The following is a 63,419-nucleotide window of genomic DNA, read 5'->3' on the forward strand; positions in this document are numbered from 1 at the left end:
CATTTTTTTTAAAGCTAGCGTATAAGGGCCAACTTTCTATTTTAAAATTTTTTTTTAATTCAAAATTTGTTATAATTGTATGTTAAACTTTGTCGGCTTTTAAATTGTTACAAAACCAACATAGAATTCAAATTTTTTACACGGATATTCATATTTTAAATGCTAATAGACATTTATTGTGACATCCCGTCCCGGAAATATCGAAACGTATGCATGAAATTACAATTTTACCCCTAGTGTGCTTTCGTCATGTTTTGGTTGTTTGGTGTGTTGTGGCATGTGTTTAGAACCTCACACACTCCCACACACACACATACACTATCCTTCTCTCTCTCCTTCTGTCTTCTCCCCCTCCCCCGAGTCCTCTATCCTTCTTCAAATTCCTAAAACGTACGGACCAACACATATACCCTCAAACCGTAGCAGATCGAGGAAACCAAGGACACATTTGAGCTCGTGAGGTCGAGGGGAACACAACCATAGCATTTTCAGGTGAGAAACACATCGTTTTCACGTCGATTCGACGATGTCCGTTTTGAGTACTGTTCATGCAAAAATTATACATTGAGTTTTTGGGATTTCTGAGCTCGTAGGTGTCTTAGTGAGGTCCTAAGGAGCGTCGGAGTACTTCGTTGGACGAGTTTGGACGTCGGGATAGCTTGGTTCGAAGTTGGCCGATTCTTGGTTGTGTGGACAGGTATGATTGCGTGATTTTTAGCCCTTAAAACTTGTCTAGATGTGTTCTACTAGTCATAAGCTTCATTTTGGTGCAAAAATCACGAAAAATGGTTGAAAAACGAGTGAGAAAACACGGTTGGAAGTTTTTCCAGTTTTCCGGCGCCGGCGACGGCGCCGGTGGTTCGCCGGAGAAGATGACGGAATATTCCGTCAAGTCTGACGGAATATTCCTGACGCCGTTAACGGAATCTGTCAAAACAGACGGAATATTCCTAACGGCGTCAGTTGACGCCGTCAGTGTGCGCCACACGTGCCTGCGCGTGGCCGGCGCGTGGGGGCGCGTGCGGCGGAGGAAAATTATTTTAAAAATATGGTTGTGATCCTGAGGTTGTGTAGAGCACGTTGGTATATTCATTTATCCATTTTGAGCTATGTATGAGAAGTTATTACGAGAAACGGGTTATGTGTTTTAAAGTTAACGTTTTTATAGTTGTTTCGCATTTAGGTGACACGTACCCCGAGGACGAGCGTGCACACGCGAGACAGGGGGGCTACGACCCTTCTACATACCAGTGAGTGGGCTTTTGTTTTCCGTATATACCTATATACATTTATATTCCCAGAAATTGAATTAAAAAGGGTTATTTACCTTATGCCATGCATGTTATTATTATCGTTTATGCATCATTGCACGCATTAGTAGTGGCATACATACATATGCATATTGGGTGCTGTGGACGCAAAGGTAAGTGCCAGGTAAGTGATATTCACGTTTATGTTTCAGTAGTGGTTGAGATGCCTAGAGAGCTCATAACCTGCACCCCCGGTGTTAGTGCTCCCGCTCAGAGTAGGGCACAGTCCTTCACGTGATGTTCACCTCCCGCACCACACGCTCAGCTTGGATCCAAGTTAGGTGCATAGGCCTGTCGTACAGACCACATTAGGTGGTTCCGACTCGTAGGTGACCCGCGATTATTCGCCCAGTCTTCACGTGATCGTAGCACTTGTTTACACCCAGGCCTGTCGTACAGACTACTTTAGGTGGTTCCGACTCGTGGGCAGGTTTAGATATTGAGATTGAGATTTGAGCTCTAGATGCAGCCGTACAGGTCACGTTAGGTGACTCCGGCTGCCAGATTACATGATATTGATATGTTTATACCTGGGCACTTGCATATCGTTATGAGATTTCGGCATGGCATATTATCGAGCATGATTGATATACATTTGAGAATATTTGGCATACGTATTATATGTTATTTTTCTGGGAAGTATACAGGTTTTACGGCGAGGGGTTAGTTTGTGTTTTACTAAATGGTTTTAGAAAAGATTTGTTTTTGCCCACTCACGCTTTTGTTTTGCGCCCCTCCAGGTTCTAGTTGCTTAGCCGTTGCGGTGGTTTCCCTTGAGGGCTTTCCGGTGTTCTGACAGACACTCACCATTGTAGGGCCGCCTTCGGGCGTACTGCTGTTGTCGTTTTCGTTTGGACTATTTTAGACCTGCTCTGAATTTGTATAACACTTACTAGCACTTGTATTGGTACCTTATATGCTAGTTTTTAATTATTCGTACTTTCATACTACTACCTTGTTAGCTTCCGCACGTGCACATGGCTACGTCACCTTCGTGTGACGGCCAGCACGCTCCGATCTCGGTCGGGGTGTGTCAGTTTGGTATCAGAGCATAGGTTTGGCAGTCCTGTGTCCTTGTGAGTATTCTAATGATTTTGGTGTCTTCTGTCAGAACTATGCCGCCTCGTCGGGAACCCCGTCGCTCTTCAGAGCCTAATTTCCCCAATATTACTCAGTTGGGGGAAGCTTTTGCTGCAGCCCTTCAGTCAGTGATGCGCCCTCCCCAGAGGACTCCTCTGGAGACTATGTACAATTTGAAGTTGGATAAGTTTAAGGGCAGTGAGGGGCACGAGGGCGCAGAGCGCTGGCTAGAACACATAGAGAAGACTTTTCGTGTGCTGCATAATCAGGGGAACTTGCCTATGAAGAGGTGGGTCGAGACGACCGCTTGGTTTCTGGATACGGAGTCGGCAGCTTGGTGGGAGCAGGAGCTTCGTAGGTTGACTCCGGATCAGATGACTGATTGGAATGTTTTTACGGAGTTGTTTAGGAGAAGGTATGTGCCCCCTGAGTACATTGACCGAAAGAAGCAGGAGTTTTCCGAACTGAAACAGCGGAAGATGTCAGCGAATGAGTATTATCGCAAGTTTACGGACTTGTCTCGTTATCACCCTGATGTTGCTGGTAATCCGGCAGAGATGCTCCGTCTTTTCCGTTTGGGCACCAGGAAGAAGTGGCGTTCTATGGCGTCTACGGTCCACAGCGAGACTTACCGGGACTTCTATGAGATACTGCTGAGGATCGAGGATTCTGAGAATATGTCGAGCGACACTGATGAAGAGAAGGACAGCAATCAGAAGAAGGATGACAAAGGCAAAGGTCAGGCATCGCTCGGGCCCCGTCAGACTCAGAACTTCAAGAGAGGTGGAGCTAGTTCTAGTTCTTCGAGTGGTGGCTTCAGTGCCACTGGACAGGGTCGTGGAGGTAGATTTTCTGGTGGCGCTAGAGGCCAGAGGCAGGGCGATGGTGGGCGAGGCAGAGCCCCAGTTTGCCGTAGGTGTAACAACCGGCATTTCGGCGAGTGTAGACGTGGTAGCAGTGGTTGCTTCATATGTGGACAGGTGGGACATAGAGCGGCGAATTGTCCCCAGGGTCAGCAGCAGCAGAAACCACAGCAGACCTTTATGCCACCACCTGCACCACTTCAGCAGATCCAGGGTCCTAGTAACTACGGCCAGACGGGTCGAGGTGGTGCTTACCACTATCAGGGTGATGTTGTTCCTTATGCTCCGGGGCAGTATCAGTACCCTCAGGATCCCTATTCCCAGGGTGGCTATCCTCAGTATTCAGGCAGCTATATGCCGTATCCTCCAGCTCCAGCGGGTGGCTCTCAGTGGTACCAGAGAGGACAGTATCAGCAGGGGGAGATTGCCACTAGCAGTGCAGGATCTTCGAGACAGTCAGGCCAGCCCAGTCAGGGACGTGGTGCTCAGGGACGCGGCGTTCAGGCGAACAGAGGCCGCGGCGGGCGTCAGCAGGGACAGGGGCGTCTTCACAATATTTCTCTGCAGGACGCTCAGAACAACCCAGACTTGATTATGGGTACGTTGAACATTCTTGGTTGTTTCGCTAGAGTCTTAATTGATTGTGGAGCTACACATTCCGTAATTTCACATACGTTTGCTCAAGTGACGCAACCTCGCCCCACACCTCTAGGGTATGATTTAGAGGTTGTCATGCCTAGAGGAGAGAGTTGTGTCGTAGATTGTGTGTACCCAGGGTGTCCAGTGATCGTAGAGGGTGTTGCTCTGTCAGCCGATCTTATTCCGTTAGATATTGTGGACTTTGATGTAATTCTGGGCACGGATTGGTTGCACTTCTATCGTGCCAACATTGACTGTTACGGGAAAGTAGTTACGTTTCACCGACCTGGACTACCTGTGGTTACTTTCGTGGGTGAGCAGAGTGGGGTGAGACATGGTGTTATTTCGGCGCTGCGAGCGAAAAAGTTGTTATCTAAAGGTTGTCAGGGGTATCTGGCTCATGTGGTGCTAGATGAGGCTGTTACTAGCAGAGTGGATGATGTGAGAGTGGTCAGACACTTCCCTGATGTTTTTCCCGAGGATTTACCTGGTTTACCCCCAGATCGAGACGTAGAGTTTACTATTGAATTACTTCCAGGTACCAATCCCATTTCTTTAACTCCTTATCGTATGGCTCCCGCGGAGTTAAGAGAATTGAAAGTTCAGCTACAGGAGTTAGTGGATAAGGGATTTATCCAGCCTAGTACTTCGCCTTGGGGCGCTCCAGTGTTGTTTGTGAGGAAGAAGGATGGAACTTTGAGGCTGTGCATCGACTATAGGCAATTGAATCGGGTGACGATTAAAAACCGTTATCCATTGCCTCGTATCGATGATTTGTTCGATCAGCTGAGAGGTGCTTGTGTGTTTTCTAAGATAGACTTGAGGTCTGGTTACTATCAGCTGAAGATCAGTAGGGATGATGTCCCTAAGACGGCGTTCAGGACTCGTTATGGTCATTACGAGTTTCTGGTTATGCCATTTGGGTTAACAAATGCACCAGCCGCCTTTATGGATTTGATGAACCGAGTATTCCAGCCTTACTTGGATAGATTTGTCATTGTCTTCATTGACGATATTCTGGTGTATTCTAAGTCGAAAGCGGAGCATGTTCGACATCTTACCTTGGTGTTGAAGAGGTTGAGGGAACACCAACTATATGCTAAGTTTAGCAAGTGCCAGTTCTGGTTAGACCAAGTGGCGTTCTTGGGGCACGTCATTTCTGCTCAGGGTATTTTGGTTGACCCTCAGAAGGTTGCAGCGGTAGAGAGTTGGGAGCAACCGCGAACCGTCACCGAGGTGAGAAGTTTCCTTGGTTTGGCGGGGTATTATCGGAGATTCGTTAAGGATTTTTCGGTGATTGCCTTGCCGATGACGAGGTTAACGAGGAAGGATGTTAAATTTGAGTGGGATGATAGGTGTGAGCAGAGCTTCCAACGGTTGAAGCACTGTCTCACTCATGCACCTGTTTTGGCACTCCCGGACGACAGTGGTGATTTCGAGGTTTATAGCGATGCTTCCTTGAATGGTCTGGGATGTGTATTGATGCAGCATGGTAGGGTGATTGCTTATGCTTCGCGGCAGTTGAAACCTCATGAGTCGAATTACCCTACACATGATTTGGAGTTGGCTGCTATCATCTTTGCGTTGAAGTTGTGGAGGCACTATCTTTACGGAGAGAAGTGCAGGATCTTTACAGATCACAAGAGTCTCCAGTATCTCTTTACTCAGAAGGAACTTAATCTTCGTCAGCGGAGGTGGTTGGAGTTGCTCAGCGATTACGATTGCACGATTGATTATCATCTTGGTCGTGCGAACGTAGTGGCTGATGCACTTAGCAGGAAGTCACAGGGCCGTATTAATGCGTTGTACGCTAGTCGTGCTCCTCTTTTGGTGGACTTGCGTGCTACGGGAGTAAGGCTAGAAGCCGAAGATCGAGATGTGGCGCTACTTGCTAATTTCCAAGTTAGGCCGATACTTGTTGATCGGGTTCTTGAAGCCCAAGTAGCTGATCAGGAGACTCAAGAACTTATTCAAGCTCGAGATCAAGGAAGGAGGCGAGACCTCAGAGTTCGGGATTCAGATGGCATGTTGATGCTAGAGGGTAGAATGTTCGTGCCTAATAGTGTGGAGTTGAAGAAAGAAATTCTCGATGAAGCACATATCTCGGCTTATGCCATGCATCCAGGAGCTACTAAAATGTATCATACCATTCGACCATTTTATTATTGGCCGGGTATGAAGAGGGAGATAGCCGAGTATGTGAGCAGATGTGCTGTGTGTCAGCAGGTTAAAGCAGAAAGGAAAAAGCCGTTTGGGTTGTTGCAGCCGCTTCCCGTTCTAGAGTGGAAATGGGAAAATATCACCATGGATTTTGTGTATAAGTTACCGCGTACACAAAATGGCTTTGACGGCATTTGGGTGATCGTTGATCGACTCACTAAGTCGGCTCATTTTATTCCCGTGAGAGAGAAGTATTCTTTGAGCCGTTTAACGGAGTTATTCATCTCGAAGGTTGTGAAGTATCATGGTGTCCCTGTGAGTATTGTCTCGGATCGTGATCCACGATTTACATCGAAGTTTTAGGTGGCTTTTCAGGAAGCTTTGGGCACGAGATTACTTTACAGTACGGCATATCATCCACAGACAGACGGACAGTCAGAGAGAACTATTCAGACTTTGGAGGATATGCTGCGAGCTTCGGTGCTGCAGTTTGGTGATGCTTGGCACCAGCGGTTAGATTTGATGGAATTTGCTTACAACAACAGTTTTCATTCGAGCATTGGCATGGCGCCATTTGAGGCCTTGTATGGTAGAGCTTGTCGCACACCGTTGTGTTGGTCGGAGGTTGGCGAGAGAGTCTTAGTAGGTCCAGAGATTGTTGAAGAGACTACTCAGAATGTTCAGGTGATCAAGTCTAACCTGAAAACAGCTCAGGACAGGCAGAAGAGTCTAGCGGATCGGCATGCTACGGACCGAACATATGAGGTCGGAGATTGGGTATTTCTGAAGCTTTCACCGTGGAGAGGTGTTGTGCGGTTCGGAAAGAAGGGGAAGTTGAGTCCCAGGTACATCGGACCATATGTAGTCACAGAACGAGTTGGTGAAGTAGCTTACAGGTTGGAGTTGCCTCCAGAGTTGGCTAGAGTGCATAACGTTTTTCACGTGTCTATGCTCCGACACTATGTTGTTGATCCATCTCACGTGATACCTCCTCAACCGTTAGAGATTCATCCAGATTTGACGTACGACGAGGAGCCGGTGACGATACTAGATTGGAAGGTGAAGGTCCTGAGGAACAAGACAGTGAATTTAGTGAAGGTTCTGTGGAGAAACCATTCCGTTGAAGAAGCTACGTGGGAGACAGAAGACCGGATGAGGGATTTGTACCCTCGATTGTTCTTTGACTACTAGGGGCTGCTGCCTTGTTGTTTTGAATTTCGGGACGAAATTCTTTTAAGGTGGGAAGGTTGTGACATCCCGTCCCGGAAATATCGAAACGTATGCATGAAATTACAATTTTACCCCTAGTGTGCTTTCGTCATCTTTTGGTTGTTTGGTGTGTTGTGGCATGTGTTTAGAACCTCACACACTCCCACACACACACAGACACTATCCTTCTCTCTCTCATTCTGTCTTCTCCCCCTCCCCCGAGTCCTCTATCCTTCTTCAAATTCCTAAAACGTACGGACCAACACATATACCCTCAAACCGTAGCAGATCGAGGAAACCAAGGACACATTTAAGCTCGTGAGGTCGAGGGGAACACAACCATAGCATTTTCAGGTGAGAAACACATCGTTTTCACGTCGATTCGACGATGTCCGTTTTGAGTACTGTTCATGCAAAAATTATACATTGAGTTTTTGGGATTTCTGAGCTCGTAGGTGTCTTAGTGAGGTCCTAAGGAGCGTCGGAGTACTTCGTTGGACGAGTTTGGACGTCGGGATAGCTTGGTTCGAAGTTGGCCGATTCTTGGTTGTGTGGACAGGTATGATTGCGTGATTTTTAGCCCTTAAAACTTGTCTAGATGTGTTATACTAGTCCTAAGCTTCATTTTGGTGCAAAAATCACGAAAAATGGTTGAAAAACGAGTGAGAAAACACGGTTGGAAGTTTTTCCAGTTTTCCGGCGCCGGCTACGGCGCCGGTGGTTCGCCGGAGAAGATGACGGAATATTCCGTCAAGTCTGACGGAATATTCCTGACGCCGTTAACGGAATCTGTCAAAACAGACGGAATATTCCTAACGGCGTCAGTTGACGCCGTCAGTGTGCGCCACACGTGCCTGCGCGTGGCCGGCGCGTGTGGCCGTGCCTTGGTCGGCGCGTGGGGGAGCGTGCGGCGGAGGAAAATTATTTTAAAAATATGGTTGTGATCCTGAGGTTGTGTAGAGCACGTTGGTATATTCATTTATCCATTTTGAGCTATTTATGAGAAGTTATTACGAGAAACGGGTTATGTGCTTTAAAGTTAACGTTTTTATAGTTGTTTCGCATTTAGGTGACACGTACCCCGAGGACGAGCGTGCACACGCGAGACAGGGGGGCTACGACCCTTCTACATACCAGTGAGTGAGCTTTTGTTTTCCGTATATACCTATATACATTTATATTCCCAGAAATTGAATTAAAAAGGGTTATTTACCTTATGCCATGCATGTTATTATTATCGTTTATGCATCATTGCACGCATTAGTAGTGGCATACATACATATGCATATTGGGTGCTGTGGACGCAAAGGTAAGTGCCAGGTAAGTGATATTCACGTTTATGTTTCAGTAGTGGTTGAGATGCCTAGAGAGCTCATAACCTGCACCCCCGGTGTTAGTGCTCCCGCTCAGAGTAGGGCACAGTCCTTCACGTGATGTTCACCTCCCGCACCACACGCTCAGCTTGGATCCAAGTTAGGTGCATAGGCCTGTCGTACAGACCACATTAGGTGGTTCCGACTCGTAGGTGACCCGCGATTATTCGCCCAGTCTTCACGTGATCGTAGCACTTGTTTACACCCAGGCCTGTCGTACAGACTACTTTAGGTGGTTCCGACTCGTGGGCAGGTTTAGATATTGAGATTGAGATTTGAGCTCTAGATGCAGCCGTACAGGTCACGTTAGGTGACTCCGGCTGCCAGATTACATGATATTGATATGTTTATACCTGGGCACTTGCATATCGTTATGAGATTTCGGCATGGCATATTATCGAGCATGATTGATATACCTTTGAGAATATTTGGCATACGTATTATATGTTATTTTTCTGGGAAGTATACAGGTTTTACGGCGAGGGGTTAGTTTGTGTTTTACTAAATGGTTTTAGAAAAGATTTGTTTTTGCCCACTCACGCTTTTGTTTTGCGCCCCTCCAGGTTCTAGTTGCTTAGCCGTTGCGGTGGTTTCCCTTGAGGGCTTTCCGGTGTTCTGACAGACACTCACCATTGTAGGGCCGCCTTCGGGCGTACTGCTGTTGTTGTTTTCGTTTGGACTGTTTTAGACCTGCTCTGAATTTGTATAACACTTACTAGCACTTGTATTGGTACCTTATATGCTAGTTTTTAATTATTCGTACTTTCATACTACTACCTTGTTAGCTTCCGCACGTGCACATGGCTACGTCACCTTCGTGTGACGGCCAGCACGCTCCGATCTCGGTCGGGGTGTGTCATTTATTATATGATAAATGATAAATATACTTAAATCTGCCTAGTCCGTTTAGGCGCTAGGCTTTAGTCTATTGTTTGACTAGCGTTTAATGTCTTTTAGAACCTTGGATACGGTTGATAATATGATTAGTATAGTAATAAGGTAAAAAATTCCACTTCTGCTTTACTTTGCCGTCTTTTGGGTAAATTTAGTTTGCTTCTTTTTTTTATTGGAGCAAAGGTAACATGCATTACCAACAACAAACATTACAACACAGAGGCCCAACAACAAAAAACACAAACAAACAACAGAGGCCCAACCAAAAGTTGAGACCAAAACAAAGAAAACAAAGAAACAACCCGAGTTGCTGCGTCTTTCGCCATAAACACCGCTGCAACCACCAAAACAACAGCCGTGCATGTCGATTAAGCCAAATTCACTCCCCAAACAAAGCCCGCCTCATCGATACCAGCAGCCAATTCCAAGCTTCACTCCAAGCCCAGCTATAGATACCTGAGAACCTGCAACCAAGTGAAAGAAGCTCATGGTAGTCCACGAGCAACACTGCCAACAAGGACAGACAACAAAGAGAGGTTGGGGGTGCAAGAAACAAGTCGGAATGAGCATGTAAGAATTAATTGAATTGAATTGAATTGTTGAATTTCTTAAGAAACTTGTAAGAATTAGCATTATTTTTTAATAATCCTTTCATACCTTAGACGACGAGCTCATTCTTCTACTTGCAAATAACGTATCTTCAGTGTAAAAATTTCGTAGTTGAACTGTTTTATTTCTTAATCTCTATTTCAAGATCATCCTTACAAATTCGAAACGGAGACCATTTAGTCATTCTAATGTATCAAATAAATTAATAGTTCATTATCGTATGGTGAATGCATTAAGTTAATGCTTGTACCGTAGCCAAATCCGACATTGAGAAAGTACATGAGCTGATAGTATATTTAAAAATTTTCAATTTTTTTTGTTTTTGTTTTGAACAAACAATATTATCTACACTCAGGAGGAGAGGAGTGAGTTAGCAATAATGTGGTTTAAATTCACCATTAGCGAGAATCGAACCTAAGATCTTTCACTTACAATTGAAGAAAAATACCGTTTGATCGTAATAATAAGTGGCTAAAAAATTTCACTTAAAAAAGGAGAATTAGCATGAATGATAATTTATTTGACATTTGTTTGTCATCATTTTATAATAACAATGACATTGATTGTAAAACTACCACACAACGGGGTAACATAACGACAGCTGATGATAATTACAACCAGGTGAATTCCTCCTTAGTCTCCTTAAAAGAACCAAAAGAAGACGAAACGGTGCGTTTTGTACCGGGTGTACCGGTGTAGTGACTGCGGTGACCTGCGTAAACACCCTAATGAAGATGTAGTAGGAGTAACGGTGAGGAGACTGTCGTTGGGAAGTACTGAAGAATGAATAAAATTGCAGCTGCAGCTTCAGAAGCTTCAAATTTTGTATGAGCTTGGCAGTTGCTTCGCTATGCTGCTTCTCTCCAGTAAGTTTCAATTCCCACCGCAGCTTTTGCTTTTCATTGCTTCCTGCGGTTATGATTGTTTGATTGAATAATTGATTGCTTGGTTTCTAATGTAAAACCCTAGAATTCGTCGTCTTAAATTGCAGAAATGTGTGAATTCTGAATTACCCTTTTGGTGTTGTTGTTTGTTTTTCTTTTCAGTCCACCACATTTTAGCAGATCATTATCATCAGAACCGTTGTTAGAATCTGGATTAGATGAAGCACAAGAATGTGAAGGCTCTATTACAGTGTCGTATCTCGTTAATTCATGTGGATTTTCCGCAGAAAAGGCTCTTACATTGTCTAAGAAAGTAAGCTTCGAAACCACAGAGAGACCAGATTCTGTCCTTGGTCTTCTCAGAGACCATGGATTCGCTGATTCCGAAATCTCCAAACTTGTTAGTAAAGTCCCAAGGCTGCTTTTAGCCGACCCTGAGAAGATCCTTTCACCGAAACTTGAGTTTTTGCGTTCTCTAGGCCTTTCAGGCACGAGCATTGCTCTCGCCATCTGTGGGAATCCTATTTTCTTGACTGCCAGCTTGAAGAATGCTCTAGTTCCTGGTTTTAATCTCTTCAAAAAAGAACTCCTCAGTGATGAAAAAGTTGTGAACCTTATGACACGCTCGTGGGGAGTTTTGAGTGATAGGGTGCAAAGTAATATTGCTCAAAATCTCTCAGTTCTGAGAGCACTTGAAGTGCCGCAACCCTCTATCTCTGTATTACTGAGCTGTCACCCCGGAGTCGTGTGTCAAAAACCTGATGACTTTAACAAAGATGTGGAGAAGGTCGTCGGTATGGGATTCACGCCTAAGACGTTAACATTTGTCAATGGACTCCACGTGATTGCGACAATCACCAAATCGACATGGGTGCACAAATTGGAGGTTTACAAGAGCTGTGGCTGGACTGAAGAGGAGATCCTGTTGGCTTTTAGAAAAAAACCCACTTGTATGTGTCTGTCAGAGAAGAATATAAGAAGTAAAATGGATTTTCTTGTACACAAGATGGGTTGGCAGCCTGCATATCTCGCCAGATATCCCGACTTTCTATCACTTAGTCTGGAGCGGAGGATCATTCCAAGGTGTTCTGTCATTAGAGTCCTGTTGGTGAAGGGCTTGCTGAAGAAAAAGTATTCCATATCATCATTGTTGATTACCATTGATAGTTGCTTTATAAGTAAGTTTGTGACTCGCTATCAAGGAAGCTTGGCTCAACTTTTGGATATCTTTCGAGGGAAATTAAGTCTTCAGGAACTTGGCTTTCAATTTGAGGGAAAATGATGGCAGAAAATTTGTTGTAAGCACAAGTTCATGTATGCACGGTTCCCTCCTTCACTGCGGTTAATTTAAGCACCTGCATCACTCGCAGGTTTGTTTCATTGTTTGCTTTCAGTTCATAAATGTGTGTGTGTGTGTCCCTGCACCCTGCACTGCTTTCAATTCCAATGCCGTTTCCTTTCGATAACCATTTCGTTCTTTTGTTGGTTTTAAATTCTTGTTTTCGTGATAGTGAGGAAATATGTAGGGGAAATGAAGGATGACAGAAGAACGGATGAAGGAAGGTGGGAGAGATGTAGAAGAAATGTTCAGGGAAAGGAACACAACATGAAAACTAAAAACTAAAATATATTTTAAGTTGGTTTCACTTTCAAGATTTTGTTTTCATTCATTCTTCCTTATTTCTTCCCCTCTCTCCATCACCCTTCTTCATCTCCGTTTTTCCACGTACTTTTCCGTATCTCAAGCACAAAAAGTGAAAACCAAAACCTAAGCACGAAATAGTTATCGAAGTGGCCCTAAGTATTACTGAAATTCTACTCTACTTGATTCCACACTGATTTGTTTTCTTTTCATTCTTATTTCTATCTATGATAGGGGTTTACATTTTCTGTAGGAATATACCATTATGTACATGAGTCGCGCACCTTACACCCATCTTTTTATGTGGTTTATTGCTTTTGTTCCCGAAAAATTGAATGGTTGCACATGACTTCTTACTTACCGAAAATTTATGATTGCATAGTACTCACTAAGTGTGACGATCTTCTAATTGTCGATTAGAGCTTAAAAAGCTGCTACACAGAATTGTTTGGTCTTACAGCTTCATATCTTCAATTCATTCATTGGATTGATTGGTTGGTTTAAGTCCATTTGGATGGGAACAAATAGAGAGGGGCCAGAGAACAGAAGAAATATCAAGAAATATTGTCTGGTATGTTATTTCTTCCTGAAAAGGAAACAAAGTCGTCCTCTTTCCATCTCGAATTGGATCCTAATTCGATTGTCTGTATGATAGTTAGGTTCTTTCGATCCTGATTCTTTATTTCTATGTTTTCGCTGAAACGCCCATAAAGAAGTGAAATTGTGTTCCTTTCTGTACTATATCCATTTGACGTTGTGTGATTTTGATCTTGGATATCAGAGCAGCAGAGCTTAATAAATAGACATCCTTAACGCCATTTCCACCATTAATGCCAATCTCCGCAGGAGCGTTCCTCTTTCTCTCTGCCTCTTCCAAAACCTTCTCCATTCTCCTTCGAGCCCCCGCTCCTCAGCTGCAACCAGACATACCGCTTCAACTCACAGAATTCCGAATTCTTACAACAAGAAAGTGATAAAAAAAAAAATTCAAAAAATCACCTCGAAATATGGGAAAACCTTGGCATCTGAGTAATGAATAGTTTAGCTTTTTTCTGAGCTTGTGAGTGTTTCGAACGAAACAGATTTTCGTTTTTCTTGTTTCTCCTTATTTTTCGAGTGTGCAAATTGAGTTTGTGAAGATGGAGACCCTTGATTCTGTAGTGTAGCAACTGAAACATATTGATACGTTCCAAGCATTCTTTATTGGTTGTGTAACTTGTGCTTACCATTAACGGACATGTGCTTTGCTTCAATCATGATTTGGATTAGGGCATGTTAAATACAGCTAATTAATCATCAATCAGAATTTTGGCATCTGAGTAAGACAATCCTTCCCACCTTCCTAGTAAGGAAAGTCATTGTGAATCAAAGCGACATTGTTCTCATCAAATTTTGCTCTTTTTTTTTTCCCTGTAAAGCCTCATTTAAGGGTATATTAGTATTTTCACATCAAGTTTTGGTTATAATTATCATAAATATAAAGTAGTGGCTATAATTCTATATGGGGTCCAAATTTCCTTTTTGACAGGGAGCAAGATTCTCTTCCCACCTCTCTCCTCCTCCCTCACTTTCCTATGTCTTTCCCTCTTTAAAACGATGTCAACACAAGATTTAATCGTGATTGTTCAATATGAAGGGCCTAGAGAGGAGGGAAATTTAGAGGGAAGAAAATTCTACCCTTTTTCATGTATTCTTTTTTGTTTAAGGTCATTAAATTGAATTAATAAAACGAAAATAGTTGACAGGATTAAATAAGATGTGTAGTGTGTCTATGAAATTTTCTCCCATGCGTACCAAACTCTTGTACGATGTGCCACTTAGTACTATAGTCTAGTAGTATTTCTCTTCACTTGTAAATGAGGTATTAGGTTCAATTCTCGTCAAAGGCGAATTTGAATCACATTATTGCTAGCCCATTGTGAGGCTTAGCCTACCCCCTCTCCCTTAGCGTAGATAATATCGTTTGTCCAAAAAATAAAAATAAAAAAACTCTTGTATGATGTAAAATTGGTTTTCGATCTCCATTTGATAAATATAAAGGGTTTATATCACCAATGATCCTTGAAATTGACTCACACTATCAAGATAGTCCTTGAAATTGAAAATCAATTAATGTAGTCCCTAAAAATAGGTGTCACAAATTAATGTAGTTCTTCTGTCACAATGCTATCAAAAATTTTTGTTATATGCTGATGTGGCACATAAATGGATCCCACAAGTCTTTTTTTTATTTTATTTTTAAATATCACAAATGGTCTTTGAAATTGATCCATACCATCGAGATGGTTCCATAGATTGAAAAGCAATCAATGTAGTCCTAAAATAAATGTCTCAAATAAAAACAATCATTCCGTTGTAATTTTGTCAAAATGTTTGTTATGTACTGTTATGGCACATAAATGAACCCACAAGTCTAAGTAAATAAAAAATAAATAAGAAATAGGCCTGATAATTTAATAATTAATTTAAAAAGTTGTCAACTCAGAAACTCGGTCCCCCAATCACCTTCGATCCAAAACCATACTCCTTTACCTCCATCTATGGTAGCTTACATCGTCTCTTCTCTGAAAAAATATTCTCAAGACACTCATCTTTACATTCTTCGACGCCCTTCATCGAATTTGATTCGGATTGAGACCACCTTTGGTGACGGCTTGTATTGGTGACGACTTTTATGACTCCATCGTCAACATTTGGGCGATTGACAGCCTCACAACTCTAATCTTGGAGAGCTTGTTGGGCGTTCTTTTGATGATCTTGGTGACACGGAGAATGGAAAACTCTAGCTTGAGATCATCTCGTTGTGCAAAAAGGTGTTTTGACGACTTTTTTAATAATTATTAAATCCACATCAGCACTTAACATAATTTTTGATAGAGTTTTGATGGAATGACCACATTGATTTGCAACACATATTTTCAGGAACAACGTTGATTAATTTTCAATTTCAGGGACCATCTTGGTCATGTGGGTTAATTTCAGGGACCATTTGTGATAAAAACTCTTACATTAGCACATAACATAATTTTTGACAAAATTGTGATGGAAGAACCACATTGATTTGTGACACCTATTTTCAAGGATTACATTGATAAATTTTCAATTTTAGAAACTATTTTAATAGTATGGATCAATTTCAAGAATGATTTGTGATATAAACTCAAACATAAAAGATGACTTCAAATGCTATAAATTGTCTATCTGACATTGGTCAGAGTAACTTTTGGTTTTGGTAAAAAAAACCACATTGCCAATTCGAAGACTGAATAATGACAGGACCCCATCAATAACTCAGCCACACTGAAAGTTGACAATGTAAACATTGCAATTTAAATTGGGAACTGTTCTTCATACTTCAAAAATCTCAATTTACATCTATAAGTGTATTTTTATTTCTAATTATAGAAAGTTTGGAGTACCAAATGAGATTTTTGGAGTGCCAATAACAGTTCCCTTTAAATTGTTAATTTGTAAAGACAATCGCGCCACTGCCACCTAAAAGTGATTATCTTTTCAAAAATGTAACTCTTATCACGTTTTTCATAACATATTTGTATTATCTTTTTCATACAAATAGGATTCACATATGTTTGTGGGTTTTATCTCTATTGGAAAGATACTATAAATATGGTATGAAAAATGTGATAAACGGTTCAGAATTGCTAACTTCCATAAGTTTTACTGAATTGCTAGCTCCCTAAATAGTTCGAATTTTTCAGTGCTATGAAAAAAAGGATTTATGTTTTGCAATATTCGCTAACATTCGATTTTAATCTTATTTTTTATTTAAAACTCAAACTTCGGCATTTAATACTTTAGAAGTGATTTTTTCGTGTTCGCATGTTCTCATTTTTGTTAATTCTGTCAAAAAGTTCATTAAATCATATGACTATGAGGTGGCATACACAAGTATTATTCATGTAATTGCCACATCGTTATCGTGTGTGCAAATTAATATTAAAAAGTAATTAAAATTTTGAAAATGTTTTTAAAACTACATCTCCAAGAGTAGGTATACAGCTATTTGAATTTTATTTGAGGCTGATAATATTTATGAGGTCACTTTCTGTGATGGTACCCTCGCTTGGTAGTTAATGAATGTATTATGGGATGGATGAACATCCTTTTCGGATTTTTTTTGTGAAGGTTTTAAGGACTTTTACATTTTATTCATGCATCGTACATTATATGATTAGAAATTATTAGTATTTAACTTTAAATAAAAAATTTAAAATAATTTTTAACCATACGATGTATAATTAATGAATAAGATATAAAAGTTATAGGAATTTTCACAAAAAGAAATCGGATGGAATCCAAATCCTTACTGGATGAGTCAGGACTCAGGACCATGCACCAATACCAAGTGGTGCACGCCGAGCAAAGTGGTAGGCTAGGAAACTGCAGTTGAAGATAGGGAAACTCGAACTTGTTTGGCTTTATACTGGAAGAGGTACAAAATTGGAAACTCCCCAAACTCATGGTTTTAACCTTTTCTACAATTCATATTCATATATCAAAATTATACGGTGCTCTAGAGTATCTTATATTCTCCGAGTTTTAATTGTTAAATTCTGATTTTGTATTTTTGAACATAGATCTAATAACTAATTTGATTAGAATATTCTATATTCCGAAGTACCATAAAAAACTTTGCTTAATTAGCTATTTAAACAAAACTTTGCTCCATGGTAAATTTTGTCTACTCACCCAAGTAGGTAGCACATTAGACCTCACAGCTTTGTTTACAAAAAAATATTTTTGGTTCTCGCTTAGTTAATACCATTGATGAGAGTCGGTTGAGTTCATAAGGGTCGTTCTTTTTGTTGAATCAAAGCATAAATTTGAGTCTTGCTGTCGACAATCTTTATTCGTGGGCAATCTGAAAAAACAAAAAAAAAAATGATTAAGACTCCCTCTGTATGTTCTCAAATAGGCTTGTTGTATGTCCTGCCCGTGGAATGTGGTAGCCTCCCCTTCCCTTAACTTTTCTTCAATAAAACATAAACATGTATTTTGCCACTTAGTAATACGGAATAGATCTTATATTTGGTTCTCGTCAAATATGAATTTGAATAAAATTATCATGGTCAGCCCATTGTGAAGTTTACCATTAATATAGGTAATAAATATCTGCCCCATCTACTATGGAGGCAACCTAATATGAGGTTGCTGAAGCTTTTGCAACGCGTCAGAAGATCGCTTTTTAAAAAGCTCTGACCGACAGCTTTAATGATGGTCTTGGAGGAGGAAGAGGAGGGAGTCCTTATGGGATTAAATTGTAAATCGCATTAAAGCACAAAAACACAAGAAATTTTGTGATCCAAGTTCAACCGAAGTTGAATTTCTCGTATCACTATAGTAATCGAGTTCATCACATTGTATATATAAGCATAAGATTCTTCCAAAAAATAAACTGCGTGTAAAATTACTTTCAACTGAGGGCGAGGTTGCCTTTTTCATACAATAAAGGCAACCTAATTAGCTAGCTCTTTTGAGCATCATTGTTGATGAAAAACCATCACAATTGGCAAACGTCTTACTTATATATTTGATATGCTGCTATAATATTTTGCAACTCAAATAACTTCATTTTATGTGTTTTGACTTTCTCGCGTAAGAAGTGTCTTTTTCCTCTACGTCTTTTCACAATAATATTTTCTTTTTGGTAGATCTCCCCCTCCTCACTCTTCTTATCCCCATGCTTTCATAGTATTAATTGCTTCCACTATACGGCAGATGATATCTTTTTTCTGTAGACCGGCGGCTTTGCTAGTTTGTGTGTAGATTCACTTGGCTTCAGAGCCAGAATTGAAAGATCAATACAAGTTACAAAGAAAAATATGGAGAATGAAATTAGCTAGGGAGAAGTTGTACCTACTTATTAACAACTACTGTGACAGTTCAATAATCCTAACTATTTATCTTTTAATTTTTGCCACTTGTATTGTAGAAATTGACAACTAATGTGACTATTGACCACTTGTATTGTTGAAATTGAAAAAATAGTCGGGATTGAGGAACATATTTTGACAAATTTTAATAGAATCTGCTCTGAAATATATTTCAATAATCCTAACTATTTATCTTTTAATATTTGCCTCAAAGATCATCTCTGCTTAATATTAGCCAAATCCGAAAATCATATGATTGGTAGATTAAATGATTTTCATTTTCATGTTTCTCTGTAAGAGTCGTATCTGTCTATTTTCTTCACTATAAATGAATATCTTAATAATTTTAGATTTGCCTAATTTTTTGCAAGAATAATCTAAGAGCAATAATTTAAAATATAGACGATTCGAATCATTGAAATAAGTTAGCGAGTGGGCTCTAAGAAAATGTGTTAAAAAAAGCATGTGTCCCTTAATACTGGCCCTAAATATGTGTTATTACATACGATGAACCCTCCTATTCAATCACCTAAGTTTTCGTTTTACTTCAAACGATAGAATTTGGGTGCAAGTTCATAAAAAGGAAATTTTATTTGAACCCAGGTAACATTTTTCTACTTTCAACTTATTATTTTGGGAACTTTCATGAGAAGAGCTTGTGCTAAGTTTATTTAGAGAACTTTAACGAAAAGCTCTCCGTACTGTTCACTTTAACGAAAAACCACATTTTTACACTAAAAAGTCAATCTTGATAATATTCAATTTACCCTTTATTTTGTCCTTATCATTAAAACTCAAAGTTTTCAAGCCATTTTTATTAGTTTTCCTTTTATTTTAACCAAAAGTCATGCTATAACTTTATTTAATGAAAAAGAATTAAATATTAATGAAAAACCCTTAAATTTTAATAAAAATGACAAAAGAACTTAAATTTTAATGAAAAATGACACAATTTAAAAAAAATTAAAAAAAAAACTGACACGCGGGATCTATGGGTCCATCACAGACGCTATTTATGAAACTGTACTACACTATTTATTAGTACAGTTTTATAAATAGTGCTTAGTTCTTGGTCGACTTTTAGAAATAGTGCATAGTTTTTTATCATGTTTCATAAATAGTGCTTAGTTATTGGGTCAGTTTCATAAATAATGTATAGTAGTTGGTATAGTTTCATAAACAATGTCTCTTCCTTGGTCCGGTTTCATAAATAGTGCCTAGTTATTGGTCATGTTTCATAAATAGTGTCTAATTCTTGGCTCAGTTTTATAAATAGTGTATAGTCCAGTTTCATAATTAGGTTCCATCTAATGGTTTAGTTTTAGAAATAGTGACATCTTTCTCTCATCCATCCCATTCTGCATCTCAGCATTTCAGCTTTCACATCGCCGTCGCCTCCTGCATCTTAGATTTTCAACACAGCCATCTTTGTTGTTGATCTCAAACAAAAAATCAATCAATCCAATAAAATTAAACACCCAAAAATCCAATCTTTACCCTCGTCCTCCATCCCAATTTCTCCAAACTTATTTTGTTCACCTAACCAAAAACACCTATAAACCAAGAATAAATTTTTTTAATATGTGATATGTTCCCAGAAATTAAAATTTCCGAACAGCCAAGCAATAAATTGCAGGGAGAAAGAAGAAATTTGTTAGATTTAACATGAAACCTCATTAAACCCAAGGAGGGAGAAAAAGGAAAAAAAAAATAGTTATGATCGAAGATCTTCGCTTAGCCTATCACGCAAAGATGGAGACGGTCGAGTCACGATTGCAATGTAGAAAGAGGAAAGAAAGAGCCGGATTTTTTTAATGTGAAATTGAAATGGTTTCTGGAAAAATGAAGGAGAAGAGAGAAGAAAAATGATGTGAAATATTGTAACACTCAAATTAAAATCCTATGATTGTAGTATGTGTAAGTAGGGATCGTTCCAGGTCGGGGATTAGAAGGGATGCTAATTTACTCAAATTAAACTCTAAAATACTAAACTAGACTAAAAAACAGAAAACTAGATTCTAACAACTCAAAACAAACTAAAAAGACTAAAAACAGCACAAAATAATCAAATAGACTTAAACTAGACACTAAAGGATGATTTGGACGACAATTACTTTTAACTTGACTCAAAACACTTAAAAACACAAGTTTGGACAAATTCTAACTAAAAGACACAACCAAGTAAAGGGGGATTGGATTTTGGACGAAATTAAAGTAAAAACAAACAGATTTAAAGACTTAAATAACTTTGGACGAAATTAGGGAAAAATATGGGTGATAAACTAGCTAGAGGGTCATTCTCCACACATGACACACTTACATACAAATTGATTTCTAGTTGTTTTTTCAATAAACCATGAACCTCAACACCCCAGATTAACCGTGAACAGCACTAATTAACCCTTAGATTTTCCTTAAGTCATTGAATTGGATGGAATACGCATCGGCAACCAAATTATTCTTCAATAGTTCCCTACATGAACAGCATAATAGAGATACAATCAAATATCATTAAGCTTTGTGAAAATCATAAGCATTGACAAGGCATTCGTAACTATGAACAACATGATACTCCTGCCAAGAATTTACTTAACACAATTGTAACTAGCAACCTCCACTACTTATGAATATAAGTTCATAACGATTAGGTGAAACTCCCTTATATTCTAGCATCAAATTCATGCATGCAAACTAAGCGGGCCCTCTTAATCAACACACAAGAATAAGTTCTTAATCAAACAGTTAAGTAAATTGTATTCACGATTTATGAAATCACAACTGAAAGTAATCAATTCATATTGCAAATATAATCATGGTTTCAAAGTCTCCTCTAGCTAAAACAAGTTTAGCTCCTCATGTTCGCAAAACAAAGATAATTAAACTTAAACATTAAAAACAAAGATAGAATACACCTAGAAACACTCTAGGTGGCTTCTCCTTCCTTCCTTGCTGCGCACAATGGGGATTTGTGTGAATTTAGGCTCTTGAGGTGTGGTGAATGGTGTGGTGTGAATTTGGGGTAGAGGGTCATGGTTTATGAGTGTTGCGACATCATGTATTTATAGGGTGAAGGGAAAGCACGAAATTGGGTTGAAAAGAAGAAGAATTAGGACTCCAAATCATCAACGAACAAGGACACTTTCAATCAGATTCCAAGGAGGACAAGGAATGTGTTGGAAATGTGCCCTAAAACCAATCATATGATGATACTTTATGGACATTTCACATGTTAAACTAATCTAGTTTAATATTAAGGGCAAACATTATTGTTTGAGCCGTCTCATATAAATGTTATATGCTTAAATGATAAGTCCAAGGAATATGTGATTGGAAGAATGCGATCTAAAGAAATTAGATTCATGAGACCATTCTTTCGTTGACACATCCTAAACGTTCCTGATCATAGGATTGTCAATTGGGCATTGATAGTCCGTTAAGATCAATACGTGCTATGTCTTCTCTCAGGGAGAGTGACTAGTCTCGAGTCATTGGTGTGTGTGACATCAAGACAAGTACGTAGGTGCTCAATAGAGAATGAGTTCACTGAACACGATCAACGAAGAGTTCTCATATTCATGTCACATGAGAACTCATGGTTGGGATAATGCAAATTAGTCTTTTGACCTGAGGCATCACAGTTGTCTTGTGGTTAGGTCCTTAATCTTTGATTATGTCAAAGTCACTCCATCAGGAGGGTGTCCACGACATCGTTGGGGTTAAGCCACTTAGCCATGGAGGCAAGTGAATGCGCAACAAGGGATCTCTAACCTTCAAACTGTTTGAGGGAGAATACTCTATGATATGATTAAGAATCTTTGGCCAAAGTATGAATGAGATTTAGGAATGTGTTCCAAATCACATTCAAGGTAATCATATAAGCACAAGACTCACATTGGATAGTAGACATGAATAAACTATCAAACCAAACAATGTGGTCAAGAGTATTGTATTAGAGAAAGATCGTATTGCATTTGTAATCCTAAAACTGAATAGGTTCTCCACCTCTTCTGATTAGCTTGGGTAACCATGACATGCTGCTAGGCGTCAACCATGGTTTGTGGAAGCCCTAAAAGTGTATTATCACTAACGGGAGAATTGAAAGTAAGTTCCAATTCACAATCGATTTGAAAGAGTTTGAATCGCCCACTGCCTCGCTAAAATGAACCTAATGGATCGTACACCGTGTAAGGTAGAGATTGAAGATTCAACGGAGATGAGTAAGAATAATTAAATGGTTTAATTATTTATGGCAATGATTAATTAATATGATTATTAATCAAACGAATAAGTTCGTTAAAAGACCTCGGGATAGTTTTGGACCTTAAGGCCCAATGGGCTTCGAACGTCAAGTCCATTGACTTAAGTTGTGTGACAACTTAATGAATAATGATTCACAAAGGCCCAAATAGCCCAATAAATCCCATGTTAAAGAAGGATTGGTTTTGGACTTATTTACAAGTTTGCCACTCAAATGAATTAAGGAATAAGTATGACTTTATAGCCAAAATTCATTAAGGGTAATTTTTGGGGAAAGGATGAGAACACAAGCTCTCATTTCTCTCTAAAATTTCAGCCACCTTGGAGGGATCATCTAGCAATCAAACTCCTCCAAGGTCACTCATTTCTTCTACAATATGCCTTGGTGTGGAGACTTAGAGGTTTTCAATTTTGGGAACTTGGAGAAACCTTTTCATCCATCCAAATCCATGGATCTAAGATGCAAGGAATGAAGGCCCTCTCTTTGGGTGATTAGCCTTTGCTTATGCAAAGAGGAATCTACAAAGGTATTGATTTCTCAACTCACTTTGTTTTGAGTTGAGTCTTGGTTCACCTATCTACTAGGCTTTGAAGTTCATGGGTTAAGTTTTGTTTTTGAGTGCATATAAACATGATTTCGCCTTTTAATTGTTAATTGCATGTTGTTGATGTTGCTCAAATGAACTTGTTTTTCACAAATTTTCCTTCAGAATGGTCCTTGTGGCAGATTCTAGAACTTCTAGAAGGGTTACATGTAGCATAAACTTAAGGCACGAAAATAGGGCTTCTAGAACATGATATTTAGGTGATTTAATGTGAAAATGAGTCCTCTTTGAAGCTGGAAATAAGGTAGGAAAAGATTAGAATATGATAAGATAAGATAAGGTTGGATAAGGTTTGGACAAGATAAGGAAATTTGGATAATGTTCCTTCTTTGTAGCTAATTCCTTATCTTCCAAGTCTTCAATTTAATTCTTCCAGATGTTAATCACATTCCTAGCCTCTCTTGATCTTCAAATTTGTCCATCCACCTTGCTCTATGCATGTGCAATCCATTCTAAGCCCAAAACTGCTCTAAAATGCTCCAAATTGCACTTTCTTGCCAACTTTGTCAATTGAACTTGAAAACACATGAAAATGGCTTAAAACACTCTAACAAGTAGAAACTAGCTATGTAAATGCAAGAAAACAAGCTAACTAAGTCGTATAAATATGCTCCTATCAAATTCCCCTGCACTTGGCTTTTGCTAGTCCCCGAGCAAAAAAAAACAAACAAAACACAACCTAGACCTTCCAATATTTACCTCAGGGATTTCCAATGCAACATGACATGTTAAAAATCACTACTCACATAGATTTTAGCTATCCTTACTCTTGAGCATACACTTAACCGTAGTCACCACTTACTAGCTCGCATTTAATCAATTAAAACAACATTTTGAATGTAGTAACATGCCTTAGAGAATCCCTCAATTCCTCACTGGATATACTCTTTATTTTCACACAGATTTTCTGACTATACTCCCTACACTAAGTATATGTAAGAAGATTGATATAAACATGTAGACTAATACTCACATATGTATAATCAAAGAAGGCACTTTATGGAATTATTAACATGTATATATATGATCTCAAGAATGGAATGCCACTGCTTAGACGTGAGAACCAGGGATACCATATGCTTGTACCAATTTTAAACTCCACATATTGAAGCACATAACAATCAAGATCGAAGTCAAAGGGTTGTACCCACTCTTTTAATGCGTCCTTGTAATACTCAATGATACAAATGTGTGGGCGCAAGCTGAACTTAATTCGGAGCTGCGATGAAGATTTTACGAAATAGCGATTATCGAGGACATGATTATTTGAATATTTTCAGGGGAAATTTTTTTCTTCTTTTCTGTCTGGTGGGAACTCACCCACGTGGGATCCCCACTCTGTAAACTTTATGTGGTTATATAATTAAAACACAATCAAGGAGTTGCTTGACCTAATCGTGAAGCAATAGCCATGGATACCAAGCAGAATGATGTAGGATGCGGCAACACCAAAGTCTTCTACGAAGCACCTAGCCGGATACAACTACTTTATGGGAAGCGTTTGTTGTGTATCTACGGTTTGTAGGGATCTTAGTATTTATACTAGCTAAGGTATTAAGGTTCCGTCCATAAAGGCATCCCAAATCCCACTTTTTTAGCCTATCAGTTAGGTATCATAATCACATAAAATCAAGGACTCCATCAATCTTACTTGTATTACAAGACACCTAATATAAGATTGATATCTTTAGGAAATCAAATCACAATATCTACATTAATCTTCAATATTACATTCCTATTATATTTTGTAGACTACTTAAGGTTGATTTACATCGGAATAAATCCAACACACTCCACCTATCTCGTGTCCCCGCATTCTTTTAGACCTCTCATTTTCTGCCACCTCACCTCACTCAAACTCTCAACTCTCTCTCCCTTCTTCCTCGGCAAGAACCAAGAGGGTGCAATTACCTTGAACCACCACCACTCGTTGTCTCCGGCGAGCCAAACCTTTAAGCCACCACCAAATCTCACCACGTTGATGAAGGTTATCAATGTTCTAGCCCATAACTAGAACCAAGGTTACGAACTCGAACCCCAGAACTCGATTTCCATATTTTCCCTATAAGACCATGATTTTCCCGACGAACCTCCACCGTTCACGGCCTTGGTAAGCCTCGGGAATACTCTAAATCTTATACTTTTGTCTTCGTGGTTCGATTATGGTGTTTTGGACTGGTTTTATGATAGAAAATAGCTTAGGGAAACTATTTCCCAGATTTTGGCGAAGTCCACAAGTTTCAGACCTTTTTCCAGCCAAGTTTGGCCACGATGAAAGACCACGATGGTATAATCTTACTCCTTATCTCCCTAGCTTCAATTTGACTATTTATACGCTGAAAATGGTTGAGTTTTGACCTTGATCGGAGTCGGAATTTATTCTAACCTTCTCTTCTGCCCATGACTAGGACCAGGTTAACCTGACTCGAGAGGAAAAAAAAAGAAAAAGAAGAAGCCTAGATCCGCGATCCGAATCCAAATCCGAATCGGGATCCGGCCCGGTCCATTTCCTAAATGGATTTGGAATATTCTTAGAATAGTCCTTGTGTTGACCTTTTTGAAATTTTTTTCGAAAACCATCCTATTTTAATCGTTTTAGTTGAGTTTTATTAATGGATCCAAATATTATGCTTAGGTGCGATTACTAGCGGAGACTTCAGCTTTCCTTGTTCAAACGACTACGACTTCACAAGTATCTATGAGTGAGTCTTTTCTTTTATATGGTATATATATTTGTTCAGTTTCCATTTATATATTTGGTAAATAATTTTCCATATTACGCTTAGATTAGATTAATGTTTATAAAAATTAGCGTATTAACAAAATTTATGAAATTATGCTACGTTTTATGGGATGCACAGGTATGCGATGTATTATTGATGCCTTAATTGGATTTACGATCATGAATAACATTGTATTGATTAGAATTATCAAATTACTGGGGCATGACTATATTTACGTTATCTATTCATCGTGTGCTACATTGGTGTCACTACTTGCCCAGGCCAGGGCCAGGCTTCACGTGTATGTTCACTCACCGTACGCTCACTTTGGATTCATTGTAGGTGCCAGTTCTGTCCTAGATTGCTATAGGCAATTAGGACTCGTGTGTGATGTGCATAGCGCCAGTTTTCACATGATTATAGTACTACAGCGTAAATCATTATTACACCCAGTCCTGTTCATATCAGAATACCTCTGCATGAACTCGTGTGCCAGCATGTGTCGAAGAGCACTCAATGTGATATGTTTATTTCTACGAGATATTGTGATCACTAGAAGTTACATGCTTATTTATGAATTTTGTGACGTATTGTTCTTGAGATATTGTAGGCTACGGTAAGTATTTTCATACTATACGCAGTATGTATATTTTGGAAACTATACTTGTTTTACAACGATGGGTTATTATGTTTTCGAATAGGTTTTTACAAAACTATACTTGTTTCACCCTTGTTTTTCGCCCTGCATGTTTTAGTGGCAATGTTTGCGTGTCGACCAGGATTCTTGGCAAATCTTGGTTTAGGAGATTACCTTCAATGGTATAATTCTCATCTTACTTTTGCTGTACTTTACACTTTATGGCTTCGTTACCTTCCTGATGTCGGCTAGCATAGCTCGATTTGGAGCCCAGGTGGACATTCAGGGTCGGGGTGTGTCAATTTTTAATTAAAGAATTAATATCTCGTTAAATCAAAATTTATTACCTAAGCTACCCTCCTAAATCCAATTCAAAATGTAAAGTTACTTTTACACCCATTTATAAAATAAAATCTCAAATTGAATAGCTTTGTTAAAAAAAAAAAAAAAAAAAAAAAAAAAAAAACTCGAAAGCCACTTATGGTAGTGGTACTACTCTTTACTTGTAAATGAGATTTTAGGTTTGATTCTTATTAAAGGTAAATTTGAACCACATTATTAGTAGTTTATTATGAGGCTAAAACTAATCCCCTTCCTGTTTAGTGTAGATAATATCGTTTGTTAAAAAAAAAAATAATTAGAAAGTCATAAAGCATTCTAGGTCATTTGTCCCCCTCCCACCTTGAGCTTTTTAGAAACAGAGCTTTTATTTCATCGTCTCCTCTTAGCTTTTGGCTCTTTGGAAACATAGCTTTTTGTTTTATAAATTATTCTTTGGATTTTTCTGTCAATTGCTTCACTGCATCTTTTTGATCTTTTTGGTGAAGTTTCAAATTTCCACCTGGAGCTGCGTACAACACCATAGCATTTTCCATGGCTGCTGTGTTTTATTTGTTTGTGTTTTAGTATTTGTGTGTGTGTGCTTCTGCTGCAATTATTTAATTTTATTTGAGGAAAGAAATTCATCTAACCTGCACTCCTCTAACATGCACAGGCCCACCGCCCAACCAATGTGGGAGAACAAACTAGGCCGGCAACAACTTTGTTTTCTAATATGTCAAACAAATTATTAGTACTTCTACTTTTCATAGAAAGGGTTTCATATGTATCCCAGAAATTTGGTGTATGCAACAATTTATTAATATTTTTCACTATGGCTGTTGCATAAAATTTAACAAACTATGTGCAGCTTGAGATTGACGAAAAAAATTGAAACTCAAATACTCATCATTTAAACTCTAAAAAATTGAAATCAAACGAATAAAAAATCTCCATAAATCGAGTCATACTTTAGTTGAAAGAATTAAAATTTCAAAATCACCATCCATCGATAGAAAAACTTGTTTTTTTTTTTTTTTTTTTTTTAAATCTCTAAGAGCTATTAAGGTTTTAGCTGGAATGAATAAAGGATAAACAAGGAGCGATGGTAGGGTTTAATTATAGTGTGTGGGTTTATTGATAAATTTTAGTTTTATTATTAATTTCATATTGTATTTGATGGTAATTATGCAATTGGGTAAAAAAGACAATTAACATTTAAAATTTAAGTTGAGTTTAAAAAAAGGTTACATGAATTTAAATAAAAAATAAAATAAAAAAGACACCAATGCAAGAATAGTAAAAAAATTGGTTTTAATTTCACAAATAACATTATGTTTTCGTCTTCATAGTAGCCTATAGTCGGTTTAATAACTATTTCATTTTTTGTTTTTAATTTTTGTTTCTTATGTTAGAGATAGTGGTTGAATATATAAAAAATTGAGGATAGAGAAAAATAGATGAAAATGGTAGGAGAGGGGGATAATAAATGATAAAGGATATAAGAAAATAAAAACTGAAAGTGACATATACATCATTTAGATTATAATTATCATGTTTGGTCTCATGATATTTACATTATTTGACATTCATTTCACCATCATTTCATCCATCCTTCTTTGTTCATTCAGGAGAATTTTTATTTAAGCATGTATAACTTCATTTTATACCTAACTTAAAATTTAAAGGGTAAAGTACAAAAAATTACCTCAACTATTGGTGTCACGACACTTTCATACCTCATCTTTTAAAATTGACAATGTCATACCTCATCTTTAGAAATTGTGTCAATGTTATACCTTCCGTTAGTTTGACTGTTTATTTTTCAGTTAAATGATAACGTGGCTTGATCCAGGACTCATTTTTATTAAAAAAACTAATAAAATATTATTAAAAACAAAAAAAATCATTTAATATTATTTAAATATTAAAATAATAAAAAGAAGGAGAGGTTGCAGGTAATGGGTTTGAGGTTGGGTGCAAAGGGTGGGTGCGGAGAGTGGGTGCGGGGAGAAGCGGGGGTGGGGAACAGGGAAAACAAATTGATTTTTTCTTTTTTTCTCTCTTCTTTTTTTCTGGGTTGCAATTGCAGAAAGGGAGAAGAAGATGAAGATGGGGAGAAGACAGAGAAGGGGGGAAGGGGACGACTAATGTTGTGATGTTGGTTTTTTTTTTTTTTTTTTTTTTCTCAAATAACTTTTTTTTTTTATTATTTTAATATTTAAAAAATATTAAATGATTTTTTTAGTTTTTAATAATTTTTTAATAAAAAATGGGTCCCGGATTAAGATACATCAGCACTTAACTGAAAAATAAACGGCCAAGCTAACGGAATGTATGACATTGACACAAATTCGTAAGATGAGGTATGACATTGTCAATTTTAAAAGATGAGGTATGAAAGTGTCGTGACGCCAATAGTTGAGGTAGTTTTTTGTACTTTACCCAAATTTAAATATGAATTGTTACCTTTATTCTATTATATAATTATCATCAAGAACAAAATAAAATTAACAATAAAATTAAAATTTGTCAATAAACTCACACTCAATAATCAAACCCTAATCATCACGCAATCTTTCTCTAACATTCTACTTGGCTAAAAACCTAAGACTTCCTCATAGAAAAAAGCAAGCTCATTTTGACGGATGAATTATGACTTTGAAATTTTGAATCCTTTAACTAAAGTATGAATCGACCATGTTAGGTTGCTCAATCTTCTCGTTCCACATCTATGAATTTCTTGTGCCCCAAATTTCTCATAAAAGCATCAAAAAGAGGACAAAAGGGTGTTATCAAGCTTTTCGAACATAATCGTCTACTCCTTTATAGAACTTAGCCTAAAAAAATCAAGCCTTTTATAGCATGGTAATCACATAAAGGATGGCTTCATGCAATCCTAAACCCTGAATGATAAATTATTTCTCACCAATTCTTATTAATTTTGATTTTAATTTTTATTAATGAAGAATTATAAGGAAGGATGACGGACCTGTTGGAATGTTAGAACATTAAAGGAGAGAACATACACTTTGATTTTGGGTTTCTTTTTTAAATGAGCATAAAGATAAATTTACATATATAATTAGGTTTGTAAAGATGATTTAAATAGTAAATTACGGTTTAAAGAGATATTTAATAGCTTAATTAAAAATAATATGGAAATCCCAATTGCCAAGAAAACAAAGTTCATCAAATGGTTTCCAAATTGACAAATTCAAAATAAATCAAATAAATGATGTTATAGAGACTATCTACTTGAATTATATAATGTAAATCATATGATCTAGCAGTTGATAATTAGTTTCTTTCTTTAAAACTTTAAAAAATTTAAAAATCATCAACCATCACACCATATATTCTATAAAATATAATTAAAATACATAATCTTCTTAACATTTTTCTTTTCAAAATACTCTACATTTTTATTGTAAAAATCAGACCACAAAGGATGATTTCGCGCCGGCTCGGCCAGTTTGAACGGTTCAGTAGGCTGCACCACTACCTCGAGCCAACTCGGCTAAGCCAGCTGAGTACAACCTTTAACTCATATGACGTGATCCTTCTCGTAGCTGATGACGTCAGGACATCAAACCTGGATTTGTATGATTCCACGTGTTAGAATTATTGGCAATACTAAAAGCCAAGCACCACTCCACGCGCATCGTAACGTGTTCTAAAACACTCGCTTCAAATGTGCGATCTATATTCTGAAACTATATCACACTCGCGCATTTAGCGAGTGGGATTAGCACCAGTTTTGGACCCATATGATTTCTTGTTTAGTTTCGGATTTATGCATCAAAACAACTTCTTGGTGTATTCTTTTTTTCCCACATCATTTTCTCTCTTCATCTTTCCCAATTCCCAAACACTCTTTTTTCCGGGAAAGTGCAAGAAAATTAACCAATTAACATACCCCTTGGAGCTCCTCAAGTTCTTTTATCCACTACCAGCAATGAATAACCCTAACCCTAACCCTAACCAACAAAGTAGTAAAACTAACAAAGCCAAAAATAGAAAGACTACCAAAAGTAGTTACAGTAGCAAGAAAAAGCAAGGCGGTATCAAAGTTGTGTACATCTCCAACCCAATGAAGGTGAGTACGAGTGCCTCACAGTTCAGGGCTTTGGTTCAGGAGCTCACCGGCCAAGACTCCACGTTCCCGGACGACCCCGCTAGGTTTTCGGCCGTGTACTCTTCGCCTCCGAACAGCAGTTTCATCGGTGAGGCGCTTCCGGATTCGACAGTGCAGAATCATCATCATCATCATGAACATCTTCAAGATTATGCATTAGATCTAGAGGTTGCTTCCAGTCCTACTAGTTACCAAGAGCAGGCAGCCGGGAGTTCAAACTCAAATGACAGCAAAAATCAACACGAGATTGAGCTGTATGATGATCTTTTTGTGCCTGAAATGGTTGACAACTTAGGGGGTTTGTTGCCTTCCACTGTCATGTATGGATCTTCCTCTTAATTATTAACTACTATTTTTAATTAATTAATGTTGATTATGTGTACTGTGCTTAAACTTAAGCCAACAATTAGTATGCGAATGTAATTTTGAGCAAGATTCTTCGTTTATTTTTAAATTATGAATTGATAAATAAGCTTGTAAACAAAGTCAACTCTGTTAATTCTTGTGTGTTACTTTTACTTAACTGGTTAACTATCCCTGTTAACTAATAGTTCTCTCATACGATCTTTGGGAGATTATTTTCAATTTTTTTAGCTTCTTAGCACTTTTTGTTTTTTAGTTCCTGACTATCAAATTAAATAAATCAAAACAGTATAATCAAACTTTAATTAAGAGCGTGTATGAGACTAATAGTAGTGTGTATTTATCATTTTTCTAAATATTAAAATATGTGCTAAATATATATGAGTTTACAGTAGTTGTCCTTTGCATATTTGTTCATTTTCTGCTTTTGGCTGGCTGAGCCGATGTTTATTGTCGTCCACAATTAATCAAAAGCATGAGGAGAGAAACTGACCTAGTATAATGATGCACCGACGAGCACAGCGATGCGTATACCTCTAAACAGCAAAAAGGACAACTGGATTTTTTTTTTTTTTTTTTTTTGAACAAATGGTATTCTTTACGCTAAAGAAGTTGAGATGTGGATTAAGTCTTACAATCCGTTAATAATAATGTATTTCAAATTCGTCTATGACAAGAAACGAACTTAAAACCTCTCATTTATAAATGAAGATGAATATCACTATACTATAATACTAAGTGACGAAGATTGATATATTTAGGGAAAATTACACAAAACTACCTCAACTATGAGTCGAACTACAAGCTCATACCTCATGTTTAAAACATGACAATGTCATACCTCAACTTATATTTCGTTGCAATGTCATACCTCTGTTAACTTTTCTGTTAATTTTTCTGTTAAATGCTGACGTGGCATGAGGTGGACCTACTATTTTGCTAATTAGAATAAAAAATTAATTAATTATTAATTAATTAATTTTTATTTATATAACAATTAATATTCATTATAAACAAATAATTTTTGGGCCCCCTCATCCGAATCTCTCTCCTTCAAACTCTCCATTCTCTCCCAACGCGCCCTAGAAAACGGGCACCAGCCAGCCGAAAAAATTTCTGCTCCGTTCATCCTAAAATCTCTACCAAAACACACGAAATTTATCTCAAAAGGAAGATCACAAATCAAAGAGTAGAAATATACCCTTTTTACACCAAGTCGTGGCTGGATAATGGCTTGAGAACGGCCTGAGGTTGTCAACCCAAAACTAGGCTTTTGGTTTCTCGAGAAATCGAGGTAGATTCAAGTCTCCCATGCTCGAATCCAAACCTCAGGATGAAGGGGAAGTGATCCGTGGTCCAAGTCTCGTCCAATCTGACTAGGAATTGACTAATTTTCATCTGAAAACTGTGAGGTGGTTTAGGGTTTCCATCTATGTTGCTGTACAGAGAAGATGAGAGGTTAGAGAAACTGAGGAGTTGAGCGTTGAGGGAGAAAAGAAGAGAGAGTGACACGGTTGTGGTGGTGGTCTGGTGATGGCCTTTCTCTGGGGCTTGGCGTCTTTGTGAACATAGGGAAAAAAAGATGGTGAGCATTGGGAGAGAAGGGAGAGTTTGAGGGAAAATATGGCCGTTCTCTAGGTCAGTCGAAGCGGGCCAGAAAAGATCCGAAACCTGTGTTTAAAGAGGAGGTTGAAGAGGACGGAGGAGGAAGAAGGGGGCGGAGGAGGATGAAGGGGCGCTAGGGAGAAAACACGATTTCTGGGGAAAAAAAGGAAGAGAAATGTTTGTTTGTTTTGATTAATTTTTAATTGTTAAATAAATAACAAATAATTTATTATTAATTAATTAAAATTTTATTCTAATTATCAAAATAATGGGCCCTGCTCATGCCACGTCAGCATTTAACAGAAAAATTAATAGAAAAGTTAACAGATGTATGACATTACAACAAAATCATAAGTTGAGGTATGACATTGTCATGTTTTAAACATGAGGTATGAGATTGTAGTTCGACACATAGTTGAGGTAGTTTTGTGTAATTTACCCATATATTTAATTAAAACAAAATTCAACTAATTTATTTAATCAACAAGAAGGTTAATTATGCCCTAATAAATGAGCATTATCTTTCAATTGGATGTATTTTATGTGGCTGATGGTTTATTTTGTATTGTCTCTCTATTGCATTTGTAATTGTGAAATTATACTTCTTGTCTATAATGTTCCAAAAAAATTTCAAATCTAATTAGTCTAGAAAATAGAACTTAAAAAGTTATCACATTTAATTTAGGGTTTACTAGCTTGTGAAATCTAGAAGTAAACTGTATGAAGAAAGTTGAGGTTTCACCATAAAATCAATTGACAATATGGAGAATAGCCTAACTTGCTTATAAACATATGCAAGGCCCATCCTCTTATCAATGTGGGTTTTATTCTTAACACGCCCCTTCACGTGTGACGAATATTTAGGCCTAAAACATGGACAACACAAACAGGATGATGTGTAGCGCGTGTGGGTATTGGGCTTCACACGTAGGACAACCTGCTATGATACCATGAAGAATTATAATTCCTTAATTTCATTGATTCACAAGAATACAAATATATACAAGTTAATTGACTTGGAGTACAAGCTAACCTAGGCCCATAGGAGTTATAAAACCTAGCCCATAATAATCATCCTACACTAATAGCCCCCCGCAAATTTGGCGGTCTCGAAGTGACAAGTTTGGAACATAAACTTCAAGGCATGGTTTGGAAAGGCTTTTGGTGAGAACATCAGCTGGTTGATCAATCGAAGGGATGAACTGAACTTTATGAGATCCTTGCTTGACGCGTTCATGAACAAAATGATAGTCAAGCTCAATATGCTTTGTTTGAGCATGAAACACCGGGTTTGTAGCCATGTATGTGGCACTCAAATTATTACAATATAAAAAGGTGGGGGAAGGAACTGGAAATTGAAGCTCACAAAACACATAAGAAAGCCAAATAAATTCGGCATAAGCATGAGCCAAAACTATGTATCAAATTCCACGCTAAACCGAGAGACAGTCGGTTGCTTGGTTGAGCTCAAAGAAACTAAATTAGGCCCATGAAAAATAAGAAAACCCTAAGTAGAACGACGAGTGTTTGGATAGCCAGCCCAATCAGCATCCAAATAACGACGAAAAAAAGGAGGATCAAAAAAGCGATGAAAGGAAATCCCATGGTTAAGAGTTCCCCTTGAGAATGCATTTAGCAGCAATAAAATGAGTCTGAGTAGGACGAGACATGAACTAAGAGACATGATTCATAACATAGGCAATATTCGAACAAGTCAAGGTGAGATACTAAAGAGAACTTAACAGATGACGGAATTCAGTGGGATTGGACATGGGTGTGCCATCATGATTGAATAGCTGGGCACGAGAAACAATAAACGTGCTACACGGCTTACAATCAGTCATATGTGTCCCTATCATTAAGTCAAGAACATGCTTGGTTTGAGATAGATGAAAACCAACTGTCGTATGATGAGCTTCAATACCCACATAGTAAGGAGTACCAAGACCCTTAATCTCAAATTCATCTCCTAAAAGATCTATAAAATGCTGAAGAGCCATATAATTATTCCCAGTTAAAATAATATCGTCCACTTAAACTAATAAGATAAGATGAGTCGTACCACGATGAAAATAAGGTTTTAAATGAATGAATAATATATTTGTGTGGGGACATGAGACACGATGGACCATTCCATGGCTGTGACAGAAGGTTTTAAACGAATGAATAAAATATTCCGTATCACCATTTGTTTGGAGAAACTTAACAGATGAATTAAAGATATTATTCACCATGTTGTAAAGTGATTCAAAGTGTAAGAAAACTTTGGATTTGGCCCGTATAGGAAAAATCCAAGAATAACAATTGTAATCATCCTTAAATAAAACATAATAGAAAAAACCGAAATTAGACAGAGTAGAAGACATCCAGACATCAAAGTGAATTAAGTAAAACGGAAACAAAGCAATAACTGTAGGGAATTATTATTAGCACTCTAAAAATCTCATTTGGCACTCCAAACATTTTATAATTAGAAAAAAAAAATACACTTGTGAAGAGTGTATAATGAGATTTTTGGAGTGCCAATGACAGTTCCCTAACTTTAATAGATGTAAAAGATAATTTGTGCGACTTAGAAAGTGCACAGGATTTACAAAACCCCTTATTTAATTGAGACATAGAACCTAAAGACAATTTAGATAAAACATTGGAAGATGGATGACCAAGACGAGAGTACTACAAGGAATAGGTAGCGGCATGAAAGGGGGACGAATGGGATGGAGATACAGGATAAAGATGACCCTTACAAAGACCTTGAAATAATGGAGAACCAGTGTAAAAGTCAAAAATTACTTGACCAAAAGGATGAATAGTAACAGAACAAAATTATGTTTAGTAAATTAAGAGGCAGAAAGAAGATTTTTCTTAAGAGAAGAAACATGAAGAACATGATTTAATTTAAACTAACAAGAAAGTAAGAGGGAGAGAACCAGTTTGAGTGATAGGGAGAGAAGCCCCGTTACCAACAAGAACATATTTTTTACCATGATAAAGAGTGGGGTCATCGAAAGCAGCTCAATTGTGGGTCATGTGGTGAGTGGCATTGGTATCAACGTACCAAGCAGCAACATTAGCAACACTAGGTGAAAATGCGTGATAACCCGCAAAAGGAGAAACAAGACGGTGCGGGCATGTAGAAACGTGATAGCCTTGCGAGTTACAAAAGTTACACTAAAAACTAGGGGGAACACCTAGAATACTTTGTTAAGGAGGAGGATTAAAACCCCATTGGTTGGGCTGCTAACCACTGCAGCCACTGCGGCAAAAACCACCACGTCTACCTTTGCCTTATCCACAAGGCTAATTTTTATTGCCATTAAAGCCACATCGGGGCTGATGATTCTTACAGTGCTGAGGGTGTTGAGGAAGTTGTTTAAGGCCTTGGGTTTATTATGCAGCATGCAGCTACAATTGTTGTTAAGGAAACGTATGGGGCACGACCTGCTGATGCTGATAAGAGATGAGTGGATGGACAAGTTGCTGCGTTTGGGGAGGCAAAGCTTGCTGGGCCTGGGCTGAAGCCACTTTGAGCAGCTTGGGGAGGCACAACAGCAAGCATGGCCTGAGTCATGGGTTCCACACGAGTTTGATTCTCAAATTGTAAAAGTTGGGACCAAAGATCAAGGAATTCGAGCAAGGTAAGAGAATGAATTATGGTGATCACAAACATCGAGTAATCAAGGCCAAGGTCTTTGAGAACAAAACTCACCAAATCAGTATTAGAGACATGTTAATTAATAGCAGCAAGAGAGTCAGAGATAAACTTACCCTGTTGAAGATAGTCCGAGAAGGAATTAAAACCCTTCATAAGTGACATAAGCTGAAGCCGAAGGTTGGTGGCATTGGCAAGAGAAGCCTAAGAAAAATGCTCATGAAAACACTCCAAAATCGCTTAAGATGAGCTTTTGGCAATAGTGAAAGATGAAATAGGTTCATATAGTGTGGAAGTCAAATAACTGACAACCAGTTGATTAGTTTGAAACCATGTAGCAAAAGCCAGATTGGCTTAAACTAGTGCCTTGTTAGCAACAAGAAGAGTAACAGAATGAGCCTGAATTATACCATCCACAAAGCTAATGAATTATAACCTAAAAGAAATGGCTTCATCTAACTAATCCAGATAAGGTAGTTGGAATCAGTAAGTTTAAGAAAGTGAGCAACGTTAGGACCAGAAAGAGAGGGTCCAGAGGTGGCAGATGAATGTTAAGTACTGGGTTTCTTGTTTGGCTTCCCTTGTCAAAATTTGTAAATGCTACTGTTGAAGTTCCTTTCGAGTGTAAATATAAAGATAGTATAGCGGCACAAGTAAAGGTGTTGAACCACAAAGACTGAGAAGCAACTTAGTAAAACCTTTAACTCTTACAAATTAGCATTAGTTGAAGACTTCTATGACTTAAAATGGGGGGTTTGAGTAATTTTGGAAAAGAAATAAAGACAGAAAGAAAAGGGATAAATTAGAAGTATCTAAAAACAAACCTAAGACATGTAATAGGTTAGAAACGTTTTTAGGACATAAATCTGATTTCAAATGAACACAAGTCTTCCTCTAAATATTCCTGAATCAGTGATGATCTTTTAGCTTATCTCTTTCAAATGCACAACTAAGATGTTCACATATCTAGCATGGCATATAACTAGATTGTATGAATCATCTCTTACTTTGCATGTTAGATGCATGACATATACATAAAACTTATATTTGTAGGTGCAACTTAGCATGGCATATACTCAAATTTAGCACCTAGAAACTCATTAAGAATGAAGAGGATTATGAACATCACATGAACCCTAGAACATGACATTTATCCTAGAACTTCATGGAATCAATTTACATGATTAGTTTTGAACCTAACCACTTGTTGCTAATGAATGAAAGAAGATATGGCAGTCATCCTTATCATTCTCAATAGAAAGCAAACATAAACAAGGTAGTTAAGCTGGAAAATATATGCTTGAAATGATTGAAACAGAAAACTGATTCTAGCTTGCGAATGAAATTGATAAACTAAAATTGCATCATAACATTAATTCAATCATGTCTAGGGCTTCAAAGCAGCCCTAAGTATCCATAAAAAGTCAGAAAAGCTAGAACCTAGAAATTGCTCAAGGCTGAAGACTCCTGCTCTTTTTCTCTAGATTCTCCTCCTTCTGTTGAGTATTCATCTCTTATTAAAAGGCTTAGAACTTATCTAACATCTAACACATTTACATCCTTGAATTGACTTTCATTTATAGCTCATAACAACCAACTTTTAGTATTGGAGTAACTGAAAACTAGCTGTTATCAGAATTTGTAACTAAGTAGCTCCTATTTATTCTGTTATAACTTCTTGTCGAAACCTCCAAATCACAAGCTGTAAAGACCATCACAAAGAAGACGTCCAGGGCTTTCTAACTATATATGGCCCATTTTCTAATTCGTTTTAAGCACTTCGGGGCAAAGCTCGCAAGTTGGCAATTCTGCAAGGGCCTTTTATGGCGGATCTTGGGCCACTTGTTACAATATTCAAAATAAGATGATTTCTTCAAGCCCTTACTTTCATCCTGAAATACAATACAAACAACAAAATACCTTATGATGCATAGAGATTTTAAGTCAAAAACCTAAGTAAAAGAGGGCATATAAATATAACTTTAATTATGCACTCAACATACCACACATGCTCATAATTTAGAGTTAGGGTACAATGCTGATATGGATTTCTACTGGGATTGAACTTGTCAAAACATCAGCCTTCTACACTACAAAAGGTTTGAATCATACATTTGCATTTGCATATCAAACTTATTTTTCTAGATTCCTTTTGTTTAGTGCGGTTGTCTAGTTAGAAATTTTGTCTGTTGTCCAGCTGTCTAGGCATGCAAATTAAGAAAGCCCACATAGGCCAACTGACACCCTTTCTTATGTGTGGATCTCTCACCCTTGATCTGGAAAGGTCTCTTTAGCTTGTGACACGTGTCTCCTTATTCCCCTTGTCTGAAATATTCATCTCTCCCATTAAAAGGGTTCTCAAGGATTCATTTGTTCATTGGTTAGGATTTTTAGATTTTTAGAAAAAAGAATGCATTTAGCCTAGAGCTACCTCTTACGCTTCTAAATCGAAACCCTAGCCACACAACCATCTCATGCACAAACACCCAATCATTGCATATTAGGGTTGCATTGTTTTAATGGTTTTGCATTAAGTTTTTGGTCTAAACCTAAATTTTTCATATCCTTCATAGATCAATCTCTCGGATTCATGTTAGGTTCTTCTTCAACTGTTTGACTGAAGAACCTAACTAGTTAGTTAGATCCAAATATGTTGTGCATATCATAAAATCATATCATATCATTGATCATGTTGATCCTAGTGCCACAAGGTGATGAGCTTAGGAGGAGCTGCTACTTCGTGAAGACCGAAGGAGTCCGTCTCGTGTAAGGCAGAGTTGCACAAGGGTAAAGCTGCTCCTTAGATAGGGTTCCAAAAATTGAACTTTGTGTGGATCTTTGTATGAACCTTTGTTTACACTAGTGGATTAGACTTAGTGGAAAGTCCCTGGTTTTTAACCAAAGGTGGGTTTTTCCGACCAAAAACTTCCTTGTGTTCATTACTTTACAAAGCCTTGTTTATAACTTTGTTGGAATTAAATATTATAGAGTTTGCTAGTATTGACACTTTATTAATCAAGTGAACTTAACTCAAGTACTAAGACTTAAACTTAACTGAACTTCACTTTGTTATGTTTTAACCTTTTAAATTTGTTTGATTTATATGCTTGTGGGATTCTAACAATCTATACTCAGTTGACTAGTACATTTGGCTAGTTAGTATAGTTGCTTCTAAGTTTTTATTGTAGGGTATTCCAGCTGGTACCAATTTCAATGATGAAGAGGGTTGAGTGGCCATTGGTGAATTACAGGGAATAAGCACGACAATGATGAAGAAAATGTTTAGAGGGGACGACTTAGGTGTGGAAAAAGGAAAAGGTTTGGCTAAAAAAGGGAAACCTTAACACACCCCACTCCCTTGTCTCATGCCCCAACGTAGCGGGTAGAAATCGGTCTTCTCAAGGTAGTTTACTCAAGCACCGAGAACACCTTGTTGTTGGTTAGGATGAAAAGCCTATTGATTTGATTTACTTAAACGAGTTATAATTCAACCGGTCATTAGCTATTTGACTTATACTCTTTCCGAACCTATTTTGTCACTCAGTATTGGCAAAACCACTTCAGGCGTTTTGGGAGTGCCTTTATGCACACTTTTCTTATGCTTCCCTTGCCAATGCCACCAATCGTTTTCAACTCCTGGCACTTACAAAGGGCTCCCGTTCCATCTCGGAATATTTTCAACAAGCTAAGTTTATTGCTGACTCTCTTGCTACTATTAATCAACCTATCTCTAATACTAATTTGGTGAGTTTTGTTCTCAAAGGCATTAGTCCTGACTACTTGATGTTTTGACCCTCATAATTAATTCTCTTCTCTTGCCAGAATTCCTCAACCTTTGATCTCATTTCTTGCAATTTGAGTTCCAAACCCATGTTGACCCTGCTGTCTATGTTATGTTTGCTGCCACTCCAAGTGGATTGGCTCCTGTGCAGGCCCAACCACAACCTCTGGCCTAATTTCCATAACCAGCTGTGGCCCACAATCAACATATTGGCCTGCCTCAGAATCTACAACAGCTACTACCACATCAGGTTTTCCCACTGTAGCAGCAACCTGTTACGTACCAGGCCCAAGGCCGAGCATCGCATCCCTTTTCCTAACCTGCATAGCAGGCCCAGCGCAGAAGAAATAACAACAGGCCTCCTCCATGTTGTGGTCCTTCCAACCAACACCCTTGTGGCTGCGATGGTCGTGGTGGTTGACAATCAAATCAATGAGCTTTTCATCCTAATCAACAACAAGGTGTTCTCGGTGCCCCTCATTGATTTTGGTGTAATTTTATGCAACACTCCAGGTTATCATATTCTTGCTTACATTCATTGCCCTCCATCTCCCTTTGTGGGCTGTCATGCTTTTCCACTTGGCATAACTCATGATCCTACTTGGTACTTTGATACAGGAGTCACTCACCACATGACTAATAACGAGGTTGCTTTTCAAGACATCTCTCCATATCTTGGTAACGCATATGTTCTTGTTGGTAACGAGGCTTCACTTCCTATTGCTCACATCGACTCTCTTCCCTTTCACTTGGGTTCTCATCAATTCCAAATAAATAATGTCTTACATGTTCCCTCTATTAGGAAAAATCTTTTGTTTGTTTCTCAGTTTACTAAAGACAATTCCGTGGTTGTTACTACTCATCCTTTTAGTCAAGTTATTTCTGACTTTTACACTAGTCCTCCATTGTTTCAAGGCCGCTATAAGGATCATCTTTATGCCGTGTCTCTGTCTCGTCCATTTGCATTCCATGCAGTCTCCTCCTTCTTGTGGCACTCTCGTCTTGGTCTTCCATCCTTCAAAGTTTTGTCTAAATTATCTTTAGGTTCTATGTCTACTTTAAATAAACAGTTTTGTAAGCCTGTGCGCTTTCTAAGTCGCACAAACTTTGTTTTCATTCAAATAAAATTATTGCTCTATTTCTGTTTTATTTAATTCATTCCGATGTTTGGAAGTCGTCTATTTCGTCAACCTCCGGTTTTCGTTATTATGTCTTATTTTCGGATGATTATAGTCGTTACTCTTGGATTTTTCCTATGCTGCCAAGTGAGCTTTATAGCGTTTGATAGAACCATCTTGGCTAATTAGTTCAAATCTTGGCTAATTATGCGCTGAAATCAGTTCCAGTCTGGTAATTATTCCTGGTCTGCAGATGAATCAGGTGAAATTAAGTGGTTCTCTTTCTTTGATTGCTTATCATCTGTTCCGCAAACCAACTTGAGAAGCCTTCTTCAAGGGCCGCTTTCATCCATTGATGCCGGCAAAGTTCTGTAGCTTCAGGGATGGAATGCCAACTTCGCCGACGATTGTTTTGTTCTGGCCAAAACTCGAGCTCTTCCTTCACAAGCAAAGGAAACATGGCAGCTTTGCTCAATCCCTCGGGACTAAGTTCATCTTGCAGGGTCTTGCTCTTAAAAAAATAGTGCCCCAAACAATCCTGAAACGCACAAATAGGTAAGGTTGAAAGTTAACTGCTGTCATGAAAAAGTAATTCTCTAACTATAAGGCATAAGGTTTTCTCAGCAGGCAATAATTATACGAATTCCAGAACAGGCAATAATTATACGAATTCCAGACGCAGTTTTGGACTTGGAAACGGATGGCAATCAATATCACATAATCTTTTTGCTATATCCATATACAGAAAGAAGAAAATTATTTGGCATAGATCTTATCCCGCACAATGTGTTGCCGATACTTACGAGAAATTGATGCATGAAGAACTCCAGAATAATGCTTTCAATGAACAGAAAAGCAGGAAGTGATACTCAAGACTGGACTTCACCACTCCACTTTGGGCAAGAAGAGGAAGGGAATTCAAATCTAGCTACTGGATCTGAATTTTACAACGGAGCCTCCAATGAAACTTGAGCAAATCAAGAAGCCCGTATTCCATTTACTAACTCAATCTTTTTCTTCCCAACCCTCTAGAAATAAGGAATTTATCTATAACTTCTTTATTTCAGTTTCAATTATATCCATTCCAACTCTTCGCTACTCTTTGTATAACAGCCACAATTGGGTTTCTGACTCTGCATGTATTTATATAATTTCTCAACATTTCACGAAGATCCTTATATTTATCTTTACATGGTCATTGCAATTCTCACAATGAACCTTAAACTTTTGTTAAAATATTTTCTCCTTTTTATGTATGGATTAGAATCCCTTATAAATGTAGGAATTTAAAAACTTGGACTCTGTACCTCTCTTGTTTTGGCTGCATTTTTGCTCACCACCCTATTTATTACCATTGGATGAGTTTAAATTTCAAGATTTGTGCATATTCACTTCACAAATTTTGAAATTTAAACTCATCCAACGATGATAAATAGGGTGGTGAGCATCACCATCGCTTGAGGTTGATGACCAAAAATATTCCCTGTTGTTTCATATATCAAATCATTCAATCCCGTTCTCCTGGACCCCATGGCCCAATGAAATTTTGGTCAACCACCATTCAACCTTAATCCAACGGTAGGCCATCATTTGTATTTCCTCCGCCATGTTGGATTAAGTTCGAACAGTGGATGACCACAATTTTATTGGACCAATGCGGTTTAGGAGAACGGGCCTCTCAAATCATCTTAAAAACCTAAACTGATCTTTGTAAATAATTTCACGCAGTTAATAACTTAAATGATTCATAAGTCTCTCTCTGTGCAGTAATGGTATACTTCTGATAAGTCTTTGTTGTTTAACATTCATATAAGTGACAATAATGTTGAATGCGAAATATTGCGCCAAAACTGTGAGGTGGTGGAGAGTCCATGGAGAGTCAACACTATGAGAGAGTCTCCTTAGCATTTCTCATGTTGGATTTGTTATAAGAAACTAGAAAGACTCTAATTTATTAAAGTTTGAACTTGGCTCCTGCATCGAGCACATAATTCTATCCATGATCATTTCTTCATTGATTACCTGGTCGTATTGCAATGTATACCATAACTCCTCACATTTCCTTTCGGGTAATGCTAGGAAGACCAACTATTTAGACCAAATTTTGTCAACCACAAATAGTGTGATTGTTGATGATTAGATTATTATTTAAGCGTTGATTAAGAAAGTGAATGCACATCACAAACTAATAGCAAAAATATCCATGGTATTTTTCAAAAGCAGCTTTTAGAAAAAAAAATTGGGGCTAAAATTGTGTTCAGTAAATGAAAAAAAGTGTCTTTTTTCAAAATCATGGGTGTAAAACAGCAAAAAGCAGTAGCAACTCTACCCATACTTCTTAAAAAGCACTTTTTATAGGAGGTGGGTGAACATTACCAATCAATGAAACTTTCCTATTGACAATCCTAACCTCGCCTCTTTTTTTGCTAAAAGCACTATTACCTCTATTGTTTACCAAACACTTCCTTTTTTGTTCACAGTTGTTTATTCTCACAGCACAACAGAAGCAATTTTGAAAGTAAAAAAACATAGCAATCCCAAACTAGCCCTTCACTACCAATGCTAGCGTTAACTCAGATGCATAGACTATTCACCATCCAACAAACAAATATCCACAAGGAGGAACTTTACCAAGCATATATGAAAAACAAGCAGTTAATTCTCACCATTATATCCCCTTGTACTCCAGCCTCTTCCACAGCTTCACGTATTGCTGCTTCCTGAACGGTTTCATCATTTTCCCATCCACCCTATGATTTAATAAAGAACAGTCACATACACAAGTATGACATATATAAATGATTTCTGATTCAAGTATTACCACTGATGTATCAAAAGTGATATCCAGATTTCAGGCTTCAAATACATTAGTAATGTCAGTGACAAAATTTAAAAGAACATAACAAGTGCACTGCAGCATTAGAAGATTGTTAAACATAAGAAAACTGATTTCGTGCAGAACAGCAAATAATAAAATCATGAGCCCCAAGGCTTACGACTGGGAGAAGAACAGAAGGATGCATTTTGGCCATTGTATTTTTACAAGAAGTTGCATAATAAATGGTTATGTAGGTGAGAAAGGGAGATTCTTTTTAGATCATGGTTAAATGGAACTTTTCCAAGATTAAAGGGTAACAGCAGGTAGAAGATAAGTCCTTATGGGGCAAAGTAGCTCGAAAGTAAGATTGCATGCTTGCAGAGGATAGGCATCGTTTGGAATCTGTATAATAGAAAGACTTTGCAAAAGTCAGATATTCCTTCAAAGAACTCGAAGTGTATGTCAGATAAAATTAAGGTGTACTTACAAGTTATTTCAAGAGCTAACAATAATTTTGAGATAAGCAGTTAAATTTACGTCAAAGTTGTAATACTTCTCCGCTAGCTAGTTTTCACGAAATCTTCCTTTGAAAGAAATTCAATGCCTTTAGTGGCAATACAAAAGTGACCATTAAAACAATTTCAAACCCACTTTCAGAAATTTCTTAAAACACATAAATAACAAACGCACGCACACCCGTATAAATGAGAAAAAAAATGACACCTCTTGAGTTATTAATATGTTTATGCAAATCCTACTTATAAAAGAATTAACATGAAAAATGTATTTACAAAAGAAGGAACATGAGAAACATGAAAAGGAATAAATTCTACCTTTGGAAACACAAGCCCAGGTCCCCTTGTTGTGCTGATCATTAGTACCTCAACAACCTTCTCATATGCGCCATCACTATTTTCTCCAGTATTTCTATATTTGAAAGGAATACACCTGTACACAACTGAAATTAGATGCAGAAATAAAATAAATATATGCCCTCTCGATGAAACTTGTGATAATATGCTTGGCAGGGTAAAATATTATTAAAAAAAAAAAAATGATCAGATACATAAGTTTGTCATCTCTTATAGTAGCAGAGTCTGATGTAGAACATTTATGGAATACGCTGATGCACAAATAACTACTTGTTAGCAACAAATGTCAAGATTTTATTATAATAATTAATCCGATGATTTTTTGTTTTGCTTTATATTTAAATTCCAATGAGCCAATAGAACGAAAAAGAACGATATAACTGACCCAATAAGTCAGTTGTTTTATGCTTATTTGAGTTAAGTTAACTTGAGTAGTGTTGAACAAATTATTTACAGACAGTGACAGCAAAAACCTGACAACAAGATGTAAGGTTTATAGAGGATAATTTTTTGTGGAAGATCAGTCACATGAGTAACATTGCTTGCATTGGTATATTTAAAACTAAGGCTGCTGAATTCAAATCATTATTAAAAAAAATAAAAATAAAAAAAAAACATTTCATCCTGATCAAGTCCATATTATATTTTGCATTTTTCAAGCCAATTTTGCACTATTTGTGACTGCCTAACGTATTTGTTTCATACTTGATCTCATTTTTGCAAATAATGTTGTAACTAGATCTCTATTGCGGCATCCCCTGGAACCAGGACGAGGAATGAATATGGATATCTGCAGTAACAATTACGAAAACTACAGAATGGGTTCACCGATGCCCAGCAAGTGAGGATACCGCTACTAAAAGAATGACACTATAATTGTGGCATGAATTTGGGAGTTTCCCACTTCCTTATATATCTTCAATCAAACAAAAACAAAAAGTCAAGTTGTTCTCTCAATGGAGCCGAATAAAAAGTTTATCAAAATGATCCAGTGTCGTTGAATTTTGTCAAAAATCTACATGACCCCTGTCCTAAATTCGGAAGAGTGCCCTTTTTCTTCACTTATAAGAACTTGACAACGAAAAAAGTAAACGAATAAGAAGATTTCAAATTTCAGGAAACCTAAAAACAAGCAGCATAACTTCCAGGAGCAACAGAAAAGCTTCATTTAAGCCACAACCCAGCTTCACACACTCTCTCACCGTTGTGAAATTTGGTTTGATAGGTAACAAATTTGACCAAAATGTAGGGAAAATCAGCAAATTTGACTTATTTCCAAGGCTAGAAAGCATATGCATCTAACAAATTATACAACTCGAATATCATGAAGCTGCCAATTGAAGCATTTAACTTATACAAGTCAATAAAACATAAATGAGAGCATATAAGAGCAGCCATATTCACAAAATTGACAAATATGTCAGGAGATATAAAGAGAAGAGATACATACCCGGCGACGAGGCGGTGGCCGGCCTCGTAGCGCTGCTGGTGGCGGCCGGTGCGAGCCACCAAGTCGGACATTAGCCTTGACAGCCTAAAACACACAGATTCTTTGTGGGTTTTGGTGCCTTTTCGTGTGTATGTGGGCTACGAGTGTACGAGGAGTGTGAATTGAATCGTTGCTTGTTGTGGATTGGGTTGGCTGAGATTCCTATGCAACCTACGACTGCCTTGCTTCTTGTGTTTCTGTATTTTGTTTCCCTGTTTGTATGACTCTTAAGACGGATGCTGTGAGTGTGAGATGTGGCTGCTCTCAACTTTACTCTGTCATGCGCCACGGTCGACCGACACGACCGCGGCAACTGATTGTATTTATGTCGGTTGAGGGAGGACGGTTACGGACACAAGTACGTGAACGGAAATGGGTCGCCTGGATCTTTATCAACTCCTCGCTATTCTTGCATAGTTAAGCATTCGCGACAGAGTGATATAAGCAGGGAATGAGACTGTGAGGTCTGTGTGCTCTTTGTATAATTAACGGGAATCAATTGCATTCATATGTACCATATCCAATGTGTTTTTAATTACTTCATGTAATAAAATTTTCAATTATATATATGAACGCATAAGGTCCCTGTTAAGCTTTTTAAGCTCACTGTCGATCTTTCTAAGAATAATGATTGGATTACTAAGAACCTATCTGAATAACCCTTTTGAGGAACACTTTCGTTGGTAGACACGAAGGGAGACTTTGCAATCAGGTCTAAAATGCAAGTAAAGCGTATATTACGACAACAATAACAAAGTCTTATCCCACTAAGTGAATGTGGCCTAAGTTTCTGTAGACGTTACTAGTGGGGGAGGGGCTTTAATGGAAGATGCTTGGACATTCAAACGATGATTGCTTGGTTTCTAGGCTGCCCATCACCTGTCAACCTTTCTTGTGTTTAGTGTGTTCTGTTTACTTGTAGAACACAATTACATTTAGTTAGCTCCTTAATTCAAGGAGCCGTCACTTTTAGGGTTTAGATTAAGCCTGATGTTAAAAGGCATGATTTAGGGAAAAGTCATCGTGTGTGATGATCTCCTATTGCTTTATTTATATCTTATACATGCTGTAATGGTTCCTTATGAATGAATATACAACATAAATTTGAAAATCAACATGGTATCATAGCAAGAAGAATAACCTGTCTCTGCATTACTAGTGTGTATTCATCTTCAGTTCCTCAAGAATTGCTGAAGATAATCCATTTGGGTTTGAGGCTAAAAGTTCTTATGTCTATTCTCCAATCAATCTAAGGTGGGTTTTTTTAACTACTTGCCATGGTCAAGGGTTGTTTCACTTGCCCCAAGTGGAAGATCAAAACTGAGCTTCATCAATGGAAATGTTGAAGTCCTTGAGATTACATCTCCAACTTATGAAGCATGGCTCAGCAAAGATCAACTGGTCATGTCTTGGCTCATTAATTCCGTGGAGAGAAAGCTAGCAAAGATCTAAGAATCATTATCTCAACTGTGGGCTGCAATCAAAGAGATGTATGGCAACCAAAACAATGTTGCTTGTGTTTTCCAACTAAAGAGAGACATTTCAAACTTGAAACCTGATGGGAAACCATTTGTCTAGCTACTTGGAAGCATGAAAGGTATGTGGAATGAACTCGAAGTGTATCAACCCCATAACACTGAAGCTTCAATGTTGCTATAAAGGGTTAAGGAAGACAAGATCTTTCAACTTTTGTCTAGCTCAGGTTCTGAATATAAGGATCTTCGCATTCACATTCTCATGAACCCAGAGCTCCCCTATTTTACAAGTGCGTGCAATCAACAACGACAAGAAGTGAGAAGACAAGTCATGAATATAGGCATTAAGGCAAATGTGTCAAAAGCAAGAGCCTATTTATCCAATGACAAAAAGTACGAGGGTAAGAATCCTCATTTAAAATGTCAACACTGTAATGTTACTGGACATGTGAATGATTGTTATTAGATCCTTCATCTAGAGTTGAAACCAAAGTTCATGAAGTATGATAAGGGTGTCTAAAAGAAGCCACAACACTCAGGATACGAGAATATGATGCTACATCTTCCCACCAGAGGTTTCAAATTCACTGCTGCAATTTACTTCAAATCCAACTACACTCATCAATGAATTTATTGCGTACATTCAAAGGAAAAATAATGGCGATGGAGCTTCCAACTCAAGTGAAGGAAATTTCAAAGGCACTATTAGGAAAGTATCATCAATGCTCTCCAAACTACCCTAAATTTGAATAAATTGCATGATTTATATTTCATGAATTCTGGTACCATAGACCACATGACAAATCAATATTCTAAACTTCATAATTTTGAAAAATTCTCCAAACATTCCCATGTGTCTATTGCAAATAGCAAGGGTGCTAAGGTGTTAGGAAAAGGAAAGATTAATCTAGTCTCGAATAAGATTGAGTCAAGCGCCTTATATGTGCCCTCATTTCCTATTCAACTTCTCTCTGTGGGAAAACTCACAAATGCCCTAAATTGTTTAGCCATTTTCTCTCCTCACAATATCATTTTTCAAGATTATGTCACCAAGAAGAAGATTGGTGGAGATTTTCATTTAGATGAACTCTATTACCTAGCAAAGGATTTTCAACTTCCCAAAGGATTCCAAGTCAAGTCAAGTCTAGCACAAGATACCCACTTATGGCATCAAAGACTAGCACATCCATCATAACCAATCTTGTCACGTTTGTTTCCAAATGTTTGTAGGGAGTTTATTCAATTTGACACTTGTCACATGTCTAAGTTTGCTAGACTTCCTTGTTGTTCATCCTCCTTTAGAACTAGCAAAGTGTTTGAACTTTTGCACTCGGATGCATGGGGACCATTTTTTGAATCATTTGATGACATAACTACTTTTGTAACTTTTGTTGATGATTTTTCAAGGGTTACTTGGTGATACCTCATGAAGTTTAAGAGTGAAGTCATTCAAGTGTGTAAAGAGTTTCACAACCTTGTTAACAACCACTTTTGACTCCAAAATAAAACCATTAAGGTTAACGACACTGAATATATATACCATATGTTGAAGTTCCCTTCGAGTGCAAATATAAGGATAGTATAGTGGCACAAGTAAGGGTGTCGAACCACATGGACTGATAAACAACTTAGTAAAACCTTTGACTCTTATGATTTAAAATTGGGGGGTTTAAGTAATTTTGGAAAAGAAATAAAGACATAAAGAAAAGGGTAAAATTAGAACTATCTAAAAATAAACCTAAAACATGAAATAGGTTAGAAACGTTTTTAGGACATAAATCTATCTTCCCCTAAACATTCATAAATCAATGAGATGATCTTTTAACTTATCCATTTCAAATGCACAACTAAGATGTTCACATATCTAGCATAGCATATAACTAGATTGTATGAATCCTCACTTTCTTTGCATGTGAGATGCATGGCATATACATTAAAACTTATATTTGTAGGTGCAACCTAGCATGGCATATACTCAGATTTAGCACCTAGAAACTCATTAAGAACGAAGAGGATTATGAACATCACATGAACCCTAGAACATGGCATTTATCCTAGATTTTCTTGGAATCAGTTTACATGATTAGTTCTGAACCTAACCACATGTTGCTAATGAATGAAATAAGATATGGCAGTCATCCTTATCATTCTCAATAGAAAGCAAACACAAACAACGTAGCTAAGCTTGAAAATATGTGCTTGAAACAACTGAGACAGAAAACTGATTCTAGCCATTTATAGCTCATTACAATCAGCCTTTAGTATATGAGTAACTGAAAACTAGTTGTTATTAAAATTTGTAATTGAACAGCTCCTTTGAATCACAATCTGTAAAACCATCAGAAAGAAGACTTCCAGGGTTTTCCAACCATATATGGCACATTTTCTAATTCGTTATGAGCATTTTGTGGCAAAGCTTGCAAGTTGGCTATTCTGTAAGGGCATTTTCTGGTGGATCTTGGGCCATTTGTGGGCTATGGTTTGGTCTTGGGCGAGTTGGGGTTCAAAATGTCCATTCTAGGCACTTAAGATATTCAAAATAAGATGATTTCTTCAAGCCCTTTCATCTTGAAATACAATACAAACAACAAAATACTTTGTCATGCATAGAGATTTGAAGTAAAAAAACCTAAGTAAAAGAGGGCGTAAAAGTATAACTTTATGCACTCAACACCATAGCATGATGCAATACTCAAGCACTTATTGAATCATGCATCAAACAAGCTGTGTGGGCACACCACAACAAAGTGGGACAACTGAGAGGTAACATCGTGATTTACTTGAAAAAACTAGAGCCTTAATGATACAAATGAATGTTCCCAAAGATTTTGGTCTCAAGGTGTCTTGACTGCAACCTACCTTAAGGCTACCTAATAAAGTCTTGATTTTTAAGTCACCAACAGAGGTTTTTAAAGGAAGAAAATTTAAGTTGGATCACCTCCTGGTATATAGTTGCCATGTTTTTTCCATGTTTAGTTTCATCACAAGGATAGATTGGACTTAGGGCTAGCAAGTGCATTTTCCTTGGTTATTCATCATTTCAAAAAACTTACAAGGGTTGCAACCTTGAATTGATAAGGTTAGTTGTGTCAAATGATGTAAAGTTTCATGAGTCTGATGCTTCAAATCAGGGGGAGTTTCTCCTTAAATTGTTTCCTTTGCTCAGGAATGCAGAACAATTACTTAAAGCATAAGTAATACAAGTTGTTCCCCATGTTGAAAGTGATCATCTACTAAAAGTAACGATGAGGTTTCCAGGAGTGATGAATTGCCTCAAACTCAAAATGATGAACATGATGACATAAAAAATGCTATTTCACCACAACAATCAAGCAAAATCCCACTCATGTTAGATAACCTGCCTCAAGGCTTCAAGATTATGTCACTTACACTACAAAACATCCAATCTCTAAATGCTTGTCATATCAAAATGTCACACCATCTCATGTTGCCTTCATGAGTACCATGTGTAGTCAAAATGAGCCTCACAACTTCCAAAAAGCTAACTCCCATGATATGTGGAAATAAACCATGAAGGAAGAGCTCAGGCTCTTGCCAAACACCAAACTTGGAGCATTGTCAAACTTCCAAAAGGAAAGAAGTTAGAAGCAAATGGATCTACAAGGTTAAGTTTCACTCGAATGGATTTATAGAAAGACACAAGGCTCGGTTGGTTGCTCGAGGTTTCACCCAAACGTATGTAATAGACTACTAAGAAACTTTTTTACCAATTGCAAAGATGAACAGTGCATTGTTCATGTATCAAATGGATGTGAAGAATGCATTTCTGCATGATAATCTCAAGAGAAGGTTTATATGAAATTGCCACCAAGTCACAAGTCTAATTTGATTTGTAAACTACACAAGTCTATCTATGGACTAAAACAATCCCTAAGAGCTTAGTACACTAAGCTAAGCTTAGTCCTTAAAGAGTCTGGTTTCAAAATGAGCAATGTAGATTCATCCATGTTTGTTCGAACATTAATTGTTAGTAAGCTGGTAGTACTCTTTTGTGTGGATGGTCTCATCATCACTGGAGACAGTGCTGAAAAGATCTTCAATCTCAAACATTCACTTCAATGAAAATTTGCAATCAATGACCTTGGAATGCTGAAATACTTTCTGGGATAGAAATGACAACATTCAATAAAGAGTTGTTACTAAACCAAAGAAAGTATGTCTTGGATCTTCTCAAAGAATATGTCATGAGTGATACTCTACCTGCCAATACTTCTCTTAACAACAACGTTGGAAGGCAAGCCATTCCTTAACATTGGTTACTATCAAAGGTTGGTTGGTAAGTTAATCTTACTATCACTAGACCTGATATAACCTTTATTGTTAGCATAGCCAGGCAACTCATTTATTCTCCCACACTTGAGCACTTCAATCTTGTCAAAAGAATATTGCGATACCTTAAGGGTTCAGCTGGACATAGAATTATTATTAGGAAAAAATGCAAGTACTTAAGTGATAGGGTACTGTGTTGTTGAATGAGCAGGGAATACAATTGATCGTAAATTCATTACTAGATATTGCACATTTGTTTAAGGAAATATAGTGATATTGAAGAGTAAAAAAGAAACCTTTAATTGTAAGGTCCATCGTTGAAGCTTAGTACCGAGTAATAGCTTCAACATGTGAGTTAATATGGCTTAAAGGTCTCTTGAGTGATTTAGGGTTCTTTACAAGTCATCATGTGTCCCCTTACTGTGATAATTAGGCAGCATGATAGGAGCATATTTATGCGACTTCGTTAGTTTAATTCCTTGCATTTAGTGAGTTAGTTTCTATTTATTATAGTGATTTAAGCTATTTTTGTGTGTTTGTAGGTTCAATTGGCTAAAGTGGCAAGAAAATGAGTATTTTATAGCAGTTTTGGGCTTGGAATGGATAGCACATGCATGGAGCAAGGTGGATGGACGAAATTGAAGTTCAAAAAGGGTTAAGAATATCCTAAAGAGATGGAAGAATTAATTCAAGGCAAAGAAGATTTGGAGCTCAACAAAGAAAGAAGGAAATAAGAGCCAAGTTACCTTATTTTGTCTTAGTTAATCCTAATCCTTCACTACCTAAGTTCCAGATGTTAAGGGGGTCCCTAATTAATTTAGGACACTTAAATATATGATTCTAGAAGGCCTAATCCTATTCCTAAAGGGTTGCCGCACCTATCCTAGAAACCCTTTCCTTTGCCGTGCAAGCCTTTCCCTTTCTCTCTAGGATCTTGCTGCATATCCTTTTCCCTTTTCCTCTTGGATTCTGACATTTATTTACCCTTTTTCCTTGAGGATTTGGAGAGCAAATCTTTCCCAAAATTAAGTAATTAATGCCTTGCCTTTTCCCTTTATTTTCATATGTTTCTGCTGCACAAAGGAGACCATTGAGCCATCCATCATACACAATTCCGCACCAGCCAATTTTGATACACAAACACCTTGTGCCGCAACTTTTCAAGAAGAAATGAGAGAAGACCCTTGGAGCCGTGCCTACCATTCAAGTTTTGGATTGTTGGAATGTTCTTATGTGTATTCTATCTTTTGTTTTCAATGTTTAATTTAAGTTTTCTTTGTTTAAGTGCGAACATGAGGAGCTAAATTCATTTTGGCTAGAGGAGAATTCAAAGCCATGAACATATATGTGATATGAATTGATTTCATCCAATTATTGCTTCGTAAGACATGAATGTGATATACTTAATTGCTTGATTGATAACTTATTCTTGTATGTTGATTAAGGATACATACTTAGTTTGCGTGCATGAATTTGATGCTAAAATATAAGGGATTCTCACCTAATCGTTATGAATTTATATTTGCAAGTAGTGAAGGTCGCTAGTCACGATCATGTTAAGTGAATTCTTGGCAGGAGTATCATATTTTTCATAGTTACGAATGTCATGTCAATGCTTATGATTTCCATAGAACTTAATGATCTTTGATATGTATCTCTATCATGTTGTTCATATAGGGAATTTGATAAGAATAATTTGATTGCGTTGTTGAGTCCAATTTAATGAAATTAGGGAAATCTGATGGTTAAGTTGTGCAGTTCACAATTGACTTGGGGCATTGTCATTCATGGTTTATTGGAATAATAATTGGAAATCGATTCGTATGCATATGTGTCATGTGTTGGAGAAGAACCCTCTAGCTAGCATATCACCCATCTATTCACCCAAATTCATATCAATTTACTTAGTTTCTGCAAGTTTGTTTGTTAAGTTTAAATTCGTCAAAACAAATATTTTGTGTTTACTTAGTTAGACCCTATTTAATTTTGTTTCTTTTAGTGTTTTGAGTCAAAGTTAAGTTAGAATTCGTCCAAAATCACCCTTAGTTTCTGTTTTGAGTCAATTTGCTTGTTTTGTGCTGTTTTGAGTCATTCTAGTTTGTTTTGAGTCATTAGTCTAGTTTTCTGTTTTTGAGTCTAGTTTAGTGTAATTGAGTCTAATTTGAGTAGATTATCAATCCCTCCTAATCCCCGGTCTAGAACGATCCCTACTTATCCATACTACAATTGTCAAAAAGATATTTGTGTGCTATTATATATCACATCACAACAATGCATATTGCATTAAATTGAGTGTTCCATGAAAGAACAAAACATAGCGAAGTAGATTGTCATTATATGTTCGTGCTTAAGTTCAGTCCCAAGCGCTTCAAACTCACTATATCAGAAGTTGTGATCAATTGGTAGACATCTTAACCAAACCCTTGGCCACAAATCATTTCAAAAGACTTCTTTCCAAGCTTGGTCCCATCAATCTTCTGGACCCAGCTTGAGGGGGAGTGTTGGAAGGTGTTCACTTAAACACACTAGGTAATTAGGGTTTTTGGATATTTAGAGTTTGGTCAACTATCGTGTACTAGTCCACTAGACATTCAGATTATCATTGCTTGGTTTCTAGGCTTCCCATCCCATGTCATCGCTTCTTGTGTTCAGTGTTTCTATTTACTTGTAGAACACAATTACATTTAGTCAGCTCATTAATTCAAGGAGCCATCACTTTTAGGGTTTAGATAAGCTTGATGTTAAGGGGCGTGGTTTAGGGAAGAGTCATCGTGTGTGATGACGTTCTCTTGCTATATATGTATCTTGTACATCCTGTAATGGTTCCTCATGAATGAATATACAACATAATTTGAAAATTAACAGGTTTTATCCTAACCATTGACATGATATGAGCAATGATCATGTCAATGGGCTAGAAAAGCTCGTATTACTTGGAAATCCAGGGTTTGCAATATATGGTGATGCTACAATTGAGTAATAATTGATTGTCTCTATGCTAAAAAATAACAACAATATACGAGGCGATGAAAAATGAGCAGTCGAGTATATCAATTTCTAAAAATAAAATGCGGCTAATGAAACCTTATAAACCAACTGCTCTGGGAGTTGGTGAAAAACTTTCCTAAACTTTGTCAGGGCGTATCTAGGAAGGGGCTCTTTTTTTTTTTTTTGGCCTTTTTGGCCTTTTTCTTTTCAAAATCCAGGTTCGTTTTCAAAATCCATGAGAAGAGAACGCAAAAAGCTTTGCCATTCTTGGTTTCAACGAAGAAGAAAGAAAGAAACTGAGTTTCTCTCTCCAACTCCCATTTAATTGTTGCCCATTTAGATTTCACCACCTAGCATTTTGATTAAGAAATAGGTGGTGTGGTGCCCAACTGCATTCCATGTGGCCCACTGAGCCTTATTTCTCTTGAAGTTCCCTATATTGTACCCATTAAGCGTTATTTCCCTTAAAATTCTTTATAAATGTGCCCACTCAGCCTTATTTCTCAAAATTCCCTATATTTGCTTACAATAAAATAAATAATTACAACAATACGACACAGTTTTCAAGCTCATCTATATTAAAGAGTGAATAATATAATATAATTATTATATTTGATTTAGATACAATTATAGTTGAATTACAAAGTATTATACTTTATAAATATAACTATATATAATAAATTTTAGGTTTCTTGAGACTTCGCTCCATGCCACAAGGCTTTCTTCTAGGAGAGATTATTCATAAAACGCCTTCGCCTTTTAAAACATTGCCTCAAACACATGATTAACTAATTAATTTGCCACTTGGACCATGTTTTTGGTTTCTCTATCTTCTTCATTAGTTTTCCACACAAAGAAAACGGAATTTAAACACAAAGTGAATCCACAAAATATGTCAAAACGAATAAAAAAGTTTCAAGGATAAAGAAATAGAACAAACAAATAACAGCCCATCATTTTACCCTTGCAGATCAATCAGGTGAATGAATTGAATGCTTGTGTGACAAGCAATGAAACTTTCGAACGATCACTTCATCCGTAAATCTAATATAATAGCAATGCAGACCTAAAAGTAAGGACACATGAAAGTAATCTTATTGTTAATATGAAGGTGCTTACAGATGTTCGTTATAACAGGAAAGTAAGCAACTTTATATAACTCGAGCTACGTAAGTCTTGGACTGTGGGAGAAAAAGAATATGTTCAAGGGTAGTCGGTTAAATGAGTAGCGAAAATCAAACTTCTCTATGGATGGCTCAGAACCAAGTAAAAAGGAGACTGCATAAGTTATAATCCGCCTCCGAATATGAATTAAAGGGCCTCTATAAACCTCACTGTACTGAGTTTACGGCAAGTTTCAATAGTTTCTTGCTTCTGAATCTGAAACATCCCCTCCCCGCCAAGAATGGTGAATAAATTTCTCAGTTTTGACACAAAAATGAGTCAAGACATGACATGCCGGAGAGTTTGCCCCCGTCCACTGAATTGAAAATGGCAGAACCTTCAAAAATATCAGTCTCCGTTGCACAAGTGACTTATCTCCGTCCATGAGCCCAATGCCGATTTTGGTTTCCAGGTCTCCCATGTGGATTCCTACGGGCAAGCCCTTGCTTGGGGAGATCATGCAACTCCATAACCTGTACTGTCCTTTGTCTCTTGGCTGTTGAGCCAAAGAAGGATTATGTAGGAATACATTAGTCAGATTGAAACTTGAACAGAATAAATGAAAAACGCCCTTGGAGAAAACCTCAAACCACCATTATCATAACCTTGGTCAGTAAGACATACCGTTCTCAGCTTGTTGATAACGCTCTTGGAGTTTCCTTTTTGTGGCTTCGAGTTTCACTTGGACTGCAACTTCATCTGAACCCTTGAATTTCTAGTAGATCAAGAACAGAAATCAGATCAAGAATAAAACTACATATTGAAGGTACAAAACCAGTAATTAGCTCCTAGCTACAAGTAATTAGTTATTAGTTACTAGCACCTACATTTTGCTGACCAGCGTGTTGCCTCTTTTGAATGGCAACCTTATCTGTTTTTTGCTCGATCTTTGTTTCACTGTTGACCTTTTGACCCATACTAACTTTGGGAGGTCTGCCAGGCCCATAGTGAGTGTTTGAGGGCTTATTTGGCTTCACAACTTCTCGTTTCTTCACTTGTTCATTCTTGTTTCCCTTGGGAAGCACATTTGCCTCATTTGAATATTGTTGGTTCTGCTTAATAGTATTTTCTTTCTCCACTTCTCGCTTTCTTCCATTTTGACGGTACTCAGTGAATTCCCCATTGTTTCGAGGATCTGAAACAACATTCCCCGTTCATAATTATGAATCCAATAATTGGGGAATTCAAATAAAGAACCAAATAGCACAAAGCTATCCAACAAAAACATAAATTTTTGCAAATTCAACTCACTTCCATCATCATCCATGCCGTCAAAGAACTTCACAGTGTTGTTGTTGGACATCCAAGAGAAAAGAAACCAATTAGTTTACAGCCAATCATATTGGAAGAAAGATTACTTTCCTCTCCAGAGGAAAGAAAGCAAGGAAGAGGACTAATACCTGAGAGAGTTCTATTGTGGTGGTTTGATTAGCTAGGAAAGCTTCATCAAGAGGAGGAGATGGTAGTCCTTCTTCATCATCAAAAGATGGATTAACAGAATCTGACATAGTTTTTGTGCCTACAAGTTAAAAATTAAAATCAATTTCCATGAACCAGGGGAGAATTGAAATTACGGTAAAAACATGTCTAACGTAAACTTAAGAATTCATACTGGGAATAGTTGCTGTAGCATTGACCCATTCATCTACCATGTCTTTCCAACCTCTGCAGTCCACAAAATCATGTTAAAGCACAGTGGTTTCAAAATCTAAGATAACGAACACAATGTTAAAATCGAAGTGGTCATGGCCCCATATAGCACTAAGTTACAGGGTATAGAAATAAGGGGCTTCCTTATCTAAATGATTCATGCACACAATGAAGCTGAAATGAGTCATGGTGTTTCTTTGTCTAAGAATTCCCTCAAGAAGGTTCCTTATCAGCACACTAAACAAGTTAGCGTGAAAAGACGCTTTCAACTAAGAAGCAGCAAATATGCAATGCCTAAAAGCAGACTAGGGGATGGTAAGCAATAAGCAAATCAAACTATCAATGGAGCAACTTTTAGAAGATATGGTAAATACAGGTATGGTCCCCCGACTAAACACAAAGAACAAATAATCCATTGCCAAATTAGGGTATACAAAGTCATACGAGACAAGCTCTCGAGCAAGATGACGAATCTGCTTTGATCCATGCTTTTTGAGACCACTAACCGCCTTTCCAATTTCAGTTGCCTGGAAAAGAACAAGTCTTGTTAGTGCATTGCATACATACAATGGCGAAAATCAACAACCGATTGACGAGATGGCAATGTAAACGAATAACTTAACCAGTTAAAAATAAGAAGCGAACCTCGAGAGTCTCCACATTCAGAGCCATCAACTGAAGCTTCCTCAAAGAGTCGAACAATACCGTATCAGACTGCCGGAACATTGACACAAGACGAAAATCAGAAACCGAAAACACAAAAAGCATAGCCATTATTAAACAAGTTCGAAAACCAATCACAAAAAAATGGAGAAATTTACTACGAACTCAACCTCGAGATCAAATTAACAACAATTAATGGATAACAAGAGAGAATTTTGCAATGAATACTACCTCTTGTTCGTAATCAAGAAACATGTCTCTAATCCTGAAGACCTCCCCAAGAGTTTGAGACTCTTGCTCAATCTCATCTGTCAAAGCCTCAGCCAATCCATAGCTGTCGCTGCTAAGCCCGCCCTCATCATCTCTGCTGCTGCTATTCACCTTGCTCTCTTTACTGCCACCGCCCTCGACTTCCCCTCCACCTCCGTCAAACCCACTTTTACACCCTCTGTGCACATCGTCGCTGCCGCCTTCGTCGTCATGTTCTTCTCCATCGCCGCCAGGCACGGTGGCCAATTCGACTTGTTTTTCGCAACCCGAACACCACCGGGTCAATCTGCTGGAAAACAACCGCTCTGCTATCCGATCCCGCCGCAATCTCAACTCCGTGGGGCAATCGGAAGCCGCCACCATGATCGCATGGTCGATTATATCAAAAATATCAGAGTTTGCAGTCCGAAAGTAATCCCTCCAATAATTCAGTGACCCGGAGTTGGTCGCCATGGCCGGCGGGCGCCCCAAAACCCAACAACTTGGCTCTGGATTGAATCACAGAGATACGAGACCGATCGGGAGAGATGGGATTTTGAATCGATCGGTTTCTGGTACGAATTTGGTACGATATACAGACAATCCAACGTTTCTTGAACTGTATCAATTTATTGATGCAAAATATATGATCAGATATTCGGAAATGGAAAAAAATGAACGATGATGAATAATACAAAGTTGGATTTCTTCTTCTTTTCTGTAAGATTCTGAATTCAATCTTTTATTATCGGGAATGTGTAGGGTCTAAGACCGGGCCCTGGACGGATGGTGTCTATCTTTAAAGTTGTAAACAAAGACCAGGGAAGGGCAGGAACCATAAAAGTCAGAGACTTTTTTCCTTTCAACAACCACCCACCCCTTGAAAAAGTAGCATAACCATCCGAATGACTCAATGATAAGAGACGAATTTTAAATTCGTAGTTTACATGACATGGAATTCATTTTTTATTATTGGTGAATCGCATGCCTCTCTAACCACAACAAGTGATCCAGTGATAAGGGCGCGCATTGCGATTCCTAGCAAACAAAAAAAATGTGGCCACTGGCAAAGTGAAAGTCTTCATAGCATTTTCGGACCCAAAATAAGTGAATAACCGTAGCTTGCCACAAGTTGTTTCTATTAAAAAAATAAAAGAATTGCATGCATCTCTGTAAATTTTTCGAATCCCAAAAAAATGGACTGTCGTGACGATACCACCCGCTGATCCCTTTTTAAAGAAAACAAAAAAACTAGTAAAACATGATTTTATATTGGCTTGATGTACAGTATTGTTGTAGATAAAATTTAGAAAGAGACAGAGAAACAAAAGAGAGGCAGAACTTATTCGCTCCTTTCTGCACGTGTGCAATGTGTAACACCTTGATTTTGGTAACAGCGCATTACGCGTCATGTACAACGTATGTAAAGTCTGCAGTCGCACTCTTTGACAATTGACTCTCATGAAATGGTAAAAACTCTGTTAGTTACACTTAATAATTGAGAGCACCCTTGAATTATGACTCTTAGACCTGGTTTGGTACTGAGGTGATTCTGAAAAAAGTTACTATCAAAAAAAGCTGGGAGCTGTTTTTGTGTTTGGTAAACACTCAGCTTCAGCTTTTTTTCACAGTTTTGGATGAAAAAAAGCCAAAAACAAGAAGCTGCAAAACCTAGCTTTGAAAAACCGGCTTTTTTTCACATCTGTTTTACATAAAAGTTTATCAAACACTCTAATACTGCTTTTTTTTTTCAAAAGCACTTTTACAAAAAAGTTTACCAAACACTCTGCTGCTTTATTTCACAGCTGCTTATTCTCACAGCACAGCAGAAGCAGTTTTTTTTCAAAGCACAGCAATACCAAACCAGCCCTTAATCTATCATTTATACCTAAAATTTAACTTTAAAATTTGTAAATGTCAATTTTTATAAAAAAAAAATTTAAAATTATCCAAAATCTTAATTAACGTACCAAAATACCCTCTTAATTTAAAAAACCATACACCAAAGAGATGCGTTTTTTTTGTTCCTTTTTTTTTGTTTTTTTTTTGTTTTGTGTTTTTTTTTTTTTTTTGGTTCCTTTTCAATTTAGGGTTCTATATTGTAATTCGAAAATATAGAAAGAGGTATGATATCTGTTCTGAGGAATTAAGCTAGTTTTATTCTCAAATTCAATTCATAATTGACAAACTTACAACCAAGACCATGCAGAAAATTACACAAAAATACAATTTATGTATGTTCTTGTGTAAGATTCAATTGGTATTTTGCAAAAACTTTCATGGAAATTGCCATTACGCATTCTCATGGCATTCTGCTTATATGAAAGGCATGCTCAATTTACCTTCATGGTGCAGCTGATGTACATTCATGGTGTCTTCCTTGTTCAATCATGGATGTAACTAACATACATTCAAGCGTGTCCAGTTTACCACCCCCAAAACCTCATCAACAATGACACATGATTTGAAAGGGTTTTGACTTTTAAGTGTAAACTAGGTGCAAATTTTAAGGGTAATTAGGTCTATTTAAGTGAAATGTTGGCTACATTTGAACTATTTTACAAAAAACTGACTTTTTTTATTTGCATGCTATATTTTGACCGTATACAATAAATTCTCTCTTAATAGGGTGAATTGATTCTGTTTGATTCGGTTTGCCGTATAAAATATAACTGAACTAATTAAAATTCAATGGCTTATTGTAACTACATCAAACCAAAAATTTGTTGATTGGTTTGGTTCGGCTTGGTTCAATCAGTTTAAACCTATCCAAACACATTAATTAAAAAAACATTCAACATTTCAAGAGTTTTAGTTTTTCTAAATATCCATACATCTATTATATTCCAATTTGATCTAAAGATTAAATTTTTCGAAACATAATATTCATCAAGTCAACTAGGATTAAGTTTCAATTAAATAAAATATCATGGTCGCAAACGATTATTAGTTACAATTTCACATAAGCACAAAGTATGAACAAATCTCCTAATTGTTAATAATCATTATAGCTTTTAACATATTGACACTTATAATCTGTGTATGGTAACTGTTGGACTTGTGTCTTATAGCCAATTCGTAATATTAGATATTGTGTAACAACTTCATTTTAATTAATTTAATACTAAGATAATATACATAGGACTAAATGTATGGAAGCACTGTCTTAAATGAGATTAGTGCAAGATAATATGATAATATACATAGGGCTGAATGTATGGAAACGATGCCTTAATTGAGATTAGAGCAGGGAGACTTGTATTCTATTGTCGCTTTGTCCTTCAACAAAATTCCTAGTAATTTAAAAAGTCAACTCGACAATGACAATCTGAAAAGGTCAGTGTATATTGCATTAAGGTTAGCATAGTCTTGTTCTACACTTGCTAGTCATGACATAGCTCGAGCCGAATATCCAAATGGACATCAAAATCAAGGCATGATGGCCGATATCTAGAGAGGGACGAAGCTAAAATATGAAAATGATGTGTAAACAGTACGAATAAATTAAAACCAAAGTCTAGAACTAATTTAATCTAGGAGTGAGAGTGCGCAATGCAAGAAATTCATGTAGTGTAAGAGTATCCAATACTGGGTAGGAAGAATATTCACAACTAATAGGAAATAGAGTTTTATCACATATAGTCCTTGAAAAGACCCGCTCCATCAAGATGGTCATTGAAATTGAAAATCGATCAATGTAGTTCCTGAAAATGAGTGTCTCAATGATAGGAGCATATTCATGCGACTTAATTAGCTTGTTCTCGTGCATTTATGTTGTGTTTGCTTAGCTATTTTAGTGTTTAAGGCTACTTTTGTGTATTTTCAGATTATAAGGCCAAAGTGTGCAAGAAGATGCAAATTGGAGTATTTTGGAGCGAAAGAGGAATGAATGAGTTGAAGATTTGAAGAAACGACGAATTCCTACTCCAACGATGAATTCTTACCAAAACGAGGAATCCTACTCAAACAAGGTTTCCTATTTGAAGTAGGAAAGTTAACCCTAAGTT

At 37.4% G+C, this 63,419-nt stretch overlaps 5 protein-coding genes across 7 annotated transcripts; 3 read left to right on the plus strand and 2 right to left on the minus strand.

Annotated features, from left to right (window-relative positions):
* The first annotated feature begins 3,067 nt into the window (after positions 1-3,067).
* Positions 3,068-6,350, plus strand: LOC148691317 (uncharacterized). Its single transcript, XM_088683983.1, has 4 exons — positions 3,068-3,128; positions 3,939-4,430; positions 4,632-4,968; positions 6,344-6,350. Exons 1-4 carry the CDS (start codon positions 3,068-3,070, stop codon positions 6,348-6,350), a joined length of 897 nt encoding a protein of 298 aa, XP_088540109.1.
* A 4,444-nt stretch (positions 6,351-10,794) lies between these two features.
* On the plus strand, positions 10,795-13,916 carry LOC137712185 (transcription termination factor MTEF18, mitochondrial). 3 transcript variants are annotated; one of them, XR_015955501.1, is made up of 3 exons: positions 10,800-11,003; positions 11,184-12,391; positions 12,533-13,916. XR_015955501.1 is itself a non-coding variant. In XM_088683761.1 (2 exons), exon 2 carries the CDS (start codon positions 11,638-11,640, stop codon positions 12,301-12,303), a length of 666 nt encoding a protein of 221 aa, XP_088539887.1. In that variant the 5' UTR covers positions 10,795-11,003; positions 11,184-11,637; the 3' UTR covers positions 12,304-12,490. The 3 variants fall into 3 exon arrangements, 2 of the variants coding, with proteins under 2 accessions (XP_088539887.1, XP_088539888.1); XM_088683761.1 differs by lacking the exon at positions 12,533-13,916 and having other exon boundaries at positions 10,795-11,003; positions 11,184-12,490; XM_088683762.1 differs by lacking the exon at positions 10,800-11,003 and having other exon boundaries at positions 11,498-12,391.
* Positions 13,917-30,898: 16,982 nt separating this feature from the next.
* On the plus strand, positions 30,899-31,679 carry SIB2 (VQ motif-containing protein). Its single transcript, XM_068453162.2, has one exon. It carries the CDS (start codon positions 31,056-31,058, stop codon positions 31,572-31,574), a length of 519 nt encoding a protein of 172 aa, XP_068309263.2. The 5' UTR covers positions 30,899-31,055; the 3' UTR covers positions 31,575-31,679.
* A 10,237-nt stretch (positions 31,680-41,916) lies between these two features.
* On the minus strand, positions 41,917-47,436 carry LOC137713596 (nudix hydrolase 16, mitochondrial). The gene is made up of 4 exons (XM_068452918.2): positions 46,895-47,436; positions 45,406-45,520; positions 44,421-44,504; positions 41,917-42,292 (listed from the first exon to the last, which is right to left on the minus strand). Exons 1-4 carry the CDS (start codon positions 46,963-46,965, stop codon positions 42,023-42,025), a joined length of 540 nt encoding a protein of 179 aa, XP_068309019.2. The 5' UTR covers positions 46,966-47,436; the 3' UTR covers positions 41,917-42,022.
* A 9,323-nt stretch (positions 47,437-56,759) lies between these two features.
* On the minus strand, positions 56,760-60,353 carry LOC137712951 (Transcription elongation factor (TFIIS) family protein). The gene is made up of 9 exons (XM_068452159.2): positions 59,395-60,353; positions 59,146-59,214; positions 58,945-59,027; positions 58,463-58,515; positions 58,251-58,369; positions 58,102-58,129; positions 57,678-57,985; positions 57,475-57,565; positions 56,760-57,346 (listed from the first exon to the last, which is right to left on the minus strand). The coding sequence occupies exons 1-9, from the start codon at positions 59,884-59,886 to the stop codon at positions 57,222-57,224; spliced, it is 1,368 nt and encodes a 455-aa protein (XP_068308260.2). The 5' UTR covers positions 59,887-60,353; the 3' UTR covers positions 56,760-57,221.
* Between the last annotated feature and the right edge of the window lie 3,066 nt (positions 60,354-63,419).

The sequence above is a fragment of the Pyrus communis genome, chromosome 14 (assembly GCF_041283825.1).
Source record: "Pyrus communis isolate YQ-2024b chromosome 14, ASM4128382v1, whole genome shotgun sequence".
NCBI classification, from domain to species: domain Eukaryota; kingdom Viridiplantae; phylum Streptophyta; class Magnoliopsida; order Rosales; family Rosaceae; genus Pyrus; species Pyrus communis.

Excerpts from the sequence above, each read along its gene's own strand:
- LOC148691317 (XM_088683983.1), top strand. The coding sequence starts at position 3,068 with ATGTCGAGCGACACTGATGAAGAGAAGGACAGCAATCAGAAGAAGGAT. Across the intron at positions 3,129-3,938 it reads GAAGGATGACAAAGGCAAAG|TGACGCAACCTCGCCCCACA; the intron begins GTCAGGCATCGC and ends CGTTTGCTCAAG. Across the intron at positions 4,431-4,631 it reads TACTATTGAATTACTTCCAG|TTAAAAACCGTTATCCATTG; the intron begins GTACCAATCCCA and ends ATCGGGTGACGA.
- LOC137712185 (XM_088683761.1), top strand. The coding sequence starts at position 11,638 with ATGACACGCTCGTGGGGAGTTTTGAGTGATAGGGTGCAAAGTAATATT.
- SIB2 (XM_068453162.2), top strand. The coding sequence starts at position 31,056 with ATGAATAACCCTAACCCTAACCCTAACCAACAAAGTAGTAAAACTAAC.
- LOC137713596 (XM_068452918.2), bottom strand. The coding sequence starts at position 46,965 with ATGTCCGACTTGGTGGCTCGCACCGGCCGCCACCAGCAGCGCTACGAG. Across the intron at positions 44,505-45,405 it reads CTGGGCTTGTGTTTCCAAAG|GGTGGATGGGAAAATGATGA; the intron begins GTAGAATTTATT and ends ATTAAATCATAG. Across the intron at positions 42,293-44,420 it reads GAGTACAAGGGGATATAATG|GATTGTTTGGGGCACTATTT; the intron begins GTGAGAATTAAC and ends TGTGCGTTTCAG.
- LOC137712951 (XM_068452159.2), bottom strand. The coding sequence starts at position 59,886 with ATGGCGACCAACTCCGGGTCACTGAATTATTGGAGGGATTACTTTCGG. Across the intron at positions 58,370-58,462 it reads TGCTACAGCAACTATTCCCA|GCACAAAAACTATGTCAGAT; the intron begins GTATGAATTCTT and ends TTTAACTTGTAG. Across the intron at positions 57,347-57,474 it reads TTATCAACAAGCTGAGAACG|CCAAGAGACAAAGGACAGTA; the intron begins GTATGTCTTACT and ends TTGGCTCAACAG.